The sequence below is a fragment of the Limanda limanda genome, chromosome 13 (assembly GCF_963576545.1).
Source record: "Limanda limanda chromosome 13, fLimLim1.1, whole genome shotgun sequence".
NCBI classification, from domain to species: Eukaryota; Metazoa; Chordata; class Actinopteri; order Pleuronectiformes; family Pleuronectidae; genus Limanda; species Limanda limanda.
The window spans coordinates 23,462,695-23,534,029 of NC_083648.1; the positions used below are offsets into that span (position 1 = coordinate 23,462,695).

Genomic DNA, 71,335 nt, shown 5'->3' on the forward strand with positions numbered 1-71,335 from the left:
TCTCTGTGCTATGATTGGTTCTAAACCCAGACTGAAAGTCTTCATATATATTATTTTCCTGGAGAAACTCACACAGCTGATTGGCTACAACTTTTTCTAAGATTTTAGATAGGAAGGGGAGATTAGATATTGGCCTGTAATTTGCTAAAACCTCTGGGTCTAGGGTGGGTTTTTTGAGTAGGGGTTTGATTACAGCTATTTTAAAAGACTGTGGTACATAACCTGATGATAATGACAGATTGATTGTGTTAAGTAACGAATTATCTATTAGGGGCAGAATTTCTTTAAGTAATTTAGTTGGACATTACGCAGAACCAATGCGGTTTGAACAGTTTACTTTCGAGAGGCGTCTCTCCAGACACGCCCCTTTGTGCATCCGGCTCTCCAGACACGCCCCTTTGTGCATCGGCTCTCAGAATCGTCATCCAGCGATTGGATCCGGCGGGCAATTAGCAAAATGGGAGGTGTAAATCCCGATCATGACACGCTCCCTCTACGACTATAAAGGCTGCACTCTGCAGTCTGTCAGTGCAGGACATCAGCTCCTGTGGGGACACGCGAGCAAAGCGATGATGGAAGCGACACTGATGGGATCGGTCCCAGAATGTCCCCGTGGTTAACTCTTTAGCTTCAGGGGAGACGAACAGCAAAACAGCAAACACAAACCACCTGAAGGGAGCAACCTGAACTGACCTATACTGAAGTTAAAGGAACCAAAAGACATGTTCCTAACCTGACTCCTCATCCAGAAACAGAAGAAAACATGGGTTCAACTCAAATGATACCCAAACCGGGCTGGGACATCAACAACAGATCTCAAGACACTTTACAAGGAACAGTTCTGAATGGCAGTCCGACTTTGTGTAACGTGAGGATTTTCACGGAGACTTGGCTCGATCCCGGACTCCGCCATGGTTCCCGAGGGGGTCTCCCTTCAGCGCCAGGACCGGACAACAAACTCGGGGAAGAGCAAGGGAGGAGGTGTCTGCTGCATGGAGAACAATGTGTGGCGCTCAGATGTGGAGATTATTTCTTCGGGATGTTCTCCGGACCTGGAGCAGCTCGTGAACAGATGCCGACCTTATTTCATCCCGAGGGAGTTTACATCTGTCGTAATAACAGCGGTGCACATTCCGCCACATGCCGACATCAGGCCCTGGACGAGCTGCATGCAGTTATCGACAGGACCGAGACATCCCGGCCCGAGGCTGCGTGTATGGTGGCCGGTGATGTTAACAACGCCAAGATGAGGAAAGTCCTGCAGACATCAGCTGTCCGTCGCGGGGTGCGAACACACTCGACCATGTTCACACTCCCTTCGGGGATGCGTATAAGGGTTGCTATGAAGACCATCATCACCATTGAATGAAGCAAACAGCATCCAGCGGAGGAAGCAGAATCACTGACCGACCGGCGCGGAGAAATGCGCGTTCGGTGTGTACACAGCGATCATTGCTGCCGGTCAGAACTGTTCCTTGTAAAGTGTCTTAAGATCTGTTGTTGATGTCCCAGCCCGGTTTGGGGGGTGGGTATCATTTGAGTTGAACCCATGTTTTCTCCTGTTTCTGGATGAGGAGTGAGTTTAGGAACATGTCTTTTGGTTCCTTTCACTTCAGTATAGATAAGTTCAGGTTGCTCCCTTCAGGTGGTTTGTGTTTGCTGTTTTGATGTTCGCCCCCCTGAAGCTAAAGAGTTAACCACGGGGACATTCTGGGACCGATCCCATCAGTGTCGCTTCCATCATCGCTTTGCTCGCATGTTCCCAAAGGAGCTGATGTCCTGCGCGGATGCAACTTCCGTCCGTCCGCTCACTTTATTCTATCCGTAGACCGGCGGCGAGGACATCGCGTAAAACCCACAGCGCGAGTGTGACGCGGACTGTTACAGTGTAACTTCCGCACTGTAAACAATTGTCATGTGATTTACTTGTCTGTTTATTATTGTTTTAAATGAAATTCAACATAATCTCAAATACTGTACAATGTTATTTAATGTAATAGCAGCATGATGACAGTCAGTTCCTGAAAATTAAAATCCTCTTTGACAAAACCTTGCTTCCCTGTGTTGATGTGATATTGTGAACAACGTATACTGAATGATTACAGTTAATGAAATGCAGCAACTGAAATACTTGCTGATTTTCTTGATAGAAACAAAGTTGTCTATTACAGATGTAGATTTCAGAACATGACAGTTATCAGTCTGTTCATTACATGTGATAAAAAATGCAATCACACAGCACATGTCACCATGTCCGACATGAAGTGTTGTGACCTCAGTGTGTTGATATCAATCCTCTTTCCGCTCCTCTCCTCTGAAGCAGAAGCAGCAGACACCAACACTCGGCTGTTAGACCCGCTCCGTCTTCCTCTGTCTCTGAGCGTCGCTCTCCAGAGCCGCGGACACGCGCTGGTTCGCTCCGACTGAACATTACGCAGAACCAATGCGGATTGAACTGTTTACTTTCGAGAGGCGTCTTTCCAGACACGCCCCCTTTGTGCATCCGACTCTCCAGACACACACCCCTGCGATCTGATTTGCCCAATGTGAGTCGAGGGAGGGCCTTATACAAATCCCGAACATTACGAGTATAAATGGTTGCACTCTGCAGTTTTATCTGCACAGGACATCAGCTCCAGATCAGTGAAAATCTTAGCGTGAGAACAGGACCTGCAGCCGGCTCTGCTGCGGACAAAACTCTGGAAAATGGACAAGACTCTGTTCACTTTACTGCTCATTGCCCGACTTGTGTCTGGTGGGTTTATTAATCCTTGTTCACACTGACACCACATCTGTCCTGAGAGGCATCAGCTCTGTGTGATGTGAACAGGACTAAATGTGTTCTGTGTTTTCTCAGGTGGATCTCATCCCACATGTTCGAGTCTGTCAGTAACGGTGGAAGAAGGTGAAGACGTGAGTCTTTGGTGTGGACTTGTTGTTCCCTCGGTCAACTTGAGGAATTACACGGTGGAAGTTACAAGAACTGACCCCAGGCAGTTCGTCCTCCTGTATCGAGACAGAAGAGTCCTCCTTGATGTCCAGATGGAGCAGTACAGACACAGAACCACACTGGACCTCAGAGGCCTGATCAGTGGAAACGTCTCAGTGCAGATCTCCTCTGTGAAGATGTCTGACAGAGGAGATTACACATGTTTGATCCCCAGACTGAAACCCAGGTGCATCATCACCCTGCATGTTGGTAAGGATCCTGAACTCATGCCTGTACGGCACAGTGGACAAACGGCAGATTGTGAGTGAACGTGTGATGTGAGAAAGTGCTCAACCTGTTTGTATCTCATGTGAAACAGTGGAACAGAGGAACCACGTCAGTGCTGCGCATAGTCTGGAGAAAAACTCTACTTCCAACCAGCCGGGGAAAGGTATCTGACTTATTATCCACTAGAAAACTGGAGTCGTGCCTTTTATTCACTTTCCACTTCATCCTCTGTTCTTCTGTGTTTGAGTCCAGAGCAGTAAACCACAGAGGAACTTGCAGAATGAGTCACTGTCATGTTGGTGAAAAGAAGATTCATCTCCTCTCTGTTTGCCTTCACTCCTGCAGGTGCTGTTGCAGCCATTGTTGTTGCTGTGGTCCTCTGTGTTCTTCTTCCTCTTGGTGCTCTCCTGTTGGTGGACTTCATCAGACTGAGAAGTGGAAGAAACAGTAAGTGACCATTTCTGCTCTGTAGCATTTCACTTTCAGTGCATTTACTCCAGTTTAGATGGAGCTTTTAACAAGTGTCTCAAAACCACTTTCAGGTCTCACAGGGAATTGTGTGACGAGATGCAGAGGACAACAGGACCAAGATCCCTTCACTGGTTACCATGTTGCAACCGGATCGGGTCCAGTCTACATCCAGGACCTAGTCCAACCGGATGAAAGGAGAGGGACAGGCCCCTGTGAGCTGCGAGCAGAGACGTCCCCTCACTTGGAGCATTACAGAGAGATTATCTAAGTGAATGAAGTTGATGATGAAATGAAACGACTTCTATAACAAATGTTCACTGCTGTTAACACTTTAAAAGTTTGTATTAGATATACGTGATGAAGTGTCTGCTTAACCTCTGATATTAAAATGTTGAAGCCACAGTTCATGTGATTGAACCGTTTATTTGTTTATCACAAGTACTGAGGACATTGTACATGGACCTTTTCCTTATAAATCAAACAGGACACTTTGGTGAATTAAGGTTTTCAGTCATCAAATGTTGTCTTTCTGACCCTGAAATCGAGGTGTTTGTTAGTGAGGTGGAGGTGGAGAACCATATGGGACAACAGTGATGTCAGTAATAAAGAAAATACACTGGTCCTCTGCCGCTGCTGTGGATAACAGAATGTGTGAGATCAGAAATCGCTGAACCCTCGCTTCCTCCTCGTCCGCAGTCACACATCGAGCAGAACCCCGCACCAGTGTCACGGCAGTATTTATTTATTTAGAGCATCGGATCGATTCCCTCACATCAGTGGATCCTCACCTACTCTGGGATATAATTTGGAAAGTTTCTTCATTTCATGAAAGTAATCTCCTGTGCGCTCTGTGCACTGTGCGCCTGATGGCACAGTCCCGTTCACTGCAGGGATTCGATGATACACGCACAGTGTTATAAGATATAATTAATAAAACCTATTAATGACTCGGATCTGTAACTCCGCTGTTAAATGGAATCTGAACGTAATTTGCTGTAAGTTGTTTCATATATTTTTATATAAAAAGGTGCGTGTGGAACAGATATTGTTTGCGAGAAAAACTAAGCTGTTGGTTTTAATGTAAATGATGAATTGGATCAATAATCTGCTTCAGTTCACCACCTCACGTCTGCGTAATGTTCGGTCGGAGCCAACCAGCGCGTGTCCGCGGAACTGGTAAAAGATTGGCCACCACCGGCTGATAAAACATCTGCAGCATGGTTCTGTAAACATTGTGTGGTGTCTGTGTTTCTTGACCAGTCCAGTTGATTGTCTACATGGAGGCCCAGGTACTTGTATTCCTTGACAACATCCACCATTGATACCTTAATGGTGACTGTGTTCGGAACAGTCCTTCCCTTCCTGAAGTCCAGCTCCTCAGTCTTTGTGATGTTAAGTGGCAGGTGGTTTAGTCCATAACCACACTACAAACCTGTCCATTACACGTCCATACTCAGCCTCCTCCACTGCTGAAACAGCCCACAATGGCAGAGTCGTCCAAACACTTCTGCAGGTGGCAGGACTGTGAACAAGAGGGGAGACAGTCCCCTGAGGTGCCCCTGTGCTGCTCTCTATGGTGTCCGACCTGATGTTCTGCAGCCTCACATGCTTTGATCGATCAGTGGCAGACTGAGACAGCACCACACAACCATCAAACTATACTACTCATCCTCTTCTGCAGGGAGGACCACTGATAATCGGACACAGAGATCAATCATACTGTGCAGCAGTAGATTAGAAAGACTCAGTTTAGTCAGACACATAAGTTAAAAACAACAGCTGTGCTTTGATGTATTTATAAAATGATCACTCAGACACAGAGTTCACAAAGTGTTCATCAAGACTGGAGAAGTGCTATATAAATACAGACCATTTACCATTTACACACACATTTATCCTGTGCATCTATGTTTCTATAAGTGCAGCACATTCTCTATGGTTAGGGGCAATTTTAGGGTTCAGTATCTTGCCCAAGGACACTTCGGCATGCGGAATGAGATCAAACCGCCGACCTTCCGGTTAGAGTATGACTCTCAGTCTACCCCGTCAGCCCCAAAGTGCTTTATAGCACATTCATACACTGCATCAATGTGCAGCCCTTTCTCTAGCACACATCATCCATCCACTGGTGGTTTGAGCTGTTTCACTCCTTCATCACAGTGAAACTATGTGATTGTCAGCTCTGCTGGTGCTGTAGTAGGTGTTGCACCATTCTAACAGGCCTATGAACTGAGTTTACTGATGTTAATACTTCCAGTGTGGAATCTGGTCTAGATTTTTATAAAGGGACCTTGGGGCGGCCTTGTATAACTGCCTGCTTTAATTTATTTTAGTTACTTAAACTAATAATGAAATTCAAATCCATGTTATCCTTTTAATCCGGTTTAACTCAGATCCCATTTGTGTAACTGTGGATGCCCAGGAACATGACGTTTGATGTTGTGACTCTGATAGAATTTTAAGTCATGTTAACTGATATCAACAGGGTAGTAAAAAACTAGAGTTGTTAGTGACATAGAATGTGTTAAGTCTAGAAATAGGAACCAGATATCTGCATCAATGTCGTGTGGTCTTACCCAGACTGGGATTGCTGAAGTCACACTGTGTGCTACTACTTCAACCCAATCATCTTCCATAGCAATCTCTTCAGCTTAGTAGTAATTTATATGTCACTATGTTGGATGTCAACAGTTGCATCTCACTGCTGCTATTTTAACAGCATACTTTCAATTTAGTATTCAGTTAGTGCATCAACTTAAGCTTTTAGTTTTGTATTCGATTTTTTTGTGGAATTCTCGCTTTGTTATTGTTTGATTTAAATAATTTAATCGGACCGATACGATCTCTGTGGATGTGGTTGTGTGACTGATCCAGAGGGAATGCAGAGAAGTGTTGAGCACTGTCGCTCTGCTTCCTGGTCCCAACTCTGGGTTGTCATTTAATAGACTAGGTAATATTCCTAGATAAGAGAGCGGCCCCATCCCAGGATGAACGGCATCTCTCCTAACAAGACCAGGTTACATCCAAAAACTTATAAGGAGTTACGTATTATATGCAGGACAGATGCTAATTAAAGGTGAATACAATTTCAATGACATCATGAGTAATTATTGTTCCACAAGCAAAGTGATTTTGAGATTTTACTGAACTCACTGTTTGATTTGCAACATTTCGTCTGCTCATATATTGAATTTTCGATGGCACATTTAATTATGTTGTGTGTTACTCTCAGATGCAATGTTTTGGATTTCACAAACACTTCATATTGAGATTATGAAATGTGTAAAGAAATATGGTAGATCATTATTTTAATGGTTTTAATGAATCAGTGTTGATTCAGGCTAATGTTTGATATAATGGTTAAACTAATGTGATGGAAATTCATTTTGAGATTGGAAATAATGAAATTCCCAGACTGATGTTACCTTTGATGCTTTTTAATAGATAGCTCTGCAGAGGTTACACAATAAGCACTGGTGCTCAAAAAGGAACTGGCCGCAAGTTCACAAAAGCCAGAACTTATACAAAGAGGCGTTTCATAAAACAATATGAAAAAAGACAAGCCAGAACTAATACAAAGAGGCGCTTCATCAAACCGCATATGAAAAAAAGACATTAAATCATCATGTGTGTCGATCTGCTGTAGCAACCTCCCTGTTTGTCAAAGTCACAGCAGTGAGACACCTGGTCAGTTGAATTTTCCCTTACACTAACCTAACCTTAAACCTGGCCTAAGACAAATAGACAAAACTCTTATTTTAAACTCAAAGTTATTTAAATGTATTTCAATTTGTGTCCAACGAAATCAATTTGTGACGTGAAACCCGGAATTTTAAGTTCATAAACAAACATATACAAAGAATTGGGTTATACCCACATGGAGATTGTGGAGGTGAGGGGGCTAGGAGAGCACCCTCACCTGCATCGTCTTCACTGCCTCAAGGGGGAACTCAAGGACTCAGACACTGGAGAGAATCCCAGACACTTCTGGAAAGCAAGTCTGCTTAGTGTGTGATTAAGTTTATTTGTGGTGATAATAAAGTATGTTAAAAAGCAACACTTCCGTCTCTGGCTGTGTGTGGGAGGGACCCGTGGCAAGGGCAACTGCCACAGAGATATACTGAGGGGCAAATGTGGAAAATAATAAAGGCAAATTTAAATACACTATATGTGACTCTTTATAGAGTGTTTATCTATTCTGCTTGGTGTTGTGTCATTTCAATAAACATATTCTCCATGTGAATAAACACAATTGGGGAAAGATTTAGGGGCAAGAAGGTTCCTGGTTTGAATCCGTTTCAGATGGGGTCTTCCTGTGTGGAGATGGCACGTTCTCCCCGTGTTTTAAAAAGGTGCTCCGGCTTCATCTCATAAACACATGCAGATTAGGGGTTGTGTAAATTGGAGACCGCACACAAGCTGCTGCTGATTCAGCCTCTGTGGATCATCAGGACACAGCTCAGTCTCCGTCCACACACACTGTCCTCTTCACATTCACCTTCACAAAGATCACCAGCTCCATCTGTTGAGAGAAGAAGACATCATCGTTTACAGAGACTCACTTCTGAGAGGTGGATTTACTGCTGTTACAGGTGAAGCCATGTTTCACTGTGTGTTGATGAACATCTGCTTCTGACAAACTGTGAACAGATGAGACAGATGGACCTCAGCAGCGGTTCTGGTCTGTATAAAGAGCTCCTGGTTACCCTGGTGATGATGAGAGCCACAGATGTGCAGGCTTCAGTCACACTGATCTCAGAGCTGTGACAAAGATCCAACTGATCAGTGTGATGGTTGTTTTCTGGAAGCTGGTGAAAGGAGAACTCTCACCAGAAGGTGGAACAATATACAAACGCTTACAGAGTATCATGATCAATTGTCACCCATAAGTCTGAACATGCCTCCCACAGCATCCCAGTATATATCCCTCACCTTGCGATAGTTTACGTCTAGCCACTAGCAAAAAAAGTGGAGTCGGTGCTTCTCTGTCTGGGCATCTGAATTAGATATGAAAATACATGAGCGTAGATCCTACAATGCACTGCTAGTTGGCCCTTGATCTCTAACCTGACCTTGGGTACTACTTAGAGAAAAGGGAGTATATGTGGAATGAGTTGGGCTGTACTCTTCATGGTGAACAGATTTACTGTATGAGGATGGTCAACAATTCCTCAACAATCAGTTCTTCACTGATGAAGTGAGAGAACAAACTGTCTCAGATCAGATGCAGAAGACACCGTCTTCATCGTGTGAGGCTGTCAGCTGTGGTCCAGCTTCATTTCCTGCTCACATGAAAACAACAACAACTGTCGTCTTCACATCAACTCAAATGATCACAAGCATTTTCTGGCTCGTCTGATTGGCCGAGTGTTCCTTCTCTTTGTTTCTATCCAATCCTGACGTCTGTTATCATTCTTTTCTCACAGCTTCACTGAGGAAACACTGTGGAACTATGAAGCCACATAACATATCCAGGAGATCTTTCTGAGATCCAGCTCAACTTAACCTAACAAACACAGTCAGGCTAAGTGGTCACATGACGCTGGTTATCAACTCCTTAAGTCATTTCACGTTTTCCTCACCAACATCTGAGCATGTCCACATAAAAGAGGCGGAGTTAACTGTGTTTGACCAATCACAGATATGGACAGTTTGACTGACAGCAGAGCCTCGTATTTCACAACGAGGATCAAACTGTTCTATAATAAAAAACAGAGGAGAACAAACACATGATCCAGAATAAAAGAAACTCAGTCACATTTGCTAAATGCAGGAAGAACAGCTGGTAAAATATCTGTGATTGTGTCAATGTGTAAGTTACAGTGCCCCTTGGTGGCCTTTGGTAGAAAATAAATTCCATGACCACGATATAATAACGTGTTTGAATGAGATAAATAACTTGGTTCCACCTGACTCACAGACTCTGAGGACACACACTGACTCACTGTCTCTGAGAATACACACTAACTCTGAGGACACGCACTGTGGTGGAAACCTCTGACCTCACTACTCAATAAAGATACATGGCCCTTTTTTCAGGAAGCTGACTGAGTGCATTTGGTGTTTTGTTTACAGAATGAGTCTGGGTGATTTGATTTAAACTTCCCTTATCCTTCTCTTTAGGGAGAGTGTGCACCAAACATCAGTCTAGAATCACTGTGGTCAGGGGCGGAGCTTTCATATGGGTTGATCTCCAACTTAACCTGGAGCAGGTTAGCCATTCATCATAAGTTACCATGGTGATTAACCCCGTTAAGAAGTGGACAAATCCTGCTTGATAGAAGAGACCCTGGACCTGTACTGTGATACTGACTGTGTTTAGTGAAATACTGACCTCACAGTCTCCAGTCGACAGCCTGAACTCTGCTTTAGATCAAGCAGCTCCTTCACTGCTGAGTCCTGCAGGTTGTTGTTAGTCAGAACCAGTTCTCTCAGATGAGAGGGGTTTGACCTCAGAGCTGAAGCCAGAGAAGAACAGCTGATCTCTGACAGTCTGCAGCCCTTAAACCTGAATATAAAAACACAGAGTTCATGTGTCAAAATAACAAACAAATATTCATGTCAGCACAGACTCATAACATGGAAGATGAATATGAAATAAGTATGTTGGACTAAAACGAGTCCTGATTCAGTAAAAATATATAATTGGACTCAGTCTCTGTCCTGCAGATCAGTTAAGGAAATCCAGAACTAAACTCAGATGTGTTTTAACAGCTGAATATTTTAAATGTCACAAATAAATTAATTAATGGATTCATGTAATGTATGAAGAGGAATTATGTTCAATTAGAATTAAAGGAGATAAATTGTGTATAGATACTGTATTATAGATATGAGATCTATAAAAGTCAATCAGTGAACTGACCTCAGAGTCTCCAGTCGACAGGTTGGACTCTGTATAAAACAACACAGCTCCTTTACTCCTGGGTCCTGCAGGTTGTTGTCACTCAGATCGAGTTCTCTCAGATCAGAGGGGTTTGACCTCACAGCTGAAGCCAGAGAAGAACAGCTGATCTCTGACAGTCTGCAGCTCTCCAACCTGAATAAAAAATAAAATTTAATTGTAAATTGAACTGAGTTCATGTGTGAAAATAACAAATAAACATTCATGTCACAGAGACTCATAACATGGAAGATAAATATGAACTCGGAAATGTTGGACTAAAAACCAGTCCTGATTCAGTAAAAATATATTATTTGGACCCAGTCTCTGTCTTGCAGATCAGTTGAGGAAAAATCTAGAACTAAACTCATGTGTTTTTAACAAGTAGCTGAATATTTAAAATGTCACAAATAATTAATGAATGGATTCAAGTTATGTATGTAGAGGAATTATGTAAAAAAACTAATTAAAGGAGATAAATTGTGTATAAATGTTGTATTATAGATATGAGATCTACTAAAGTCAGTCAGTGAACTGACCTCAGTCTCTCCAGTTGACAGGTTGGACTCTGTAGAAAACCACACAGCTCCTTCACCCCTGGGTCCTGCAGGTCGTTGTCACTTAGACCCAGTTCTCTCAGATGAGAGGGGTTTGACCTCATAGCTGAAGCCAGAGAAGAACAGCTGATCTCTGTCAGTCTGCATCTCTCCAACCTGAATAAAGAATACAACTTAACTGTAAATTAAACTGAGTTCATGCATGAAAATAACAAACATCCATGTCACTCAGACTCATAACATGGAAGATAAATAGTCAATGAGCAGGTTTGTGTATTTAAACACTGTTTAAAGTAGAGATGGCTCCTGACAGTCACTTCCTGTTTGTTTCTGACTTATCAACTGTCCAATGTGTCTCAATAACAATGTGCCTCAAATTGAAAACCTGAATAGGACGAGTGCTCGGCCTCAGTTATTTACTGACACTTTCCTAGTGATCAGCAGCAGGTGAATGGAGTTGGGCTGATGAGGTGGACAGGACTGACAGGCTGGGTGAGTGACAGATGGCTGACGAACAGTGAGCAGAGCAGAACTGTAACACTTCAAATAAATAATGACCGAATAAGAGTCTGAAAAGTGAACAAGGATTTAAGGACCTCAGAGTTTCCAGTCGACAGTTTGGACTCTCCAGTCCAGAACACAGCAGCTCCACTCCTGAATCCTGCAGGCTGTTGTCCCTTAGATCCAGTTCTCTCAGATGTGAGGGGTCTGACTTCAGAGCTGAGGCCACAACTTCACAGTGAGTCTCTGAGAGTCCACAACCAATGAGTCTGTAATTAAAGAATCTGTTAGAATTAGGGGGACTCGCACTGCAGTGGTTGGTGGTGGCGTACAAACGCAGGGTGGTAATTCTAGTTTGACAAGAAACAAGAATAAACAATATTTCCTGCTTCTTCAATTTAAAGGAACAATCAGTGATTCTCATCCATAACACTTATTCTGTGATTGTCTCCTCACACTGTGCTGGCTGTTTGCTCATATATATATATAAATATATATATGAAGTATATACAATAATCTCCCTTGCACCGAACATGTTGTATGTCTGAACCCTCAAACTCCAGCACAGTGATCACATTGGATTTCACTCTCCAGATCTGATCTAGTTGTTCTGTTTGTACATGAGAACAATGAGAATGTATATGTATACATATTAATTACTTTATTACACACAAACACACGCACACACCAGTCACACACACACTGAATTTCAGTCTCCAATCAACCTAACTCCTGTCTACATGTCTTTGGGTTTGGGGAGGAAGCTGGAGAACCCAGAGAAAACCCTGCAGACACAAGGAGAACATCCTCCTCACAGAAAGGCTGCACTAACAGTGGACCACTGCAACACCATGCTGCCCAAAACAATGAGAATCACTTAACACTGAGTGTATTGGAAGAACGACTCATCTACACTGATTGATCATGTTATTGATCATGTCTGGACTCACAGAGCCTTCCTGCAGTTCCTCACAGCTGGGATCAGTCTCCGTCGACCCTGGTCTGATGTGTTGAACTTCTTCAGGTCCAACTCATCCAGAACCTCCTCTGACATCTGCAGCATGTAGGCCAGGGCTGAGCAGTGGATCTCAGAGAGTTTCTTCATTGATTTGTTCTCTGACGTCAGGAACTGTTGCATCTGCTGATGAACTGAGTGGTCGTTCATCTCAGTGAGACAGTGGAAGATGTTGATGCTTCTGTCAGGAGGAATGTCACCACTCTCCATCTCCATCAGGTTGTTGATGACTCTCTGGATGATCTCTGGATTGTTCTCTTTCTGACCCAGCAGGCCTCCTAAGACTCTCTGGTTGGACTCCAGACTGAGGCCGTGAAGGAAGCGAACAAACAGGTCCAGATGACCATTTGTACTGGTGAGGGATTTCCTCATGGTTCTCTTCAGGAGGTCATCCAGGGAGAAAGTGCTGTCTGTGTCCCCATATGTTCCCAAGAAGTTATTGAGTTCTTCTGTGTTCCTCTCGGTGTAACAGTGGAACATGTAGACTGCAGCCAGAAACTCCTGAACGCTCAGATGAACAAAGCAGTAGACTGATTTCTGAAAGATCACATACTCTCTTCTGAAGATCTCAGTACAAACTCCTGAATACACCGAGGCCTCTGTGACATTAAGACCACAGTACTCCAGGTCTTCTTGGTAAAACATGATGTTTCCTTCCTCCAGATGTTTAAGTGCCAGCCTCCCCAGCTTCAGGAGAACGTCCCTATCAGCCTCCATCAGCTGCGGTGGAGTCGTCTCATGTCTCTCACCGTACTTGTTGTTCTTCCTCTTTGTCTGAACCAGTAGGAAGTGGGAGTACAGGTCAGTTAGGGTTTTGGGCAGCTCTCCTCTCTGGTCTGTGGTCAACATGTCCTCCAGAACTGTAGCACTGATCCAGCAGAAGACTGGGATTTGACACATGATGTGGAGGGTCCTGGACGTCTTGATGTGTGAGATGATTCTGCTGCACAGCTCTTCATCACTGAATCTCCTCCTGAAGTACTCGTCCTTCTGGGCGTCAGTGAAGCCTCGTACTTCTGTGACCCTGTCAACACATGTAGCAGGGATCTGATTGGCTGCCGCAGGTCGGGAGGTTATCCAGATGAGAGCCGAGGGAAGCAGATTACCCAGGATGAGGTTTGTCAGCAGCATGTTGACCGATGACCTCTGTGTGACATCAGACACACACTTCCTGTGGCTGAAGTCCAGAGAAAGTCTGCTTTCATCCAGGCCGTCTAAGATGAACAAAGGTTTACAGACAGCGAGCGTCTCTGCCGTGCAGTGTTAATTTTGGCAGCTATTTTTGATTTAGTCTTAGTCTTAGTCTTTTGACGAAAATGCATATTAGTTTTAGTCTAGTTTTAGTCATTTTTATCCTTCTTAGTTTTAGTCTAGTTTTAGTCGACGAAAACAAATTACATTTTAGTCTAGTTTTAGTCGACGAAAACGAATTACATTTTAGTCTAGTTTTAGTCGACGAAAACAAATTACATTTTAGTCTAGTTTTAGTCACATTTAATAGCCACATTAAACTCCTTATCTTCCCTTCTCAGGTCCAGGGACCCCCTGTGTTGTGTCTACAACTGCATACTAGTCTAGCTTGCAGTACTTAGGTTGTCCATTAGATGTCCCTCCTATAGGTCTATAGCAGGGGTCGGCAACCTTTACTATCAAAAGAGCCATTTTGCCCCCTCTTCCCCCAAATAAAATTTGTCTGGAGCCGCAAAACATTATGATAACAAAGCTGATAAAATGTTATATAAAGTTATACTATACTAATATGTAGATTATTGCATTTATGAAATGATAGAACAACAATAAAGAAAACTGTTGACATTTTATTTATTTTTACCTGTTACAACAAAGGGAAACACCAAATGCTTATGAAGAGGAGAAGAAAATACACAGGCAAGTGTAGGCCTACTTTGAAATAAATTAAACGCAGAACTATGTAGGGTTATTTGAGTCATCCCCATATTTGTGGGAAATGTATGAAATAAGAAGTACCCTATTTTTAAATAAATAAAAACATATAGCTGCAGCCTATATATTTTAGTTGGCGAAATGTGAAAACAAAAAGTGAAAGCAGATCAGACCGGAGGAGGAAACTGAAGCTCGGTATAAACCAACTGCAGCTTCTGCTCTGATCGAGAGGCTGCGGCGCTGATCTCAGAGCAGCTGAGACCAGAGAAACTCTGTGTTTTCACTGTTTCCATAGTTAAGAAGCAGCCGGGGAGTCAGTGACTGGCCTGCTCCATGTGAACGAGCTCTGATCTCACTGTGTCTCTCTGAGCGAGTGCGCTGCGGCAGGGGGCGGAGCCTCGGGACCGGTGCGCTGTCTGGCAGCACACACACACACGCACACACACACAGACACACACACTCGCCGCTCCGGGTACTTCATGACGGCCTGATACGATTATGTTTTTAAAAATTGTTGTGACTTAGTCAACCGCCAACATTTTCGTTTCGTATCGTTAACGAAAATTAAAATAGATTTCGTCATAGTTTTTATTTTCAAAGAGCCATTTCGTTACGTCTTCGTCTCGTCTTAGTCATGGGAAAAGGGGCGTTAAATAATATTTTTCGTTATCGTTATCGTCAACGAAATTAACACTGCTGCCGTGAGCTTCTGTAACGCTGGATGGAAAACACGGAGCAGCGTGAGGAGACTGTGCTGCTGGTCCTTCACCAGGTTCAGCTCCCTGAACGAAAGCACAGTCAGCAGACCCACATCTTGGTTCTCTAAACCCTCTGCCCAGTCCAGAGTGAACTTCTGCACAGAGAAGGTTTTTCCAACGCCAGCAACGCAGTAAGTCAGGACGATTCTGATGCTGCTCTGCTGGTCAGTTAGGGCTTTAAAGATGTCGTGGCACTTGATGGGAGTGTCGTGGAGGCTCTTCATCTTGGAAGCCGTCTCAAGCTGCCTCACCTCATGTTGAGTATTAACCTCTTCACTCTGTCCCTCTGTGATGTAGAGCTCAGTGTAGATCCTGTTGAGGAGGGTTCTTCTTCCTTTTTCATCAGTTCCTTCAGTCACATGTTCACATCTCCTCCTCAGACTGAGCTTATGTTCATCTAAATACTCCTGCAGACCACGATCTGCTGAAAGACAAGAAACAATGTCAGAGACAGAGAATCTGAGAATCTGCTGATTGTTTTTATCAGATACAGAAAACCTTCAGCAATAAAAGCTTTCTAACTCTGTGGTTTTATAACGATGTTAAATGTTGATGCCGTATGAGGTACAAAATAAGACAACATGTGCTGATGGAAGAAGTCAGACATCAGCAGAGACATGTACCGTCCAGGCTTGCAAAGACAATTGTAACTTCCTCCTGGCACACCTGCTAGTGCCATCCGACCTCTGCAGCTCATCCAGAATGCAGCAGCTCAACTGGTCTTTAACCAACCTAATTTCACTCACACTACTCTGCTCCTCCGCTCCCTTCACTGGTTACCATTGGCTGCCCGCATGCGTTTTAAAACATTAGTACTTAGGTACAGTGCGGCGAACCGATCGGGTCAAACCTTACACCCCAGCCCGTTCACTCCAATCTGCATCTGCCAATCGGCTCATTGCTCCCTCACTGCGAGCTAAACACTCTTCAAAATCACAACTGTGTGCTGTCCTGGCTCCTAAATGTTGGAATGAGCTCCCCAATGACATCAGGAGAGCAGAAAGTCTATACATCTTCCGCCGCAAACTAAAAATACTCCTCTTCCGACTATACCTTGAATCAAAGTTTAAACTAACAATTTATTAGCATTTAAATGGCACTTACTTATAGCACTTTGTAGTTTTGCTCTGGGTTTGTACCCTCATGGTTGTTATTGTACTTATTGTAAGACACTTTGGATATAAGCATCAGCTAAATGAAATGTAATGTAATGTAATGTAATGTACAGTAGTGCTCTGACCGGCTGTCTGAGCTCCAGCTCCTGTTCTGGATCTTTTTCCACACTGGGGACAGGAGGAGTCTCCTGAAGAACCAGACTGGTCCCAGTATGAGGTGATGCACTGTCTGCAGAACCAGTGTCCACAGCTGGTGGAGACTGGATCTTTCAGGACATTCTGACATGAAGCACAGCAGGACGACTGCTCCTCCTCAGAAACATGGCTCCTCTTCCTCGCTCTGTGAAGACATTTCCTGGTAACTCAAATGTCACAGTCACAGGTTGTCATTACTTCTGTCTAGCAGGTCTCTTACTTTGGGTGTGAGGGTCCAGGTTCAGTACTGAAGTACAGAGGAAGTCCTTTTGACTGGTCACTCTTCAGAGACACACAGCTGAACACTGGAGACTCTGCTCTGTCCTCCTCTTCCTCCTCATGACCACTCATCTTCAGTCTGACTGTGAGCTGAAACACACACACACTGAAGGCAGGTACGTAAATTCAGTGTTTCTTCAAATATAACAGAGTCAATGCTCCTACACGGTTTCCCTGTTGTCACGGTAGTAGGCAACCTTTACTATCGAAAGAGCCATTTTGCCCCCTCTTCCCCAAAATTAAATCTGTCGCAAAACATATTCGATAACACAGGTTGTAAAGTTATATATATAGTTATACAATATATGTAAAAACTATAGTCTGTTGCATTTATCACATTATACAACGACAATAAAAAAACTGTTGACATTTTATTGCTATTTTTATTGCTATTACAAAACACCAAACTCGTATGAAGAGGAGAATAAAATACGAGTGCAGGCCTACTTTGAAATAAATGAATAAACACAGAACTATGCTTTTTTTGCTCATCTCCAGCTTGGTACTTTTCAGCAAATGCTGTGTGCTTGCTCTGGAAATGTCTTTAAACATGACATTTTTTGTTGTTTGCCAATTCCTCGACACACACCAAGCATACATGTAAACCTGCATCGTTGGCAGTGAAAGCAAATTAATCTGTCCACGCAGAATAAAACTCTATTTCCTCCGGGAGTTTTCTTTTTGGGGATTTATCCATGGTTAGATTACCAAGGCCGGGGTCAGAAACTCTAGATAAGCTAGTCGTCCTGAATCTTCTTCTCTCTAAAGTCCACGAATAAAAAACTGACTCAAAGTCTGTGACAGTAAAATAATATGAATAATACGATTGTTGCTGAATACTCACCAGCCTCAGACTTCACGTTTCCTCCCTTTGCTCCTTGTAGTTAGAATTAAGTCTGAAACTCTATCTAAACGGTCTATCTATGGTCTGAACCCTTTCACTTTCTGTTCCTGCAGTTACTGGAAATCACATGACTCCGTTTGTGCGTGCGTGTGCTTGGCCCATAGTTTGGCCCCAGCAGCCAGGAGCGGTCAAATGTATCCAAAACCGCCCAGAACGGGAAAAGCAACGGAGTACTCGAAGTTAGAGGAAGAACACATGTGGGCCTACGTCCGGTTTTCAAAATAAACTGTTGACATGGAGCCTAAAAAAAATGCATAATTGAAAAATAAATGTATTGGATTATATTCACAAGAAGTGTATATCGTCTAACCTGTGTAATTTTTACGAAATGCATTTTGACTGTATCCATTAAAAGATTTTACAAAATAAAAGTTACATATTTTTTGCATCAAGTAGCTAACTTCTGGATATTTTAAAGTACTATAAAAAGACTTTGCTCAATAATTCCAGAAGGAGACTGATATTCCTGTGTTCAGGACCTCTCGGACTATCCACACACTGAAGATCAAACATTTTACTGTATAGATTAAGAGATTTTACAAAATAAAGTCCGACATGTGTACAACCAAATCGGTTAATTTCTGGATCTTTCAAAGTACTATAAAAACAGAGTGAGACTGATATCCCTGTGTTCAGAACCTTACTTTGGACTTTACTTTTACTTTACTTTTTCCAGGCTCACCTTACCTGGAAAAATAGTGTTAAAGCATATAAGAAGGCCCTCCACAAAGCAAGAGTTGCTACTACTCCACACTAATAAAAGAAAAAACGAATAGAAGAGAATAAAAACAACCCCAGGTTTCTTCAGCTCTGTAGCTGACAGAGTCACACCTCCACCGAACACAGTATTCCTCGATCCCTAAATAAGAATATCTTTATGACCTTCTTTAATGATAAGATTATATCTATTATAAATCAAATCAACCACCCTCTGCCCCCAGTTGGCACTAATCTACCATAAGGAGTAGAAATCTCAGAAACTGCTTAGAATCGTATCTATTATTTAGACAGCTTCTCTCTGATCACCCTTGATCAGCTGACCAAAATAATCTCATGTTCTAAACCAACAACTTGTATCTTAGACCCCATTCCTACAAAATTACTTAAAGAAATTCTGCCCCTAATTGATAGTTTGTTACTCAGCAGAATCAATCTGTCATTATCATCAGGATATGTACCACAGTCCTTTAAAATAGCTGTAATCAAACCCCTTCTCAAAAAACCTACCCTAGACCCAGAGGTTTTAGTCAACTACAGACCGATGTCCATCTCCCCTTACTGTCTAAAATCCTTGAAAAGGTTGTAGCCAATCAGCTGTGTGAGTTTCTCCAGGAAAGTAACCTTTTTGCCATGTCAACTTCCTTGGAATTTGACGACATTTAAGAATGCGATGCATATTTAGCTGCCTTAATTAGAGGGGTGGAGCAAAACTCACTAATGGACCTTCCAGTCTGAAGACGGCTGAGGCCTCGATGCAATCTGATGGGAGCATCTTTCTCCTCTATGAGTGGGGGTGGAACGTGGCAGAGAAGCACCCCCTCCCTCGAAATTTCCATCCAATCAGGGAAGAGTATTCCCATCCTTCAATTGATTCTCGGTGCTATATGCAAGAGACAAGCACGAGAAAAGACTGAGAAGCTACCCTCATTATAAAAAACTCTCCAAACCACTCTTTTTCTCACCATCAACTTCCTGACTTCAGCAAAAGCCACTTTATCAAATGTCTTCTTCCTGGGTCTTATGAGTCTTCTTCTGTGATGGACTTGGTACATCTTCTCTGCTGCAACCCAGGATTTGGGTTTATCATCAGGAGGAATGGTACGTCCATAGTCCCAACCTGATACCAGGACACACAGACGTACACAGACCTTGTGAGGCTCAGAGCATGTTATGACTCGCTGTGGCAGATAGAGCCTACCAGAGCTTGTTATCTCCTGATCGTCTGTGTATATTTTTGCAATGTGAATTCTTCACTGTCTCTAACTGTCAGTATCATGTTTGGAACTGAGTGAATAATCTGCAGTGGGTTTATCAGAGATTTTTTTTTATTAAAACCACTGCCTACAAAACCACTAAACCACTGTCTTGAATGAGCGTGAATCAAAACAGTGAGATTCTGGACCATAACACTGTGCTGATGGATGTTACATTATTCCAAAGATCTCAGGAAAGCTGTTGATTAGGGCGACAGGGGCGCCTTTAACATTAAGTTTAATAATAAAATACTGAGTATAGTAGCTTTAAGTAATTGGGGTATTTTTCTGACAAAATTCTCAAAGTTATGCAATAATCATGAGTAGCCCTGATGACATATACCCACCACGTACCTGTCCTAAGTTTATAATAGCACAAAGGAAACTGATAAAAAATTGGACATATGCATGTTCCGCATCTGCTTCTGATAACAGGCTGTAGAAAAAACACCACCACAGCAAACCCAAGTTGATGACTTTCAGCAACTCAGGACCATGATTAACAGCTCAGGAGGATCAGAGAGAGATTAATATATGTACACAAGCCTGGGTGGGAGAATGTAAGCAGTCCAGAAGTAGGAGGCACTGAGGGAGTGAGACCTCCTTAAACCAAAACATTGGCTGAAATTTCTATTTCTTTTCCTTTAATTGTGTTTATGAGGTGCATCTGGACTGTGGCTGGTACAAGCACTAATTGTGATTGCTGCCACTTAACAGAGGATAGGGCTAAAAATGAACAGGATTCTGGTAAACTACATGGGGACAACAGGATGCTTGTACTTGAAACTGTGGGTCTGTGTATGTGTGTGCTTGTATGTGATAAAGTGATCTAATTAAACTTACCATCGCTCAGGGTCAACAAACCGGTCTTCCTCCCATTCCCATCCTTGCGGTGGCATGAAGCGTTCTTGTTTGAGTTTCACTTTTCCAGTTGCATCTGAGAATTTAAGGCGACCGACCAGTCCAGCTGTTCCAACATCTGAGCTAGGTTGTCATACTGCAGTCACTTTATAAAGATGCTCTGGTCATGTGGACCCTGACACCTCGGGGGGCCCCCCCGATTTACAAAATTCCCTAGATCTGCCACTGGTTTCTTCATCGATGGACTCCAGGACCATGATCAGGGACTTTAGTCTGAACTTCAAGAGGAAATTATTTTCTGATAACATTTTAGAAAGAAAAGTTGAATTAAAAATTTTGCATTAGATGCCTGTCATTTGACATTGCATGTAAAGGAAAGGGCTGTCAGCTTGAAAAATATGCTGAAACATGCTTCACATTGTCATTATCTTGCAAAGCCTGGGAAACTAAAGTAAAATGCCCCAACTACATTTCTTTCATGCAATTTAAAATAATCACAGAAAATGTCAATGCCATCTTTGTTATCAGCTACAACAAAACTAGACATTTATAGAAGCAACAGCATTTCCTTGTCCTTGATTGTTTATTCAGACATAACTCTCTAAGAAGAAGAAAGAACTACACAGTGTTTTGCAGGGAAAAAGTTTATTCTCGTCATCGTGAACATGGTCCAGAGCTGATGTCGTGATCACTGTAGAGAGATGACTGCTTGCTTCATGAGAACTATCACATTCATGTTTTTAGTCACGTGTTGGACTCTCTGCACAGAGGCTACTCAAAACAACAGATTTAAATATTATAGGCTACTGAATTTCCGTCTATCGCAGACACAATGCAGCATTAGTGGCTCACGTGAATAGAGGGAAAAATCACTCAATACAGTACAGTCGTGCTGCTTTGTTCTGCTGCAGCTGAATCAATCATTATAAACTGAAAAATGCATCACCACAGATGTTGTAAGGAAATTTAGACCAGAATTGAAGACAGTCAAGTTATGAAAATTTGTAGATAACTAGTATTCTCTGAAAGATCCAGTCACAAAGCTGAAAACAAGGTTTTCTTCTTCAGCACCATTTACTGCACACTAACCAGGGTGGGAACAAACCAATAACACGTGAAGCAATAACACTGAGTGTAATTTCATTGTGATTCTGTGGCAGTGATAAGGAGAGAAATATACTTGGGAGAGTTTTCAAGAATAAGCATCCCAGTTGGTCAGACTGCATAAAATTCTGTTCAATAAGGGATGATTATCCTCGATCTGATGGTTGCTGCACATTCATCACAATCAGATTCCACATTATGTCAAGTCGACGTTGACATGTGACTGCAACTCATCCCAAAGCATAAATAAGTTCAATGTGTAGGTTTGCATACAACAAATACATCAGCAGCAGAACAGTGATCTTATGATTAAACCCAACTAAATCTACATTTGCCACGTTGCTGAACATTAACACCAGAATTAACCAGTTAACCGCCACCTGCACGAATGCACTAGTTCCACAAACACACACTTTAAAGTGCAGAGCTATGATAACCACATGTAGGGTTGCATCTATGAAATAAATTCACATCAGCTACAGGCCTGAAATGTCAAATCCCTAAGTTATATTATCACTTTAGACTTTTCCCCCCCTCACGTCTGAAAAGTTGAACACCCTTATACTATGAAAAAAAGATAAAAACTATAATACATTTTCAATCACAGTGCAATAAATTATGAGATTAACCAAATCCAATCTACCATTTACCCAAACCGCGTTTCACATTGATCTGGCCTCAGTTATACAACTAGGGACCACTAGAAAAACTGCAAAGAATCGCTCAGTCATTCATATTAATGCTGTGTTTAAATTATCCTACAGCAGGTGGCGAAATGCACCGTGCTGCTTATGACGACATAAAAGTAAAATATGAGACTGAATGTAAAACAAAAGCGACGTGTCTCAAAGCCCCAGGGTTGTGTGAGCTAAAAGAAATAATATCGCTGATGCATAAACTGTTAAGAGTTATACTAATACTAGTCTATTAAAGAAACAGGGATGAATGTCATCTGCTAGATTGATCATTGGCTGATATAATTTTTTTCCTGTTTGTTGCAGGACACGAGTCAGATTTTGATGCATGTAGCATTAAACCAATCACGTGAACCGGATTTAATTTAACGGTCTGATTCCAACACTTCCCTTTTCTTTGTTACCAAGGCCACTATGGAACTTCATAAGAAAACTTAAATCCTCACATTTCGTATCTTACAAAACTACAGAATTATGAAACACTGTTCGACTATATAATTCTGCCTTATCCAATGTATTAATAAATGACTTGAGTCCAACTGTTTCTAGTAACTTTTCTAAGCTGAACCTCTGAGCATCAGAAGGTGATTCTGTCACCGTTTATCTTCAGCATCTTCAATGGCTGAAAAACTGCTTCACTTGTGACATAAATATTTACAGGTTCATAACATTTTTAACAAGATACTCAACTTTCTTTCTTGCATCGTGCGCTTCAGCAGCTCCCCCCCCTATTTTAAACTTAGACACCATCTTCATCTCAGTAGATCACTGACTCCAGATACAAACGTATCAACAGCTAAGTGATTTGATCACCAATAACTATTTTTCTATGGAAAGTTAGCCAGTATTTTAAAACAGTGTGTTTCTGTTATAATCCATTTTCAAATCCCCCAGATCTCATTTTAAATTCAAAGGATACATCTGGTTATTTTGTCTACACCAGCGGTTTCTGTGTCCCCACCAAGAAGAAGTGTGTGTGTGTAAAAAATTTTAAATTAATATTGTCCACACAAATTAAAATATTTGGAAATAGACTAAAGAATGATAAGTGTTGGTCTTCTCATGGGACTTGTCAATAACAAAGCTTTTTAATTTCACAGGTGTTTTGAGCTTCTAAAACCCCTATTTTTCACCTCGGAGGTTACCCTGACAACATAATATCAAACACACTGTGACATAGCTAGAGCCTCAGTTTGCTTCAAACTAAGTGATTGTCAGGTCGTCCAACATTGTCTCCCATCATTTTTCCAGTAGCACAATCCAGTGGAGAGCTTTTGCAATTATCCAAAACAGACCGACTGACAAGCATGTGTGTGTGTGAAATTGGGCAGGGTTTGAACTTTAAAGCAGAGAACCAAGTGTGAACACCATGTCACCTTCAATGAAAAATGTATAGGTGAAACTTATTTGCACTTTTACCTCACCTTGTTGAGACTGTAAAGCCACACAAAACACTGCATTATGCTGCCAGGTGGAGTTATGACAACAGTTGCCATTTTAAAAGTTATAAAGTGTATTGCCTTGGACAAAGTGAGACGACCTAGTTCGTTTGAAGTACACTGAGGGTTTTAGGATTCTCAGCGCTGGAGCCAACAATAAACCATGAGACATGACTGGATGATAGTGTCTAAGTTCTTGCCACTGAACCGGTTGACTAACAGGCCATATGTTACTTTAACTACACTCTGTCCTACTGAACTGACATTTTTTTAGTAAAAAAAACAAGGTAACAAACGGCCATAGTGGCCTCCAGTAAAGTGCAGCCCCATTCAGTAACAATAGGAGAAACTGTTTGAGTAATGTGACTTCATTATACAGATCCTTCTCCTGCAAATAATCTTCTGTGGTGGGGAAGACCGATTAAATCATTTTGATGACAGTTTAAATGCAGAGTGAAACTGCCTGACCGATTCTATTATTCAATGCTACAGATGAGGCCCAGCGACCTCACAGCCACAGTTGAGATGGACGCTTCAAAGCCCGAAGCCAAGTAGAGACAGAACAAGAGAGCAGTGTTGTTTGCAATGTTGTTTCCAGGAAATAATCCATCTCAAGTCGTCACGAGCCAAAATTTGGTGGAGGACATGTTGAGACAGGGGAGGTGATGGAGGCAGTCAGTCAAAAAAGCTCTCGCTCAGTGACATGATGCTTTTGAACTTCGAAAACCTCAGAAACGTAAAATATCCTCCCACCAGCAGCGAAGTCAATCAAGTTTTGTTCCATTCCATTCAAATGTCCCAGGTGAGAGAAGCCGGGAGGATGAAAACCTGGGGAGGTCACAGGAGAAGGAGCATCCTCTCCTAACAGGGAGCTTAACGGTACTCAGTGGATTTCCTCTCCTAGTGCACTCCGTGGTGACTGAAGACAACCAGAGTTTGGGGGGGTGGGCGCTGAACAAGAGTTCAAAAGTTTGTCCATCCTCCTTCCCCCATGTTTTCCTCTCATCCTCGCATGACTTAAAAAGCGTCTCTTTTGTCTTTTGGAGGCACGAGGGTTGGTGAAAAAGAGGCGTCTGTTGCAACATGATGAGAAGTGAGCTTGTGAGTGTGGGGGGGTGGAGGTGGTTTGGTAGTGGAGGTGGTGTTACCATATGTGGGATTCACAATGAGTCATTTTAATGACACCCACTCCTCCACCTAGCCGGCGATAGTTCATTCCGCCGTACAACCTGGAGAGAGACAAGCAGGAGTGAGGTGGTGAAAACTCATTGATCTTTACTAACTTGGCAGAATGAAGAGAAACCAATGTGCCGGTGACAGTTTTCCACTGCTCTGCAGAGAAAGGAACAATATTGGGTCTAATACGCTTATTTATTTACACTAAGGTTAAGTTGGGGTTATCTTATAGTTAAGGATACAAAAATGATTATTTCATAACAACCGGTATTCTTTCCGAATGGCGAGAGTACTTGTGTAACTACTGCAGTGTGTTGCATTATTGTTTGTTTTTAGCATCACTGATGCTAGGCTAGCAAGTGTTTTCAGTTTGTCTATAGCAAGTCGGTGAGAGTTTATCAGCTTTAAACATGTTTGGGTTGTTTAACCTGTAAGAGTTTCTGAATGCTACTCTAAAATCTCTTCTATAAAGCTAAAGCACTCTTCAGGATGGACACACGAGCAAACTCTCAATAACAGGCGTGCAGAAAGAACAAAACTTGGTAAAGGCCGATTTATACTCGGCTTTTTACGGACGCACACACGCACGCGAGCGATGCAACACGCCCCTCGCGTACTTGCGGGGGGCGTGTTGCGGCTTGCGTGCGTCAGCCAATTATTCTGACTATACGACAAAGCGACGCGAGCCTCACGCAGCCCGCAAGGCTTGTGATTGGTCTGCTTACTACATCCCGTCCGGAGTCTAGTTTCCGGTTTCAATCCCGGAAACTGCGGAAGATTTAGAAGAACGAATATGGACCAAGTAGAAGAGCACTTGGCAGAAAAGATCCGAAACCATGTCCACTAGTATAACCCGTCACTAACCGGCGGATTTGTCCGCCGGTTAGTGGCTCTGAGGAGCCGCTGTGGCGATGTCAATAAACGTGTGCCACACACGAAGAAGAGCCGACTTCAACAACAAACATTACTCCGCCTAGTGGTCTGGCGGTGAATTGCGTTGCAACACGCGCAACTCTGGGGGAACTATAAACCAAAACGAGTCCGTAGAAGCTGCGTGTGTGCGTAAAAAACGACTATAATTCGGCCTTAAGACCTAATTCAAATGACCAGAACAACAATGACCCAGGGAGAAGATCACACACACACACAGCAGGATTAAAGCTGTAAAAGATGATGAGGTCAAAGAGAGTGACCTACAAGGGTTAGTGAGTTATCTGTGAGAGAATAATTATGCAAGTATGAATGGGAGAGCATCAAACTACAGGCTTGCATTTCTTTTTTTTACAAACAATCTCATTGACGTCTACCTGCTTCTGATGTGACATGGGGAAAATGCAAAAAGACATTAACTGTAAGCATTTAAGCCTTTTATAATAAATCACATTTTAAAAATTGTGACATGACTAAACTAAATTTATATCTACATTTTGGGCAAACTGCCCAAATTGCTGCATTGAATACTTTAATTTTATATTGTGACATGTAAACATTTTGTGCCACATACCTCCATGTGTTGGCGTCAGGGTCGTAGACTTCTATAGTTTTGAGATATGTCGTCCCATCAAAACCTCCCACTGCCATTAGCTGACCGTTGACCACAGCCAAGCCCACCTGCAAGTACAATTAGACTTCAGTTTCAAAAACACAATGACGCATTTTTTGGACAAATCTAATCAGGACGTAAATCCACACAATGACTCATCAGATACCATGTCATTAAACCAGCTAACAGAATAACTGCACTTTAAACTACATTAGTTATTGATATATGTGAAACACCTAAAACTACAGACAACATGTTTCAACCACACAAAGTGTCAACACAAAAACACAGTCTCCCTTACCCCGCTCCGTCTAGAGGTCATGGCCACCACAGGAGACCACTGGTTGGTTCTGGGGTTGTATCGCTCTGCACTGCTCAGCTCCGTGGTGTCGTCCCTCCCTCCGACAGAGTAAATCATGTCCTGGTAGACCGCACAGCCAAGGTGCTTCCTCCTGGTTCCCATTGGGGACACGGTGTGCCAGCGGTTCTCCTGAGGGTTGTAACGCTCCACTAAGAGAAAAGAGACACACGGAATAATGAGATTTCAAAACAAGAGAATAAGTATTGAACAGAAATTAATAGAGATAACTGTGTCTGTGAACATACAGACAGCTGAGAGGGAATTTGGAAACATTGTACTTGGAAACAGTGTATATTAGCTGCCATCAGTGGTGAATGTATAATTATTAAAAGCTACCAAGTGGCAGTGACACACCAATATGTGCAGCAATGTGCCAACTAAGGCAACGAAGAAGAATACTTCAATTCTGGACAGCAAACCTAACCAGTATTCTATGTGGGATGTATGATCAAAAATAGCTTTGAATTTTTGGGGTTTGGAAGGAAATTACCTCGACAGGTTATGTTGAATCTCTAGGATACAAACCATGCATTTTGTTAAAAAGCACAAAAGATAAATGAAAGGAAAATATGCAGCTGATAAAGGCTGAATTAGTGGTGACATCCCAAAGCAGAAACCACTGTCATGTGCATCACCTCATTAACACCGGTCTTCTTATTTCTCGCCATTAGTACTGTTTGGTTGAGTGTTTGTAACAGTTTAACTTCTCATAAATAAGTGCAATACCTGTATTTAATGGTGACGTTCCATCCGACCCTCCCACGGCATAAAGAAATCCCCCCAGCACAGCCACAGCTACACCCAGTCGCCTGGTGCTCATGGAAGCCACACGAGTCCATTTGTTTTCCTTAGGATCATATCTGCGGGACAGATACAGATACATATGTATGTCAAGTGGGTACATGTCAAGACTGGTAAGTTGAAGCTGTAACAAATAAAAGAATGATGAAGCTTAACATGCAGAGAGGAGCCGAGAAGGACTTGGGACATTTTTTTTCTCGTATTTCAACACAGAAACTAATGAAATAATGAAATCCAAGCAAAAACACAATTTTGTGATGATACCTTTCCACAATGTTGAGACAGGAAACACCATCCTGTCCACCTACAGCGTACAGATAACCACCGAGGACAGCTACGCCCACACTGGTACGACAAGTACTTGTAGGTGCCACGTCACTGCTCCACTGGTTTGTTTTAGGATCATATCTGGATGACAGAGGTGGAACAAAAAAAGTATTTTAACTTTTATAAAAGTGAGTAATAAAGAAGACATAACAGATAAGTAAACAGAAATATCTTAGGTGAAAAATTGAGGGATCACGCCGCACCTCTCCACAGAGTTGAGATACGACGAGCCATCGTGACCCCCCACCGCATACAGCAAGTCATCCAGGACACTAACGCCGACTCCGCATCTCCGCTTACTCATGGATGCTACCATTCGCCACTCGTTGGTCTGAGGATCGTAACGCTCCACACTGGAAATGGCGTCTCCGCTGCACCAGCCACCAACTACAAGACACGCAGAAAGAGAGTGAACAAAAGGTACGTATTTTTACAGTCCTCCACAGCCGTAGAGGGCAGTCTAGATAATACCATCAACTGACTGAAAAAGATGAATATTTCTGTATTGAATTATTGTGCCTTGGGGTACTGACCTGCAAAAAGTACCTCTCCACAGCGGATGGGTTTCCTCGGCCGTGTTCTGGGTCCCTGCATTAGTGGTCTCTCCTGTGGCAGCAGCAGGTAATTTTTAGCTTCATCAACCAGGTCTCTGAAACAACAGAATCACAAGTATAAGATTAATATGATGCAAGTCATAAACCATTGTGGCATATTGTAAATATATTTCATTCCAGGGTCTACAGACAGAACCCACCTGCACTCCTCGTCACTCTTAATGAGGGGATCTGAACCCACGGTGCCCACCAGAAACTTGGGACTGAGCAGCGGCAGACGGACATGTTGCAGGACCTGTACAACACACGAAATCCATCTAAATCCCCCAAAGTGTCCTTAAACTAGGGCAGATTATGTTGTAATTTTCAACACTAATGGCCACACTGGCTGCAGTAGCTGGGATTGTTGTGTTAGAACTTCGAGAAACAAACCTGGGGCAGCTGCGGTCTGCGTTCCTGGATGCTGTATTTCACCCAGGCCATCACAGCATTGAAAACCTGCTCCTCGCTCCGCACGTTGAGCTCATCGCTGGAAATGATGTCAATCAGCTGGTTTGCTGGCAGCAGCATGAACTCTTCGCTTTCCATGACCTACCAAAGAGCAGAGTAAAACAGACAGCCAGCAGCTTGACCACAAGTAGAGGACAGTGTATTCCAATTCTCTACAAACGAATCAGTAAATCTAATTAAATATATATATATATATATGTGACCACAAAGTGCCATAATCATTACACTGCAAATCATTTATATCAGTAACACATCTAACTGATGATTAACAATAGACTTCCTCCCTAGTGAAATCAGGAATAACACAGTTGTTATAATATTAATAACATTAATTAGGATTGTGACCTATATAGTTTGGCCAGTGTACTGGTATTTTGCATGATGGCTCAATGGTAGGACAAAAGAGTCAAAATGTCTGCTGCGCATCATCAGCATTAACAATCATTATAAATCATTTAAGTACCACCAAAATTCATGTGTGCCACTGGTTTGCAGAAAATGCAATAATTTAAAGTGTCCACTAGATGTAGCTGTTTGACCTGGAGGAATTAGCTGAGCTAATAAGCAAACTGTGGTTTGAATCTAAAAAACAGACCTCAGATAGTTGTTGCGCTAAACATATTTTTCAACTTCAACTTTTAGTTTTTGGTTTCTGGATGTCTAGAGCTGACTATGTTAGTTCAAAAACATCAAGAGCAACATGAGGCAAAATGTATAAAAATACAAAGCAGTGCTATAATGGAAACATGTCTACCAACTGATGTTTAGAATTATGACTGACTAGACTTCCATGTTTTCCTACCGCATTGTAATGGCACTGAACAGAACAACAAATGTCTTAATTACAACGTGCACACATTCTGAGGCTGGTGATGTGACGATAAAACATAGCATGTACACATGCTATAAGAACCAGTTGTTCACAGGCACAGGATCCATGCTATTGCTCAATTTCCAATAGTAACTTCGTTTTTAAAGTATGCATGTGCACAAAAAACTCAGACTCGTATCTAGGAAAAGTGTTTCTCTCAGAGCATTCCCTTTTCTACACTGTCTTAATGTACCTAAATAATCTTTATAGCACAATGCAACATGCTGTTAAGAATTTTATGGGACTATTGACTTTTGGACATACATTTTCGATGTTCTTACCTCTTGAAAATTGTGCTGGGTGAACTTGTCTGCAATGCGGAGCAGCTCGCGGCAGGAGTGTGTGTCGGCGAAGGCCCTGATGCCCAAACAATTGGAAGGATCTAGCTGCCTCTTGAGGAACTCGCAGCAGGCCTCCTGGATCTCAGCCAGCTGGAGGAGGCAGGCAGCAGGGAGCAGTGTCTGCACATTCCCCTCCTCTACAGTGACCTAAAGAGCAAGGAGGGCAGGACATCACAGATCTGTTATATAGTTTATCATAAGGCTACAAGTAGCAGGGCGCCAGTGGACATGTCACCATCTCAGTCAGAGAACTCAGCATCACCTTCTTACTGCACCCCTCAAGGCTCCCGAAGGCCACCTTACAGACTTCCTATTATATCCTTGTATCCTTTCTTGTATCTGATTTAACATATTGGTATACTGTGCAACACTTATGCAATCCAGTCAATAGTGTCTTGTGGCAATTTGCGAGCATACATATTAATGCAAGCAAAACAGCACCCATCCGGGATGCCAAACCTTAATAGAACATGATGGTAGTGTTACCTGGGAGGTGTAGGCAAAGTCAATGAGCAGCTCCATTGCCCTCTCATCGATGTCACGGATAACCACCTCAGTCTGCCTGCTTTCTGCCAGCTCGCCAGTAAACATTGCCCTGTGAAGAACATTAAAGTAGACCATGAGATGTAATGTTACAGCCGGCTCTCAAATGTACGCCAACTGCTGTGCAATGCTCATTCATAGAGAAATTGATAAATGTCCAAATAAAACTCTGGGTACCTGAAGTAGGGGCTGCAGGCAGAGAGGATAACACGATGGGCATAAATCTTCTTGACCCCCACCACCAGCACCACGTCACAGAGCTCACGGTGTTTCCTCAGCAAGTTGATCACCTCCAGGGTCTGCCGCGGGTGTTTGTCTGAGACGTAGGGCATGCGTGCAGGCTGGGGGACCCCTTCAGGCAGTTTGTTGGGGTCCCCCAGAGTACAGCGGCTGGTGATGTCCATTCCAGTGGCGTCTTGGCGTGCGCTGGTGACCCTTGACATGAACCAGATTTGCAATCATTAAGTGAGTAAATACATACTTCAGTTCACATCTTGTTGAACCGATCAGGTGAGTTGGTTCCGTCAACATAATGGTGGAGGGTTTGGATACATTTTTGTAGGATGTCATGTGGATTACAAACTGCTCTAAATGCAGCAGAGAGAACTATGTGAGGAAAGATTTATTAATTGTGTGGGATGAGATATAAGAAGAAAGGAATTCAACATGTTTTTCTTTTGTTGTGACGATAGCCAAGCAAAAAACCACTGGGTTCTCCTACATATGGAAAAATTCAAACGGTCAAAGAATGAAGATTTCAGTTAGCTAAAAACTATATAATATAATAATAATTTGTTAATAATAATGAACAACTTTAAATGGTAGAACTAACAATCAGGGAATTTACCACAATATACTGTGAAACCAGTAATTGTTTCATCCCTAATCATGAGATAAGAGTTTCCCAACTAGTCCTAATGCCCATTATCTATTTTCCTTAATTAACTTACCCCTTCCCTGTAGTAGTACTACTGGTAATACATTCGGTGGAGTTCTATTTTTGGGTTCTGGAACTGGATTTGGTTTCGAGTCCACACTAGCTTATTTTTTACTACTCAAGTGTTGCTAAGACTATAAATAGAACATTATTTTCTGCTCAACATCATTCCTTCACCTAACTGGCCATCAAGCCATTAACCTGTCAGAGGACAGACACTGACCACAGGCTTAAATTAAAAGCAGAGCTGTGGTCAGACCCACCCAGTCCTCTGGGGGTAAGTGGAGGGGGGTTCTTTGTGGAAAAGACTAGTCTTCAATGGGAAACTATATAGGTTTGTCTTGCACACAAGCGTCAGTGGTACCAGCAGTCTGGGTGTCTAAGATTGAATACATTTTATTAGTGGATATTTGTGATCGTTGTTGTGAGAAGGAAATCCTGAGTTTTGATTAAAAGGACTTCCTGTTTAATGGTGCAGAAAGACTCAGAAACACAGATTTATCATTCTGCAAAAGACACACACATACTCCTCCAAACGCCCACACCTACCTGCGCATTGGCTTTGCGTCCATGCACTGAAGAACAATGTTTGGTCTCACACCTTGACGTTAATCTACAAAAGCCAACAAAACAAATTTAGACTTTCTTGGTAGTTAGAGTAGAAATTACATATGAAGTCAACAGCGTTTACCAGGAACCAGGCTCAAAGAAATACGCTTGATGATCTATTTGCCTCCAGTGAGTCATTATTATTTTTAGACACGCCTGTACAATCTATTGTGTTGAGACAGTCACCCTGCCTTTGTAAAGTTCATGATTAATGTTGTTTTTTTTTACACTAAGTCAAGCAGGTGTTCGATCAACTCTGCTGCTGCGGGTACTTTAGTTTGTTTGGGTAAAGTTTCTGTATTACTGTTTCCCATCTTGTATGTAAATGAGGGACAGTGTAAAATTAAACCTTTCAATACAATGCTATCTGAATACAATGACCACAGATCTGGTACTTCATGTTTTCTACACAGACACAAAAACACAATATCCACAGCAAGCAATGTAGCATTGATATATCTTGCATGTCATGGGGGGTATGATTTACTACACGTGCATAGATTCCTAAGCAATAGCTAAAAACAAGTCATATCTCCATAGACAACAATATATAAAGAACAGTTATAGATCTGCATGAATGATCTTTTAAAGGATAGGGTTAGGGTTACAAATTTGGTTTAAAGTCTTGAATTGCTCAGGAATATTATATATATCAGCTGAGTGCATCTTATAAATACAAACACACTGAAAAAAGTTTCATATAATAAATAGTAAGAATCATTTTTTTCTGGAATGGAGGGGCCGATGAGCCGTATGACTGATTGGGTTGCAATCATAATAAATCATGCCTGGAGGACCAGCGTTATACGTAAATCAGTCAAAAATGTACTCGCCCAAAATATATTACAATATGATAAGAGATAAATTAGGCTGTAATAAATAGTTTAGTTAGTACACCGTTAAATCTGAGTGTTTCACTCAATTTGAGTTGCATGCTATCTAATACTGTGTCAAACATTTCAGACGACTGCATTTCCCTATACTTTAAATTAACTTGTTGTATTTAAGTTTTCAGAGGATAAATGGGTGGTTGAGCTGTATTGTAATGGTGCCAGTGAGTTACTGAGAGCCTATTTTACATGATTCTTGCTGTTCTGGGTTTGTTCCCTCATAGATGAATGTACTTCTGGTAAGTTGCTTTGGATAAAAGCGTCGGCCAAATTAATGTAATGTATTTTTACTGTTCTGTTGTGATTCAAATAGGAATCTTCTTATAACCATTGCTTCATCATTGAAGTAATTTTACACTGACAGTATAAAAATGATCACAGATTAGGATTCGCGACTGTTGAACAAGATCAGATGATCACTTAATGCTAACATCCGCTTTGTGTGTCAATATTTATCATGGTAGATGCTTGTGTTTTATTTGTTTCTATCCAGATAAATGATTCCCATGAATATCAAATGTCTTAAGATAAACTGAGCGATTGTTGTTAGCAATTAAGCAGATAGACAGATCCCGGGTGCGCACTCTGCCTATCAGTTAGCTTCCTACAGTTTCCAATGGCTTGCTACTAAAGAGGAGTCGCTGAGATGTCTTGCTCCTTGCAGCAGAAGCCAACTGGTTAAAGAGACTGAGTAAAATGCGCAGACTTAGCAAATATAGTGAGCTAGCTAAACTAGCCGAGGATGTCGGGAATGCTATGTGCTGTAGCTAGCCCCGAGGCAGTGGATCCACAGGCGAGTCTATGTCAAAACACAACAACAGCCTGACATTTACTCCACACAACCACGTAGCACAACATAACAATAGCTTAAGGGGGTGATTTCTTAGCAGATAAGTCCAGGGTGGTCCCGGGGGAGTCTCAGCATCAGGTCAAATATATAAACTGTAATGCTAACGTGAAGTAAGTTCATGTTAAGGCTTCAGAAACGCCCGCTGCTAACACAGTTAGCAGTGGGAGCTAGCTGACAGGGAGAAGATAGGGTAAATATTGTGTTTACCTTATATTTCCATCCTCACGACACGTTAAAGCCGCCCAGGTCGCTAATGTTTACAGTTGAAATGTCGGCTCAACACTGGGGGCTTTTCTTCCTCGGTTTTATGCGCATGCCAAATGCCAAACGCCACTTCCGGACCACTCCTTTTCAAAATAAAGGTATGACATGACGTGATTGTGCGGTATACCTGCAGACTGTGGGTGCGAGTTCAACAATGACATTAAATATTGGTTATGTTGAGTGTTATTACATGAAGCAAGTTGTGTTTGTCTACACCTGATCTATATATGAAGGTTAGGTAATGTTTAATGGGCAATTCATGCAGACAACCAGGTCATTTATGAGCATTTATAGTAAATAACTAAAATAGTTGGGACTTATAATAGTGAGTCATTTTGTTGGTTGGCTTAGGTAATTAAATTTGATAATACTCAAAACAAACTGTTACACAGGTGCTTCACTATTTTCATGGCTGCATTAACATTTCTGCAGGGCCCAGAGTAAAACCTGAGCTGATGGGGCCCTTTAACCCAGATTTGTGGGCTCCTGGCATGTTCATCCGACCATCATCTAGCTTTGCCCCAAAGTTCACCAAACACTGCTGCCACAGTTTTAACTTATATTGTTCTAAAGAGACCAAAGGATTGACAACACAACCTACTGAGAATGTGAAGATATCTGTAGGCCTGGACATGAGCAATCCCATAGGTGACCAACAGATCTGTTTAGATGAAGCTGCAGCTTGTTGCTAATGCACTGATGGCTCGCGATCATTGGCTAAAGGTCAAAACAAACTGGTCGAAACAAACTGGAAACGACTACCCCATTATGACCGTCATGTTTTATTCAACTGAATTCAACTAATTGTTCAAATGTGGGTACAAAATGAGTAAACTGTAATGACTGTTCATTCAAAATATATAGATGAAGGCAGTTTACTTTGTGATGCAGCAGAGGGCGCTCTTAAACTTCACTATCAGCTCAGTTTACATCTCAGCTGTTTAAGATTAAAACTTGTCTTTGACATAACTTTCAGTTGTGTTTTGATCTCTTCAGGTCTTGTCCCACTAAGCGGTCAGCCATTAAAGCTGATACATTTTCACCATATTGTCTTTTAAGACAAGGTCACTGTAAACCTTCAGAAAACCAGTGATTCTCTCAAATCATGTTTATTCTCAGAAGTACCCAAATTGTTTGCCTTGCCCCCTCTCTTCTTCTCCCCGTCCCCATTTCATTCAGGCTCTGGGTGCTCTGCAGTCAATTATCCTGGGCCCTTGGCCTCCATGTTTGTCAGTGCAACTACCGATGTCATGGATCCTCTAGATGTTTGAATGATGTTTGTTTTGGCCTCTTGTGTATTTGTGTAGTCTGTCCTCTTTGCGGGTTTTCATGGTGGAGAGGTGTGTGCGTTGCTCATAATCTTGTCACCATTCTGTGCACACATCTGTTGCATGTTTGTTCATCCTGGAAGTGGGATGTGTCATTGTTTCCCCATCCTCAGGTTTCTTCCATTTCATTCAAGTTTTGATAACTAAAATGTACTTTGAGAGAATATGGGACAATCCATGTGTGGTGTTTATGTAAATGCCTGTGCATGTTAATCTTGTCAATTAGACAATAGACTAAGAATAATGTTTCAGTCAATGTACCTTCTCCAGTGGTTTTAATACACAGTATAACCAAATGCTGTATTTCTAGTAGTCTTTACAAAGAGAAATTATTTGATTCACACTTGTAAATGTCACAACTGATATTTTCTCAGTTACATTTAAAAAAAAAAAGAACACAAAAGATATCTTGTATTTTCCAACAAAGTGCCTCATCTCATATTCTCCAAATAAATTAAATTTATAACATATACATCTTTGATCCAGTTTTACATTAAGTTCCATCCCAAGAAACTTAACAATTTACTTGACATTTTCAACTTATTCTCACCTGTGAATCCCTGTGTGAATGAATGAAATGAATTCAGTGACCTAGCAGTCACACATTTTTCTCTTTTTAACTGTCTGCTCCCAGATTGGTCAGTGAAAATGTTATTGTTTGATAGCTGTTCATTTGCTAATGATAACGAATAAATACTCATTCAGTCTTTGACTTTTTTTTTTTTAAACCAAGAATAATTAGTTTCTTCTTCCCATCAGATCTTCATCAGTTTTCAGGAACTCAGGCATGGCTGACTGGCAGCTGTGTCATGGAGTGGGACATAATTGGCTGAAGCAACAATGGATCTGGAGTTTGGACTGGGCAAGTAAAAAAAAAACAAAAGAAGAAATAGATTTATTTAAAATCATAATTTTACAGTTATTTCCTATACAATAAATACTGAAACAATTGCAATATGCTATCTCACAAACGTTTATGTAAATTGCCTGCATTAGTTGTACATGGCAACCAGACAAAGGCTTTACACAGATGATTCAGAATGTAACACCAAGTTAGCTGTGTCTGGATGCATCTTTTGTGACATAACTCTTGGTAAGGAGAGTGAAGTGTGAGTGTGTTTCTTACCGTCCATGTAAGTCAATGTAGTGAGGAGCGGTGTGTCTGGGGAAATAAATGTTGTATATTGCAGATCCTCCATCAAAGGTGGTGTCAGTTGACCAGGGGCAAGTGTTGTCAACATCGATGAGGAAGCATGATGTGGGCAGACATGTTTCTTTTGACGAGCTCGGCAGTTCTGAAACCACACCTGGAGGTGATAGAATGATTTAGGTGGTTTAAGCACACACTACTTCAGCCCTTTTCCCACAAACACATACCTAAACATTACATTTGTGCATGAGACATTAACATTTCTTAGATATCCCACTGTTAACAGATAACAAGTGAAAATCAGAAGTCTCCATGTTCACGAAGCTTCTTAACTTTTTAAAATCACATAAATAAAATAAAGCCTGGTGGCATTACAATATACAAACTCATAACGTTTGAAAATTTTTGATTTCTGGAGGATTATACCTACAAATAATACAGCTTTATATAATACTAAAATCGTATTTCTTATATAATCAGGCACGTCTCAACTGGCTCATTTCAGTGGACTGATTGACAGTGATTGTAAGGATTTATCCAGTTTAAAAAACGTCACAAAACAAAGCCATTATTCTTCTGACCCAACTCCTGAGATCAGTCAGCATATTTGAATTAATAAAATCCCATAAGAGCATCTCTTCTCCAGTTAAGAACACTGGTTTCACCTGAATAACTCTTCGGCTGAGACCAGTCATCTCTGCCAGTTTCTGGAGAGTCTGGGCATTTGGGTTGTTGTCTTTAGCAAACTGAGTTTGCATTATCTACAGATACAGATGACAGAAGGGGACAGGTTTATATGGTTCACAATATAGTCACAGTTGAGGAGTATTTAAGTTTAGATGAGAACTGCCCAACAGTATATTTGAGCATTTGCTCAGGGAAAAGTAACCGTGTAATGCAAACTTATATTATTTATCTCATCATTTGAAGACAGGTATTTTACTGTTGTGAAAGTCAATCAGATTTACTACATTTAGAGGGAAAACTTAACCTTAACAGACATACATTACACAGACACCCACATTCCTATATGGCAATACCTGTAACTGGTCAACAGTGAAGCTGGTCCTGGCCCTCTTAGCAGGTCTTGGCATGTTACTGGAATCATCTTTGTCTGCCAACTCATCCTCTGTTTTGGGTTGCTCTTTTAGACAAGACACATAGTATGTTACCAGAATCGGGATGTTTTGTCATGTGGGACTCACTTAAGGGTCCGGTTTCAGATCGGTTCCTCCTGTTGGCATCTTTCAAGTCTGTAGGCCATATACTAGTAAAGTGACATCAAAGACATATCGATCCATTGAATTTATATATACTGGGAAGAGTTGACTGTCCAGTATTCAGATAATTGCCAATGATTGTGTTGAGCATGTTGGTGATGAAAGTGTTTTTGTGAGATCAGTTTTTTATGAACTTTGTTACTGTTGCCTTCACCACAGACACCAATAATAAAGTTTCATGTGATTTCTACGTGTATGAAGCCCTGTAGATATAGTTGAGGAGTTTAGGTAAGACATTCAGGATATGTAAAATGTAAATTCTGATCTTCAAATCTCCATTCATGTTCATAGTAGAAATGACTGCACATGTCTCAAATTAGCTGAACACTGAAGAGCAATTAAATAATGCAGACACCAAATTACTGGAAATTTAACTTGTGTTCATTTACATTGTGAGTTTTATTAAACTAAATCTGACTTTACCTCAAATTTGTATTTTCTAGGGCAATTAAGTGTAATATTTAATGACTTTTTAAGCACACTTACCATTTTCTTTAGCACGTTTGATATTCTCCATCATAATATCATAGTGTGGCCGGCAAAAGACCCTGTTCTCGAGAAATCCACATTCCTCTCCAGTTGACAGCTGGCGTTTACAAGAGGTGCAGGAAAAACAGACCAGGTGGAAGGTGCTGCCTCGTGCCCGACGCACCCAGTCAGTAGAGTGTATGTTACGGCCACAACGTGCACAACGAGTCCCATACTTCCTGAAGAAAAATTAAGAAAAAAACAAAAGAGGAATGGGTGGAGTGTGAGAGTTAACAGTCCCAATCATACATTCAAAACTTAGAGAAGCGTTAAATAAAATGTTGCTTGTATCCTGACATCCAGTGATCCAATATATTAGAAATCAGACCTGCGGAAGAACAGCCCTCAGATTCCCCTTTCAGCATACCTCGTCATACAAAAAATGATTTTCCTTTCTTCTGCTATGTATTTTGTTGATTGTGTCCCATTTGAAATTTTTCCAATATATTATTGTCTTCCTTTTAATCACAGACAATATAAAATGCACATTTTCAAGTGCACTCTTTGTCACCATTATTTGTCCTTAACTAAATGATCAGGTATTATAATATATATTTAAAGAGTCGTCAAAAATAATTACTTCTGATTTTTTTTTTAATTATTCATAAGAGACATATGCTGGAGATAAATTATGCTATAGCTGTGACTGACCTGAAATAGTCGAGTTTGCAGAAAACCTGTTTATCTTTGATGAAGCAGCTCACGTGTCGACCAAGTGATGTTTTACACACACTGCATGAGAGGCAGCGCACATGCCAGCAAAAGCTGTTCACCTGAGGCGGAAAATTAAGATTTAAATAACAAAATGGTTTACTTTAACAGTGTAACGTATAACTGGCCAATTATATAATACCCCATGTGAAATTCACCCATTTATGTATATACTTGCATACCATTTTTCACAAATATACACATACACTTATACATAAACACATGGCATTTTACATTCATATTGTATACCAGACCTGCCTATTTACTCAGCCACTTGTATATGCCTATAAAAAGGCAAAAGTCTATTTCAATATCTCCTTATATAAATGCACAAATACAGTGTTCATTCTTTTGCAATCATCTTGTGCCACTGCTTAAGTATATTTCCCTACAAACAATATGTCCAAGGGTCCATTCCGTGCCTTTTTTGTTGTGTTGGCCTCTGTAACAAGTGTTTTTTCCCGATTAGGGATGAATTTTATTTAGAGTTTTGAAAACGTAGCTTACAACCAGGTTTTTGTTAATCTCAATTTAGATTAAGCAGATCAAATAAATAAAAGTGGAATAGCAGTATAGGGAACTTAGGTGAAGAGTAATACAAAAGGTTAATAAACAAGTCTTGGCCTTATAGCTTCCCCCTAGTTAGCTACAATCAAAGTTATTTGACAGTGTGGACATGATGTCGGTCTGACCTTGAGCAGGTACCGGTCCACTATCTCCTGGCCGCAGGAGGTGCACAGGGTGGCCCCATGAAGGGAGGACACAGCGTGGACGGAGGAGGAGGAGGACGAGGAGAGGGAGCAAGGAGAGTAGGCGTCTTCCTCGAAGATATCGTCAGGCCCGGGGGAGTCCTGGGACAACAGAGACCCCACAATGTAAAGGTAACCATCAAAAAAACACTTCTCACGTTCTTTGCGTTATTGAGAATCCATGTCTATATCGTAAAATGAGAAGCAGAGTATCAGTGACTTATATTTTCAAGATGTCTGAAACTACTCAGCTCGGGTCGGTTCGGACGGAGTTAGTTAAACAGAGCGAAATGCTACACACAGGTTCCTGTGTATTAACTTGGCGGCACTTTGAAGTTTGCAAACTCTCGTTTGACTGAAGCTCTCCACACTCGGTGTCCACTCCGAACCTCCCCACTCCCACGGACCCAAATAACACTGTCTCAAGTGGAAACTGAAATTAAAATGTTTAACGTGGAAGCGGAGATGAATGTGCTTCGCGTGGAAACACCTACTGTGTCGACACAGCCGTGTCCGCGCAGCAGCTCGGTGAGAGCGGCCTCAGATCTCCTCTCGTCCCCCGACATGCTGTCACACACTGGCAAGCGCGAACCGAACGATGAGCAGGTACGCTGACGTAGCTGTCATCTCCATGACAACCACTGAGGTCAGCCCACTGCCCCAAAAACAGGGAACTCCTGGAAAACTTTCAATTCATCCAAACTCTTTTGAAGCCTTTATCTCTGCTCCTGTTTATTTCACGCACCGCCACATTTAATGTACAAACACGGCCGCGCACTGCACTGGTTCACCGCTTCGCCTCGGGTCTGAGGTCTGTGGGGGTGTTTCCTCCATTTTCTACCTGTGCTCAGCAGGTGCACGGGTGCGGGGGCGCGGACAGCGGGGGGTCGGGGGCGCGGCGGCCAGAACGCGCTCACAGCTGCACTTCATAAAGGCCGATTGCGTTCACAGCAGCGCACCTGCACAAGATGAGGAGGACGGTTCCAGTGACGCGAGTGCAGGTGTCCGTGTCTGCATGCTAACAGCAGCTAAAGGGCAGCGGCTGGTACCCACAGTCAAAAAGCAAACTAACACCGAAATAACAACAGGAAGTACACGTTTAAAAAAGATTCGTATTTTGAATAAGTTCACCCCTGACACCATTTGCATTATATTTAGCCAGAACGGCTCAACATGGGTTTGCTAAGTAGCCTGTAACCTACATTAATAGTGATTTCTAGCCTGTACACTGTTATTATCACTTTTACGTCTCAGGCCTATGGTATCAATCCTGTATATAAAGAAGGGCCTGCAGGCCTAACTTCACTAAGACTTTCTGCCTCTTTTAACAGGAAATAATATCTGCTATTAAATTGTATAAAACTGCTGCTTTAAGAAAAGCCTGATGATATGTCACCAAAATCAAAAACAGAATTAGTTATTTTATGAAACTAAACATGTAGTTTAGTGAAACTAAACGAAAGTAATGATGAAGTTGTGGGGACATTTTTGTTTTAAACTGCTGTAAAATTCAACTAATTAACGTGTCTTTAAAGTTTGAATTAATGGAACAAGTTCTGAATCATAAAGTCTTTATGTAAAATGTAGGAGTTGTGTAATTCTTGAGAGAATGGAGATGCGAATTATTACGAGTTCATGCAACGTTGCATGTAAACAATAAACACAGAAAAAACAAACGAACATATTAAAGTTGAAATAAAGTTGAAGTTGTTTTCGTCCACGTGACATGCAGCCCACTCACCACGCTGCTGGAGACACTGGAGTGGAACATCTTCCCGCAGCCTCCTCGCTGCTGCTGCGCATCCCTCTGCAGCCAGGTGTTGGTGCGGAACAGCAGCCAGATGTTTCTTTGTTAGTCCACAGTGCTGCAGCTCGTCACACACCTCCGGTTCGCTTCTTGTTCTGAGGAGAGCCGCGACCTTTCCATTTAAAGCAGCCCCCCTGTGCGCCTCCCACCCAGACGGCCTGGACCCGCCCGCCCCAGGGACACGTCTGGGTTTATATTGTGAGGGGATAATGTGTAGGCCTAATAATGACTAGTGCTACTTATTACTTTAATAACAACAAAGTGTAATTATAGTATTTTCAGTTCTGGATCAAATATATTTGTCCACAGATATAAACTATAGGGTTAGGGTTAGGGTTAGTTATGCGTTTATTATTATGTTCTCCACAGCCTTATAAAACTGCAGCACTTTCAAATCAAAAGAAACAAAGAAAATCTTTAAAACGAATTTTCTTGTGAGCGACACAAAATCCTGCTTCTCAGTGTTTCTCGTGTTATCTTGTTTTCTTGCCATCAGGGACATTATGAACACAGAACCGGTCATGTTTGGGGAATGATCAGTATTTGTTTAGTCATCCACTCTGTCTGTGCAGCACAGCTAAACCTGTTCATTTCATTCTTTGTGTAGATGCGTATTCCAACCACATATGTTTCATGGGTAAATTGGCTGAGGCTTGGAAAAATTCTATTTTTTGACATGCAAAAATATAATAAACTCCTGCACACTGTCAAAAGTGTAAATATTTAGGACCAACACATTTTTCATTAAATGTTGTGCGTGGGGAGTTGATATTATTTTGTAAATGACACTCTTTTTTGCAACCTTGAAGAATGCTCAATAATCTGCATCTTCATATTCTCTGAATACAAAGGCTATTGAAAAATCCATGAACTGTATTGTACAGATTTTAGAACACCCATGATTTAAGGCTATAAGTATTTGTTCTGGGTGAAGAGGGGGTCGCCAGCACACAGTGATCTCCCCTCTCTGGAAAAGACGGAGTGCTGTGTCAAACTGTTAAGTGAAGGTGATGGCAAGCCACAGATCGGGGGTCAAAAAGGCATGAACGAAAACATTCTCAGTGGCCATTTTGTGGATGGCAAGTTAAGAGACTGGGTCCGAAATCTCAAGGGTGTATATGTCGGTAATCCAATAGCCCAGTCCCTCAGCTTGTATTTATAACAAAATGAAAGATCTGAAAGTGTGGCACAGAGTGTCTTTAGGCCTCAAAGAGAAAATATAACAGGGTTTCAAATCTGAAACTGAAATAATTAACAGCATAAATATGATGTTTTGTATCTAGCCCGAAAACAGAAGACAGAATAAAGAGGATGATGAGCTTCACTCCAAATGTTGAGCTACAACCATTCTGTAACTTGTGTGACTGTGGCTTTCAGTACTAAACATGATTTTCTATTTATTCTGCAAAAACCTACACCTACAAATGTAAAACTTTTGCAAATGTAGACATTTAAAGCAAATTTTATTTTTACTAAGCTATCCAGGGAATTGAAATTTAAACTCTTAATTTTGATAGACATGGAAATATCAGACTGTCTCAGTCTAGCAGAAAATAAATAATGAATAAACAAAACACATAATAAATAACAAAATATTTATATATATTGTATATCAAAATTAATAATATTTTCTTAAATTTAAATTTGAGAAGAAACTTTGATTTAACTCAGAAATAAAATCCTACCTGTGGTTGGGACTAGTTGGAGTCTAGTTGTCTAATTAACCATAACTGATCCATGCTGGACTTTTGTTGTCACATTTACAATGATAAACATGCAGTTAATTTGTGTAATTATCACAGTTTGGTTTGGTTTAGGTACAAAAAATATTTAATTAGGTCGAAATAGATACTTCCTCAAAGTTGCATGACCTTCGTCATCAGGGTTACAATAATAAACTCAGAGATAAGACTGGCGATGGATAAAATAAATAACATTTAAACAGGAAACAAACCAGGGCCGGGTCTAGACAGGCATGTATGAGGGGGCAGCCACAAATCTTGAGGGGGCATTGTGCTTTATTATATTATTATTATTATAAATTGGGATTTAGTTTGAGGGGGCACAACATTTATTTGAGGGGGCCAGGCCCCCTCTTGCCCCTGCCTAGACCCGGCCCTGAAACAAACCCCCCTGTTTCTATCTCATGTGAAAGTCTTTCTAAATATGTTGTATCATCAGCGCCACAAAATAACAAATTATTATTGAAAAATATTGTTTTAAAATTAGTTATAATCCTAAAAGATTAGAAAAAAAAACATGTAAAATTACCTAAGTGATTATCAAAACTGCTGCAAAGTATTTTTTGGATTAAAAAGTTGATAAGCAATTCACTGACCATTTTTTGAACAAGGGCACTTGTTGGTTTCTCAGTTTCTATGCTGCCATGTGAAGTTGCAGCCAATGGGGGCCCAACAGTTTTTGCTCAAGGGCCCCAGCAGGTTAATGAAGCCATGTTTGTGGCAGACGACTCCACTACTAATCCAGGCTCTTCCCAGTGTTTGAGGGTTTAGGACAACACTCCTCACAGACAGCATCAGCTGATTCATTCAGATCAACAGAGGCAGCTGCCACATCAGCTGATTAACATCATGGAAACAAGAGAGATGCTAAATGTGAATTTTGGTTTTTCTTAGTGCAGTTATATTTTCCTTTAGAAAATAAATAATGGTTAATTGATGGTGCGGCTGCTCAAAATCTGACTCCTATTATGGTCTTAAAGTAGTTTATGGCATAATTGCTGTAGGAAATTGTCTGGCTGCCTTAATTCCCACTAGTTTAAAATTGCCTACAGGTTAAGAAGGTTATAGAGCTTTGAATACTCACACCTGCTCCTTTTAGAGAATAGTGGGTCATTTAACTGTCAGCCTGTAAGTGAGCATGAACACTGGTCAAACAATCAGTCACAAGACATCAAACAGGATTAGATTATGTTAGCACTGATCAGATGCAGCAAGAATCTACTGTGCGCAGCCTACTGTAAACCTCCAACATTTACTCTTAAACCTTTCTTTAAACAAACATTGGTGTGACTCTTGGTGTGAATATTATCTAATAACAAAAGTGCAGCAGAGTCTCCCATCTTCTGAATTGCACGTTTATCATGTTGACGTCAGCGTTCGTGAGCAGCGGCAGTGTTTGTCCGTGGGCTTGGTTTCCCTCTTCAGCCAAAAACAATCCCAGCATCCAACAAACACACAACTGTTTGTGGTGTAAACCCACACCCCAGGTTGCTTTTAGTTTGACCCCGGTATTCTTTGGCTTATCTCACTGCTTGTAATACATAACACATGCATGAAGGCGTGTGTGTGTGTGTGTGTGTGTGTGTGTGTGTGTGTGTGTGTGTGTGTGTGTGTGTGTGTGTGTGTGTGTGTGTGTGTGTGTGTGTGTGTGTGTGTGTGTGTGTGTGTGTGTGTGGTGTGTAAATGCATCTGAGATTACTTAAAAAAAATGTCAGGGAGAGTTGCTGCTAAAAGATTGAATGTGTTCGTGGGTGGAGTTTTTGAATTGAGAAAGAGAAGGTGAGATCTCCTTCCATTGCTTGTGTGTGTGTCTGTGTCTTGACAAATATATTGATTGCAAATAATTATCAGGCACTGACAACATATACAATGTAGTGTGTTGTACAGTAGAGACTTATTCCAAGAATGGACCTAATAGACTAGTATACATACAATATAGTATGACTGTGTATTCTGAAGTCTATAGTAATCTTTCATTCCATTCAGTCAATTCCCTCCATAATTCTTACATTTTGAAATGTCTCTAAAGATTTTGGGTCATCGAGTTAATAGTTATCCAATTGAATCGAGAACAACTGGACCTGATTGTCGATACTTGAAGTCGTTGAACTTCTTATTCAAGAGGCCTCTTCTGTTCGGAACTGACTGAGTCCTGGAGTTGTTTGCTGGTATTAAATCAAGCTGCTCCCTGTGGCAAACAATTGATCTGAATCAAACACTTGTGGCTATTCAAAGCTACATGAGTCATGTGACCCACATTGTTTTAAAGGGTTCTGATCTCACCCTTAAATGGCAAATAGTTACTTTCCACAAGTTTTAAAATTAAAAAAGTCGGGCGCCATGTCAGGGTCAGGATCTGTGGACTAGATTATCTTATTCTAAATAAACATATAAACAATATAGGTCCATCTCAAGCAGATACATCACTAATGTAGGCTGTGGCTGAGGGGTAGAGTGGGCGTCCTTCAACCTGAAGGTCGGCAGTTCGTTCCCCAGTCTGACCCATCTGCATGCTGAAGTGTCCTTGGGCAAGATGCTGAACCCTGAATTGCCCCTCATAGAATATCAAAGTGCTGCGAATAGATGCACTGTATCTGATGTTTCAGTAGCAACACTTACTAATAATGTCATATAATGTATCAGTCAAAGACGATATAATAGACTTTTACTTTTGATCCTGATTTCTATTGTACACTTATACTATTTTATAATACTATTATCAATTATAATTAAATACTTTTGAAAGAATATAAATACTTTTGAATAATTACATAAATTTATGCATTACAACAATCTATCAAAAATATGCCTCAGCCTTGTCTCCCTCTGTAGAGAAAAAGGGTCTTATCACATGGCAGCTGTAGCTTGACAACGTTTCTGTCCACACAGTCCACAGTTTTTAGATTTTTAGTGGAATGAATCTAGATTAATACATCAGTTTAATACATCAGTATATTGATCATTTATAAAAATAATTTGATGCAATAACAGACATTATTACGCTGAACACTAATTGTTTCAAGTAAAACTCCCCACCACTGAGATGACTCACAGCTTAAAAACTGCATCTGTCAGTTGATGTACTGTGAAAGGCATATTGTTATTGGTGCTGACAATCTTTCATCCCCTCCCCTTTTCATCAAAAAAACTATATCATATTCTGAGTGTAGTTATAAATGTTAAACGTGCAATGAGTGAGTTTCTTGCTCTGCACTTCCATCCGTTGGAGTTTGCATGTTCTCCAAGTGCCTGCGTTTTTTACTCCCACAGTCCAAACACATGCAGTCTGGAGATAACTGGACACTCTAGATTGTCTGTAGGTGTAAATGTCGACAAGGATGTTTTTATATGTAGCCATTGTCAGACTGAACTCTAGAGGATGTCTGCACAATTGGGTCCGGACTTTCTCCGGAGTTTCAACAATGCAGCATTTCATCCTGAGATAGCTTTTTTAAAAATTTTACATCTGCTGCATGTTAGAAACGTCACAAACCACTCACTTGCTATGAATCCTCACGAGAATCTCCTGGAGTGTTCTCACATCGGCTCATTCTGCCATTCTCCTGGGTTTTTATTGGGGGCTGGAAGAAGAAACTCTGCAGAAAGTCTGCAGGCTCTCACATGGACATTTGCGTTCTCACATACAACTCCTCGAGAGAATGTCTGGAGATTCTCTGTAGTTCAGTGCTGTCTGTAATCAGCATCAGCCTTGTGATGAACTGCCGAACTGTCCAGGATGTATTCTGCCTCTCGCCCTGAGATTGGCTCCAGCCAACACATGACCCTCAAATGATAAGCAGTATAGATAATAGATGGATTGATGGATGTGCATATACAATCTTTGTTCCAATCTTTGCAACATCAGCATTTAGTTATAGTCATATTGTATGGTTGCCTGATGAATCCAGCTGAAAACAAGATTAATGAGATTGCTGAGACTGAAACAACCTTTGAGGCTGAGGGCCCTGAAACCAAAACAACTAACATCTCTTGTGTTACTTTGTACATTCCACAAGATCATTTATTCTCCCAATTGTTATTAAGAAAATATTTGAATAGTGCAACTTTTATCGTCTCTTGATCCCTTAACAGTATCCTGCGACCCTCTGGGATGTCCTGACTCCTTGGTTGGAGTTCTAGTTTATATTTTCTATCTACTGAATCACATTTAGATGAGTTGATGGCTTTAGAATGTAGACATCATGACGTCTGGCTTTTCAATCTCAATGCGCACATTGTCAGTTTACACAACTCTTGATAACAAACTTGCAAATCGATCCCAAATGTGTTTTTCATGAAGTGAAAAATGGCAAAGGCCTCTCCTATTTTGGTTTTCTGGATTTCTCTGCATGGTATATGCACTATTAATGTTATATGTTTATTAACTTCCAATATTTTTTGAGAATGAATGAGATAAATGTAATAGTTTGCCTTCAGCTATTGATGCTATAAGAATCAAATGAACAGATCAAAGTCATGTCTGTCAATCTGCTGACAAACTTTGTTAAAAACCAGAAACTTTGAGTCACTCTTGTTATCAGAGAACTTCCCTCACTTCATCTGCCACGGCACGCACAGCGACCCGCCACTGTTTTATCAAGTTATATCATAATCACAACAAACCACTTTATGTCTAAAAGTAGACTTCAAAGCTGAAAGGGGGGGAATTTTGGTTTTCTCTCCTTCTTTATTTCTCTCTGTAATCCACCATCTGTACTTTCTTCCTTCATGCTTCATTCTTTCAGTTTCCTTCCTCCTCTCTTATATTCTCCCTCTTATTTTGTCAGTCTCATTCACCCTCTCCACTTACATTTCACTTTACTCATTTCTCTCCCCCTCTCAGCCCTCCTTCGTTTATCTCTCCATCCATCTCTGTCTCCTGCTCTGGCTGACATGTCTCTGTGTTTCCTGTCTTTTGTGAAACCCTCCTCTCTGTCACATCTTGTTTTCCTCATCCTATCCTGTTTTAATCCAGCTCCTGCCCCCCACCCCCTTGCACAGCAGAGTCACGCTATTGGAGGAAACGGATGAATAGTGGCTGCTGAGTGACAGGTTATTCTGGGCTGACTGTGGAGGTAAACATGGCGAGGTAATGGAGGTAAACGTCTGGTCTTTTGATTGGGTGGTACACAAACAATGGCCAAAGGTTTTTTGAAGGGCAGTAATAAAGTCTTGGGTCTTTATCAGAAAACTAAAATTATGTAAGCTTGTCTCTAACCTGCTCTCAAAATTGTGAACAATCTCTTATTTCATGCTCCAACTTGACTGTGGGTCAGTTGTCTGTAACACCATGAATCCACATGGACAAATCTGCTGCCTTCAGGCGTATCCGTATAGAGTTGATGAGTTTTCAAATGAACAAATAGAAGTATGAATATGGCATAAAATCAAGAAGCTTTTGGTAGAAGGTTTGTGACATGGGGCCCGAGGCAGGGGGCATTTTAATGGTGTCATTACAGTCTACTATACCTATACAGGCAAACATATGGGGTTCTCACAAAGTTGTTGTTACTGTCCCTTGGGCCCCTTTCTCAGTTCGTGGGGCTCAGGCTGGAAAACATTTTTAAGTAACATAAAGACAATATGCAATAAGCATTACTGGCAAAACATGTCTGTTGTTTTATGTAGACACTCACAGTATCCTTCTGTGTTATTTTCAACATGTTGTTTCATATAAGTCTGTGTAGCTTTATTTGTATAGCACCAAATCACATTATACATAATCTCTAGGCACTTTATTTAAACCTCCAACAAAACCAGACACAGAGAGAGAGTGTGTGTGTGTGGCAGGGAAGGGCAGTCTGCCTCGACCGGTTGGCTCGAGATGAGGAAAGAAATGGGGAAGAGAGAAGAGGTGAGGGGGGAGCGAAGTAGGAACAGTTTTGGAACAGTGACAGTTCTTTGAGACAAACTGACACTAGTGAACAATTTTACCTTGTCTGTGTCTATTAGCTCCGCAACAAGGATCCGTAATAATTCTCCTTCTGAATGAAATTTCAGCTTCTCAGATATTATCTCTCTTACCACAAAACTTGCTTGTGTGTCTCTGTCACAATGTGAGAGCTGCCTCCAGGGCACCCAAACTCTTCTGTAAGTAATTACTGTCTGCAATTTATCCACAATCCCAGAGGGAATGTTGGCATTATTCACGTTGGTTTAATTGAAAAGCCAAAGATCTTTTCATTTATAAACAGTCACAAGACATTGTAGGAAATAAAAATAGAGTTCAAATTGATTATGTCAGTTTATGTCATTGAAAATGAAACTGACATCAATATCCTGCCTCTGTCAGAAGGTGTTAGGCCAAATGGGACACACATCCACACAGAGGAAGTGTGTGAGGCCCTGTCAGTCTGGCAGAGTGGAAGACAAGCCTGAGGAGGGAATGGGACCTCTCTGTAATTTATTCACACTGCTGGCCAATACAAACCAAATCCTTAAAGTAGTACTATCTGATCCAGACATGCAACAGGTCTGTTTTCCTACTCACATACGCATGCATACACACACACTGTCATGTTCATTCAACCAGTTTGTGACTTGTGGCATCTTCCTGCCAATCATCTGCATCTTCAGAAGAAATTCAGCTTTGTCGGACCAGGCTACATTTTTCTGTCTTCAACAGTCCACTTTTATTCATTGGACTGGTTTTGACTGAGGAGGCAAGGGCCACTCTAGGGTCAGCGGTTTGAACCCATTCTCCCCCATTCCAAGTGTTTTTGAGCAAGATGCTACACCCAAAATTACCTCTGAGTGCTGTGCTGGCAGTGTGTAATTGATGCGGTTGATGTGTGATAGAGAGAGAGCTGCATATAGATGCCCTGTATAAATGTGTGTGTTGAATGGTAAAACTTGTTTAATTTTTATTTAGGTCACACACTCAGGCAAATGCTTGATCTCCTGAATGTTGGAATGCTTTATTAACGACACCACATAAGCAGTATGGTTAAATAGTAAAATATTGTTAGGGCTGGGCAACGATTACAAGTTTTAATCGCGATTAATCGCATGATTTCCCTGATTAATCACGATTAATCGCATTTGTATACGCAAAAATCCAATAATGAATTAAAAAGTAGTGTATAGCGCAATTTTATTTTCAATGTTCTGCCATATGAACGAACGTGCCATAACATTTGTTGTGCAAACACTCTTAACATCAGCATTTAATACAGTAGCAGTTAAATAAAATATTCAGTGTAAATCTCAAATTAACAATGTTATCAAAGCAAATACAAAATTAAAGCTCAATGCCACTGCCAGGGCATTAATGTTATCCTCTTCGTTATGAAAAATGTATACTCCTCCCTGCGTCTAACGTAGTCTGCCGAAGCCTCGCTCTGCTCGCTGTTTCGTTGAATGATTTGCTGATATCAACTGTGTGTTTTGCATTTAGGTGATATTTTAGACTGGAAGTACTCCGCTGATAAGAAAATTCACCTTGGCAGTGGCTACAAATTACTTTGGTTCTGTCGACTCCGCCGTCTGAAAGAACTTTAAAATGAAAATGGCCATGTAAAAGCTCCGTACCCTTATCCATGGTTGTTTATCCACCAATTATTTTCTTTTTTCCGGTTCCGCAGCAGTCAGCAACAGACTTTCGCAAAATAAAAGCCTGACTTTCACAATAAAACAATAAATAATCAAACTTGAGTTAATGCGTGATAAAATAATTGTCTGAGTTAAATAAGTGATGAGTTAACTCGAAATTAATGAGTTAACTTGCCCAGCCCTAAATATTATAGAGAAAAATCCATCTACAGTACATCCATTGCACTGGATTTGGCTCTAACACAGTTTACACTTGAGACTCCAAAAGTGTTTTGTGGTCTCAAACACTTCACCGACCCTCCCTCTGCATACTGGTGTGTGGATAATGAGTGAATTTTCATTTTTCTGGGAACTATCCCGTTAAGGTAAAGGAGCAACGATGCCAGACAGAAATAATGCTGTCTCATCTGAAATTCAAACAACCCCAAATCCCTGGGTTCATAGGTTAAAGGATATGAGGGTGAATGTTGGAGAGAGCACAGGGAGAAGGTTATGGTTTCTTCGGGGAAGTAAGGGGAGACCTCTAGACCCTTTCTGAGTGCTTATATAGTGGTGGTAGGATATCCTGCTACATGATGAAATCATTACAGACCTCTGTAGTCTTGGTTTCTCTGCTTCTCTCTAGGTCTCTGTGTGTGTTTGTGTCTGTGTTCCTGTATTTATATCTTTGTGAGGACCATTTTAAGCATAGACCCTAAGGAGTGAGGACATTTTGACCGGTCCTCACTTTTTCAATGGGCTGTTTGAGGGTTAATACTTGGTTTTAGGGATAGAATTAGGTTTAGGTTAGGGTTAAGAATTTAGTTTGGATGGTTAAGGTTAGGGTAAGGGAATGTATAATGTCAATGAGTGTCCTCACTAACATAGAAGTACAAATGTGTGTGTATGTGTGTGCATGCACCTAGGGTCAGAAGGTCAAAACCCTTTATTAAAACAAACTGAAGTCAGTGAGCCATATTAGCTGCAGCCTGCAGATCAAACACAGTTTCTAAATATTGTATACTTTTTCAGTTCAGTTCATTTGCCCAAATCTTTAATTTGAAGTGTTTTGTGTTTCTTTTGTTTGTTAGTTTGTTGCCTTTTTTTTCTTGTTGCCAGCAACCAGCAACATATGCAGATCTGTGTGTGCCAAGCTGTATAATTGAGAGGAGGGAGTGAGGGGATTAATGGACGGACGGACAGTGATGTAGAACTCCCATTACTATTGCGAGATGAGGCATTTTAGCAGCACACACACATAAACACACTCACAAAATATAATATCTCAAATAGAAGACTTAGAGAAGTGCGATGCTTTGGCAAATATGGTTCTCTAAAAGAACGTTAATTTGAAAGCTTCATCATCAAGACAATAGAAATGTGAATATGAAATATGTTATACGTAATATTTATTCATTTATTTATTGTTCTGATGTACGGACTCTGGCATCTTTAACGTTAGCTCACATGAACAGAAAACATGTGCTCTCATGATTAGGTTTGCATGATATATATCATCATCATATATTTTTGTGAAGTGATGTTCTTGTTCATGTTTTGTTTGATGAATACAGTTTTTACTTCAAGACACAGCTGCTCACACACATACACTACTTTGTGCAAGAGGCTGAATGTGCCTTATCAAGTGTCACACACAAAAAAAAGAAAAATAAGAATTTCCTGTGTCTGTGTTTTTCTTGCACTGAATCGCTGAGATTCTTTGAAGTCACTGCTATAGTGCTCTCTCTCTAAAGTGCATCTGTGTGTGTACGTGCAATGACAGGCCCATTCATACATTTCCCTGTCCAGCCAGAAGGAAATTTTAACATTTGTCAACCTCATGTCCGTCTGCGTAAATGTTTGTGTGTTGGAGGAGGTATCCTTCATTGGCCATTTGCTCTCAGACCGCATTTAAAGCAACGTGAAGAGTGCAGAGATGCTGAAAAGCAGAGCTACAACTTGTCCAACAATGAGCCATGCATCACCCGGAGGCTTATTCATACAAACATGGAGTGAAAGAGGAAACCAGAATGAATGGGATGATGAAAGAAAGCGAGACTAAGATGCTTTGAGGCCAGGAATGTGTGAGTTACTGAGTCCTGTGTTTATTTAACTAGAAACTCTCTGAAAAATGATCCAGAGATCCAGACTGGTATTTTGTACCTGAGCTGTGACTTAAAATGTATCTTTTTAATCTCAGTTATATTGTATTTTAACACCACTACACTTTATATAACAGCTGGAGTTAATACTTCCTTTGCAAATTAAGTATTTACATAGAACAACATGTTATGTATAAAGTCAATATTTCACAATTTAGCAAAATTAGGATAAAAACTATTCCATTCCATTAATCATCTAAGAACCTAGCCGGTGGTCTTTATTGCACACAAATTAAGGACCCGAAGGTATTTCATCTCACCACTGCCCCAAGGTGACAGAGTACTGTTTTATGAGAGAATCGGCCCCTCCATCAATCACATAAAAGGGGATTTTCTCAAGTCACTCTGATGACATTTAAATCACTCGTGGGTGCATCTTGCGAGGTATGCTAAAAAGCATATCAGACATATTAATTTCCTAATGTCCTAATTTCCTTCTGCAGCTTCAATTATTAATGGCTGAATCTGTGTTATATCATGTTATTCAACAACACAACATACATAAATATAGTTGAGATCTTTGCCTAGAAATGATTTTTTTTGAACATTAATAATTAAATACCAATGTCATTGGAGATAAAATTTCATTTATTCCTCTATTTGTTCACAGATTTTTTTTTAATATGTTTAGCACTCAAATAATGTGTTTGTTAATGATGAAAGTTCTGGAGGCTATAAGCTATCAGCATTAAACACACATTAGCTGTCGCACTTTGAAGATCCACTTATGGTGAGTGTGCTGAAAGCTGCGTGATCAAGTTCACCAACAATGGAGTAACAAAAAATTGTGAAACAAAAAATGTGTCTTGACCCATTGTTTGCTGCTCAAGCTCAGGAAATGTCAGTTTATCACAGTGTGACTGCACAATCTCATCCGTCATCACAGAGAGTAAAACTGGTGAAGACTTGAGTTTCCTTTAAAGCTTGTCCTTCTTACATTGTCTCACCACTACTCAGAAACTCAAACGTTTATTAACCTGCACTGATCTTTTCAATTCAAGAAATGTCTGTCAAATTGTTTCCAAGGGAGTGTAATTGTTTCTGTGTCATCCATGTAGATACTTTGGCACACGTGTTGCTGGTACAGTTTGGCTTGTACGTTACTTTGGAAAGTCCAAATGTTGTTTTTTATTTATATTGATTTTCAATTCCATCTTGGTACTAAATGCAACAGCAATTATATCACTATTTCAGCATATATTTACTACAAACTACTATGTAGTGTTACGTAGATATTATTGTATTATAATTAAGCAATACCTATTATTTTGTAAATGAATACAAAATTTAAAAAAAGTCCTACATTACATCAGTATAGTGAGTTTTCAAATATTTATAAGATGTGCTGTATATATTGTTTATACATGCTATATAGAGGGACTAAGAAGATCAAAACTATGTTAAAGGTGCAGAATCTTGTCCGCTAGGTGGTGCTGTATGTCTATACTATGACAGTGTGCTGCACCACTGACAGATTGTGTTCTTCTGTTTTTACAGCAGCAGCAGGAATGTGATGATTTTCCAGATGACTTCGTCTGAACCCAGAAGAAGGACACATAAACTTAGCAGTTGTTTACCTAAAAATTGTATCTAAAAATGTTACTTGGCCTAATGAAGCATAAATTATGAATACAAATGTGTCATTCAGATATTCAAAAATTATTGTGAAAATTATGGTGATCAAAAAATGGATGTTTTACTTTAGTTGCTATAGCTGAATGATTTAATACAATTTTATTACAGAAAATACGTGATGTGTTTACATACACTGCAGTAGACTGCCCAGAACACAACACACTCCCTTGCCAGTAGATGTCTCTGTAAGACTGTAAAGTGTAGATACAGTCTGGACTAATGGAGCATGAAGGAGACGGTAACAGGTAGTGTGGTGTAGTGAACCCTTGGATGATGTAAAAGAGCTGAACACAGCGTAGCCTCTCAGCCTCAATGCCATTTCTACCAGAGGCCACTGGTATTAGAATGAACAGGGATCAGCACAGTTAAAGCTACAGCTGACAAGACACCTCAACTTTGAACCAGGATACGTTATTAGTCTATCTATTATGTAGGTTTTATATTTATCATTAGAGCCTGTTTCATTCATAGGACTTCACTCAGCTTCTGTGCTACACTCACCAACATCCCTCACTGATGATGAAGATCACCCTCTTCTCTTCCTTTCTCACATTTGTCAGTTTAAACAGAGCCAGACAATATTTGACAACCACATGCTGGTGATATTTACCCGAGGAGACATATGGTCAGATAGAAGGCAATATGAATTTTTTACATTGCCTGGGCCTGCAGGGACAAGGGCTGTTCTACTCTTTTACAGAACAAGGTATGACATTTGTGAAGGTCATAGCAGCACTTGAAAAGCTCTGTGTTCCTGAAGTCAGCGTGGTAGCATGCTGAACACATTTAGACAGCAGGTAGGCAAAGGGAGGATGAGACTGAAACCCAGTATGAGGCAGATTTAAGGGGTTTTAAGTTTATACTTCTGCAGAGTATACAGTGAAGTATGGAATTGCCTTGAAGCTTATACGCTGTAGCCTGACATGCACTTTGTTTTCTTTGCGTCAGCAAGTGCCAGAAAAATTATTCAATCAATCCACATAATCATCTTTTTTTTTTTCCATTGACCTTTTTGGGCTATATGTCTCTACAAGTCCACAGTGAACTGTAATTGGTCAACTTGGTAATGATAAGGATAATAGTAGTATTAGTACATAGTTGTAATACTAATACTAATAATAACAACATTAATAACAAATACAATACTAATACAAATAATAATAGTTTTTGTTGTTATTATATTATTATTATTATAATAATAATTCAAAATCCACTTAACAAACTGCTAACCATGTCTGTCAGTGGCCGCACACACACACACTTGGCAGTTGTGTTTAGCTAGCTCATTTTATACAAAGTGTAGTAAAGTGCTGCACAGGGACATTAATGAAGACAAAAGTAAATGAGAACAATTTACAGGGTATAGTTTAAAACAATTCTGGGAGAAGAATAATTCAAATAGAGTTGAATAAAATAGAATAAAATACAATGTCTGTGAAGATTCTTAGTCATCATGGTCCTGGTGTAATATGACAAATATAAATATCAGGACATCAAGTCGAGTTGAACCATTTTAGCACTCGGATAATAACATACATGGATAGTATGTAAAATTGTTTACCCAAAGCCTCTTGTAAATCAAAAGGTTTTCAATCTGGTTTTGAAAACTGATCCTATAATAATCCTATAATGGTCTTCTTCATTTTTGTGTAAACAAAATTATTGATATCAGGATTGTAAATAAATATTAGGAAAAAATTGATTAATAATTCACTCAGTACTGTAAGAATACCATTGACATACATGCCCTTAATATAAATACCACTAAAAAGCAGTGTGAAACATGTAAACACCACAAAAAGGGGAAAGTGTTGTAAAACCACTGAGAGGCACATGGAGTTCAACTGAATCACATACAGAATAAATTGTATTACCTGTATATGAAATATCTTTCCTTGTATTTACAGGGAAGAATCAGCCTCCAGAGCATCCCAAACAGACCTGACCTTTTGTATTTTAACAGGATAAGCTTTGACATGAGCATCACTAGGGATGTGTTTTGCTTTTGTTTCATCTTTATATGCTGTATCAGTGAAGGCAGAAATGTCAGACACCAGGGGATGAATGTCAAGGGTCAGGTGCAGCACTACCTGCCTCGCCCTTGATTCCTCAGCCCTGCCTGACTATCCTGCCTTCCCCACACCCCCAGCCATCTTCCCATCTCTAACCCAGACACCCCCTGTGCAGCTTTGCCCCAAATCCTCCCAGAACCTTAAAACTCTTCCAAATCTGCTTTCTCCCAGCCCCCCATCCCCAATTCAGTTCTGCCAGTCATCCACTGCTAACTCTCAATTATTGAATTTCATTATCGCGGTTGGAACAGGCTCAGAGAAACAGCACAACTTCTTTCTCTCTTGATGATAATGAGTCAAATAGATAGAGAGTGGGATGTGGAATAGTGTGTGTTTGCTGCCGCCTGTTTGGCAAAGAGTGAAAGTGTTAATGTTTGAGTTTTAGTGGTATAGCATGGCATATCCAGAGCATTAGTGTGTCAGTCCCTCAGCTAAGCCTCTGCTCTACAGGGGTTCTCTACTTATTTAGGTCATCAGATCTCTCCCAGCAAAAGTCAAAGAGAGGAGTGAGGGAGGAGCGACTTTGGCAGGTGAGACCGCGAGGAGAATCAATGGACATGTGGATTGATTGAACAATGGTCTCTATTGTATATATTTGGGGTAGCTATAGGGAGGGCAGGTGGCACTCAGATAAAACCAATTTTCAAATTCCAGTGGACAGAAACAAGATAAATTTGATGAGAAAGCGATCCTTACACAAAATATATCTATTATGCTAAAAAAATTGGCAATATCAACACCACATACCTCTCAACAAAAGTCTATACCACAATGTGTGCAGCCTTATGAACAAATAGGTACTCATATACAGAGGTGGTGCTCATCTTAACCATCATAACCATAATCAAAACTAAAAGTGATTCCAAAAACACGTTTCTGAAAACAGAGCCAAAGTAAGTGAACACTAGATATACTTTATATTTTGATGATATTGATAGTTATAGTAGTTATATGTGTTGAACACCATTAGAGTCCACAGTGGACATCCAAGCATTACCTCTCACAGCACAACAAAGCTTATCTGGATAATGCAAAGACTGCCCGTTCCAACCCATTGAATCTTTGAATTTACCACACAATTAAATAACTGGTTTTACAATAAAGGTACACATTTCATTAGCGTTGTAGTTATGGGCATGTAAGCATATGACAATCTTAACAATTATCTTAACGCACCCCTGTGCCTTAGTAGTCTCACAGAGCTGTGCACTTGGCTTTGGACAATACTTTTTTTGTGTATGTGTGTATGTCTGGTATGTGTGTGGATTTTGTCAGTGCTTTGCAAGCAGTTTGGAATGGTTAGTTTAATGACGAGTAAAGAACCTGACAGAATGTATGAATTTTGTATCACATACTGTATTACTACAGTATAATGATATCAGGGTGTAATGATGAGAAGGATGGAAAAGAAAGAGGTGGAGTAATGATACACTGAAAGAGGAGAGAGGGTGTGACAGACTGTTTGAGTTAGACAGGAACAGAGAGAGAGAGAGAGAGAGAGAGAGAGAGAGAGAGAGAGAGAGAGAGAGAGAGAGAGAGAGAGAGAGAGAGAGAGTGTCATGATGGTGGCACAGTATTATTAACACTGTGAAGAGAAGAAAAGGTGGAAGGAGCCAACAGGGGATGATGCAAGGATAAATGGAGGGATAGACAGGCAGTGAAGCAGTGTCTAAATGAAAATAAAGCATCTCTGACTCCTCCTCTGCATGAACCTGATGACGGTAACATACGCCACACCCTCTGAGTCATCAAGATCCGATGCTGCTGCTGCTGCAGAGACTCAGCTCAGCTTACAGGACAGATGAGATGAATGAAAACACATCTTACAACAGGTTTATGCTTACTTTAATCAGTATTTTTGATGAAGAGAACTGGAAGTGAGCTGACCACAACTCTATTTAAACAGAGTTGTGATAGTACAATATTAAAGCTCCATCAACCATCATTTTTACATGAACAGTAGATGATGTAAATGGGTTGCTCTGTCAGGAATAGACCCATGGAGAAAGATCACAGAATCTGCAGTTACTCAGAACTTCAGTCTCTTTCAGCTCATTGTTTAGGGGGACACTAGTGTCACTCTTTCTTCTGATCTTAACAGTCTTGTTTTCAGCAGTAAGAGTTCTGATAAACCCACTGTACTCTGTACCAAGTTAGTGACTATGTAACTGGACAGGGGGTATGGTGTAAAGCCACCCATTTGTTTGCACTGGAGCTGGGTTGAAGCCCACAGTTGCACCATCTTGAATGTTTTTCCTGCTGTATGGAAATATGTCCCATTATCTCAGACAAACAACAGAGACTTAAGATACCTTACCAAAGAACAGACAAAAATAATTAACACATAGACCAACACAACACCAAAATCAGACTAAACAATACCAACTCAGACAATACATATTATAGGTTCTCGCAGTCTTATCAATAGGTTTGACAATAAATAAACAAACAAAGTAAATGAATGAATAGATATATAAATTGCTTCCCGTTATTCCCTTAGATTATTAGGGAGAAGATAAAAAAGTGAACCTGGTCCTCAACTACAGCGAGCCATTGTGCTGCTAGCAATATCACAGAGCAGGTAATACAGTTTACAGAAGACTGTATAAAGTAATTGTGTGTACTTGTGGAAATACTGCCAAGGACACACAACATAGCTTTCTTGCTATGTGTTACATGCTAGCTGTCCATGCAATCCTTGTCTACATGGGAAATAAACTCCACAAACAGCTGAATTTCCCAGTTAATTGGGAAATTCCCAGGTAATTGGGAGCCAAACACGGTCAATACAATGGCTACTTTCTTGCAAACAACACCCAAAAACAGCAAAAGCTTGTTGTTGACTGTGCGATTGCATGCATAATTCAAATCACAACCTGCTGTATTCAGTGTATAGATTGGAGGACAGAGATTGCTCTGATTATTTCTCAAAGCGAAGGGGATTTTGAAAATGTAAGGGGAAACAGAAGGGGAGGAGAATACTGCCAATGGCAGCTTATACCAACGGCAGCTTATACCGTCAGTTGTACATATGACAAATCAGAACAGCAATTGACCTAGACATGGTGTTTGAGTAGAATGTCATGCATTAGATAATTTAACCAAACAATCCTATGTAAACATGCTCAACAGATCAGTCACTGTAACTTACAAAAGTAAGGGATGACGCCGCTGTTGATGCAGTGGAATCAATACGTTATGTCCGGCCTCCACCTCCCCAGGCAATACCCCTCACCTGAACTCTCTGAACCACAGAATCTCCTGCTACGTTGTTCAAAAGTGGGAGGCAAAGTCCGGGGAAAGTCTGGTCCCAAATCATCCTGATATTTTCTGACTAATAGATCATCCTCAGTAAAAGAGCATCCAGCATCCAGTGGTTTCAGTTGGGATGTGGCAAAATGCTGTTGCAAATTACCATAACAGGAAGAAATGCATTCTCATATTTTTCTTATATCGTGGTTAGTTTGCCGGTTTGGACCGAACAAAAAAACCTTAAGCAAGGAGAAGATGAATGTTTTAAATATATAAAAAGAGGACTTCTGTTATTTTGGCATGTGTATTTGTTTACTCCATTTTTGCTCTTGTGTGCAGACAGTTTGTGATATTTTAGAGATTACAAAACCCCCCACCAAATCAAAAGGGAGCCATAATCCCCTATAATCCTATAGAAACCTCTGCCTCTCCAACAGCCAGTCAGTCAGTCATCTGGCTAGCTAGCTTCATCAGAGACCATCAGAGACCATCATCCAGTGCGACAGTCAGTCAGCCAGGTATCCAGGCCCGGCATTTTTTTAAATGCTTAAATTCACTTTAAAGAAAAAAAAAGGAGATTGGAGGAAGATGGAAGAAAGAACGGTGTCCAACCACGAGTTTGATTGTCGAGAAAATATACTCACACAAAGTTCAATATTAAGATTTGTTTATTAAGATTTACCAGCTTGACCATCCAGATCCTCAGCTCTGGATCGTCCACAAGAGATTATTATTGTAACAAACAAACACAAAGCAGGAGAGCGGCAACCACGTTTTGTGTAAAAACAAGTTAATTCCATAATTTTGGTACTTTGATTGTATAATATATTTTTGTGAATTGTACATTTTCTATGATAAGTGATGCATTTTACAATTTTGAAAAGTAAATGATCGGCAATTGACTACAGACCTGACAGTAAAGAGTCCAAAGCATATACAACTGTTTTTGATCATGTACAATTGATAGTCACAACAATCAATCAATCAAATTTTATTTGTAAAGCCCATATTCACAAATCACAATTTGTTTCATAGGACTTTAACATGGTGTAACATCCTCTGCCCTTAACCCTCAACAAGAGGAATGAAAAACTATTAAAAAAAACATTTAACAGGGTAAAAAGAAGATGAAGTAGAAGCTGGGAAGAGAGGCTCGGTGTGTCATGTGTCCCGACATTCTAGACCTGTAGCAACATAAGTAAGAGGAGATCTAAGACAAGCCTGGACTGGCTCTAACTATAAGCTTTATCAAAAAGGGAGGTTTTAAGCCTACTCTTAAACGTACAGATGGTGTCTGCCTCCCGAATTGAAAGTGGGAGATGATTCCACAGGAGAGGAGCTTGATAGCTGAAAGCTCTGGCTCCTACTCTACTTTTAGAGACTTTAGGGACGACAAGTAAGCCTGAATTCTGGGAGCACAGTGCTCTAGTGGGTTGATATGGTACTATCAGCTCTTTGAGGTATAATGGTGCCATATTTTTAAGGGCCTTGAAGGTGAGGAGGAGAATTTAAAATTATAGTCTAGATTTAACCGGAAGCCAGTGTAGAGAAGCTAATACAGGATAAATGTGGTCTCTTTTCTTGGTTCTTGTCAGGACACGTGCTGCAGCATTTTGGTAAAACTGCAGAGTCTTTAATGACTTACTGCTGGAGCCTGCTAATAAGGAATTACAATAATCAAGTCTGGATGTAACAAAGGTGTGGACTAGTTTTTCTACTGTGCTGTGCTGATCAAATCCAGATGATTCTCTGGATTTGCACCAAATTGCTCATACTCATACGTCTGTGACTTATAGAAATTGACAAAAAGCTCAAGAAAGGTCCTACCTCGCGACGTTAAGGAAAGTAATTCAAAAAAGATTCCTGCATCCACACCAACGCACAGGGAGGTTGTGGTTCAGAAGGTAGAGCGTGTCGTCCACCAACTAGAATATTGGTTCCATTCAGAAGTTTCCTTGATACTGAATCCCCAAATTGCCCCTAAAGGTCTTGTGTGAGTTGTCTGGATTAAAGAGCTGCATGAATGTGTGTGAATGGGTGGATGACAAAACTTGTAGAGCACTTTGAGTGGTAAAGTCTAGAAAAGTGCTATCAAAATACAGATAATTTATCATTGACACAAATGTGACACCAATACTTGACACCATTTATTGGGTGTTTTCCTGGCCCATGCCTCATTCCTCCTGTGTTGTGCAGAGGTTTACGTCAGGCTTCCTCTGGTGCATGGAGGCAGGTTATGGATGATTGTTACATGTCTGATACATGTTTGCTATTGCTGTGTGTTATCATTGTGTTGCCGATGATGTTGATGATGTAAATGGGTTGCTCGGTCAGGAATAGACTCATAGAGAAAGATCACAGAATCTGCAGCTACCCAGAACTTCAGTCTCTTTCAGCTCATTGTTTAGGGGGACACAAGTGTCACTCTTTCTTCTGACCTTGACAGTCTTGTTTTCATCAGTAAGAGTTCTGATAAACCCACTGTAGTCTCTATCAAGTAAGTGACTATACAACTGGACAGGGGGGTATGGTGTAAAGCCATCCATTTGTTTGCACTGGAGCTGGGTTGAAGCCCACAGTTGCACCATCTTGAACGTTTTTCCTGCTGTATAGAAATATGTCCCATTATCTCAGACAAACAACAGAGACTTAAGAGACCTTACCAAAGAACAGACAACAATAATTAACACAAAGATCAACACAACACCAAAATCAACATATTTGCTATTGCTGTGTGTTATCATTGTGTTGCCCTAGTTTTGTGTCACCTGATGTAATTTCCTTGGCTCCATGTTGAAAATGCATGTCCTGATTTGAGCTTGTCATTCCTCGGATTTACTGTGATGGATTTCACAAATTCAATAAAACAAATCAAGTCAAAAACTCTCATTTTTTTTTTATGGTGGCCCATGAAGGCATCACCAGCTGCCTGCTGCGGATTCAGATTTTACCCCCCTCCTCGCTTCTGATTGGCTGAGGTGGTGGTACAGGGGGCGGGAGCTGTGTGAGTGTTGGCACCAGTCTGCCTGGTTCACAGAGAAAGGTGGAGGCATCTCTCACCGTCACACGCTCCTGACTGTCACACACACTTTAACACACACTCAGCCACAGGATCGGGACGCAGCTGAACGGTGAGTAGCTTTAAACCCACATTTATCGTGTGTCATCGCGTGATCGTGTCTGTATCCTCGCGTTGCGCCGTCCTGCCCCAGCGTTTATGAATGAACGATGAAAAAAATCCCTGTCATATTTTTACTGGGTCATCCGGACAGTGCTGCGCGGCCACGGGCCTGTGTTTCCACTGCATGGCGGATGATGGTGCGCGGTGTTTCCCATCTTAATGATGGAGGGTAGTGGGCGTGTGAGGGGCGATGGGAGGATGAGGAGGATGAGGAGGAGGAGGAGGGCGGAGGTCTCATGCGGAGCTCCGTGGATCCGTGTCTCTTTGTTATGGTGGTGCCGCAGTCAGGATGGTACACCCCTCCTGTACTACCCCGGGTGATACAGTAGTACAGAGCTATCTCCATGGCAGCGCAGCATCAGCCCCATGTGCTCACCTCGGATCATTGAGGACTGCAGTGTGGCCTCATGGCATCTAACGACATTTCACATCTTAATATTAATAATCCTTCATGAGTGACCTGCACTGACCCATGACAGTGACTGCGTGTGATCTACTTGCCAGTGTAGTGTTTACAGTAGCAGGGCATCGTTGTCGAAGGCAGTCAGGTGCAGCTCCACAGCTACAAGGCCTTTGTTACATAAAGGGTCTTTTTTCCGGATTGTTGCACAGCATATGCCCTACACCAGTTTTGGGAATATTGTGTTATGTTCTAGGGAATAAATCTGCCATTATACAATAATACCCCACCCCCCATCAGCCCACTTGACACACACATTCACACAAATGCACACAGACACACGTACAGTGCATCCTCTGTCTCAGTGTGGATTAGTACACATTGTTCCCCCAATGCTCGTGCCTTTCTCTCTCTGTGGCGGTGTCTGTCGCAAAATGGATCAGTCTTCAGTCTGTTTCGTATGTGAAATAGCCTGGGCAGTGACATCCAGTGAGGAGGATTAATGAACCGTAGATTCTGAAATGTAATAACGTGACGTATGTGTATGGACATTTTTAATCATCCCCTTAAATTCCCCTTGAAGTAAAAGCTGGTGCTGAAGTTTGAGTAAACATTGTAGTATCTGTCCTACATCCTCTTGTCCCTGCGCTTCAATGATGATGCAACACTGAGATATTTTCAGCCAAGGCACACGGCTGCACCGTTACATAAAAGGGACACATTCTGTGCTTCAGCTACACAATCCGGCTACGCAACCTGACATGTTATATGTTCCGCATCTTGTGGGAGGTTGAAGGTGTAGAGGAGAGGTGTGAATTATGTGATGTTTCGTGTTGGCAGGCTCTGTTGCATCCTGCAGGGTTGAAGAGGTCACAGTCATCTTTTCTGACACTCCATGCATGTGTGTCTCTTTATGTTAGTCTTCTGTGTCTCAATCTGCCTACCTGTTGCCTTTTTACTGACAATTACATTGTAAGTAATCCAGACATTAAACCTTATTTATCTTTTGACATAACCGCGAGGCAGAATTAGATATATCTGAATCAGATGGTGGGAAAGGAAAAAACACTCTGGTATAACACATCATAGCAGTTGAAAGATGATGAAAGATGATAAAATATCTCAATCCATCATCATAAGAGGAAATATATGGGCTAGATACCAAGATACAAACCACTCAGTAGCATTAAGCATTAGAAGTCCAGCTTGGAATTCACAGAAGCACATAAAAGGGCTGCAAAAGCTTTGGAACAACATTTTCTAGAATGATAAGCTCCAAATGAGCCAAACCAAAGTGATAGACAGGACAAAGATTGGAGAGCGAAATGATCTGCTCATGAAGAAACAAGCTCATTTTGAAGCGGTGTCATGGCGGCTTCTGAAACAGACTCACCAATCTTGATGGCTTATGAAACTCATGATGGCTGCAGCAGAGATAATTCCTATGTCTACAGAAACATTTTCTCAGCCAAGTTACAGAGAATTGCCTCCAAACTTCTTCATGCAGCAAGAAAATGACCCAAAACACTCTGCCAACACAACAAAGGGCTTCATCAGAGGGAAATAGGGATGGAACAGAAAGAGGCTGCGGTAGAAGGCTGGGAAAGCATCACAGATGAAACAGTTATTCCCGGCAAGCTTTAATCAACCAAGGATTTATTTGGATACTAATTACTAAATGGGACAATCTGACACAAAAGGTGTTTGTCCATACCAGGATATAAAAGATGAAATTCTGTCTCATATTAGTCTTTAGATCAATGTCCAATAAAAACCAAGGAATTGGCCTTGACCTCAAAGATGGCTTGGAAAAAGGAAGGCCTACAACAACAACTAACCACTATTGTTATTATTGATTAATCTTCAAGTTGCTTCCCAGCCAACAATCTATCATCCCTAACACGTTTAATGGATCATATGACTGTGATAAAAGCAGTGAGTCAATTTTTGAAGCCTGACCTATGAAATATTTAAATTGAATGAGCCCTTATTCACAAAGCATTTCATTGCCTCATTGAGTGTAAAAAGCTAACTGATCGGAACATATTGCAGGTTGTTTTTCTGGGGATCAGCTAGTTCATGTTTAAGAATATTTAATTTGCCCTTGTAAAAAATAGCTTAACAATAGGTAGCCTATAGTTTGCCTACAGCCTACAGTTCTATTGCTTCATGTTGCTACTAATACCTGAAAAATATAAATACAGTAACTGTTCCACAGCACAGATCCTCAAGCAGGCTGCGAGGTTCTTTGCTTGAAGCTGGTTTCAAAGGCCTTTTTAAAAACTTGATAATAAACACATATTTCAATAATATGACGATTTTTTATGCTTCACAAAGTGAAGCTCTAAGTCTTATTATGTTCATCTGACTGAAAATGGGGATAATTACTGTAATGCCCACAAGAAGGCTCTGGCATAGGTTGTGGTTGACCCACTCATACTCCCTTGCCAGTAGACCGATGATCTTTTCCTGGTGCTGTGTGTTTTGTGTTCTATGTGTGTTGTGAAACATACAGTAGTTAATCTACCCACATTGAATGTCCCAGTAAAGATCCAGGGAGTGGAGTCCTTCCAGCTTCCTCGAAGGTCCTCAGAGTCTGATGTGTGCCAGGAATCACAAATATTGCTGTTTACTCACATGGAAACCACCCTCATTTCAGAGTGCACTCAGGTTCCTCTGTAGGATCTTGATGGCCTCTAACTGAGACAGAGGTGGTGTTTGTCCTTCACTTCCTGGAAATGTTGTAATTGAATATATAATTTGTCTTGATGGTGGTCCCTGAAGGTGGCCATGCACCTTATATCATCTGGTGAGTCCTTGCAGGCCAGGGCCAGTCTGCTTGCAGAACAAGCCACAGCCCCTGCTGCACAGACGCTGCAAAACCCTTTTCACTTGCCCTGAATTCATATAAAACAATTTAGTCATAAGCATTGGATTCAACGAACAAAAGAATCTCACTTGGGCATAATATAATTACCCATAACAATGGATACCTCTTCAGCTCTGCAGTAAAAATTTCTGTTGAAAGACCCTTCTTCCAGATTACGTTCTTAACAGCTGTCTTAGCAGCTGTCTTAACAGCTGTCTCAAAAGCATTTGCTCCTTCATCGGCTATAGGTACCAGGTCTAGGAAGAGATTGAACATGTCCCTCTGTGTCACGGCATATAGCGAAAGCATAGGCAAGTAATCAGTTAGGATTTAATTAGTTAGGAAATTAAGGGATTCTGATGACAACGTAATACATTCTCACATCCTAGAAAGGCAATGCAGCCTGGACAGAGATGCTGGAAGTCAGTAAAAACACATCTGTATTGTCGCCTAAATGCTTGTTATGATCTGTTCAGATTCTAAGATTTGGTACCTATGGTTCCTAGAGCTCAAATCTTAAGTATGTCATGATACAATGATAATTATTATTATTCATGTGGTCAATGTTAACATTGGAAAAGGAATGCATTTTACATTTTTTAATGAAAATATTTAATTTAAGCGTGGGCATTATCTCAGATATACTTAATATACATAATTTAGCCAAGCTGTTAGCACATATGTTTACTACATTACACACACTTGCCTGCCCATCAAGGCCACTTGAATGTGTGCCAAGTACATATGTTAGTTATTTTTTTGTTTTTTACAGAAAGAGATAATAGAGCAATAGAAGCAAGGAAGGCACAAAAGCAAATTGATACTGTAAGTGTTGGGTTTTGAAATGGTAGTCAGATGGAGGTGGATGTGGTTCTGTAAAACCTTCTGTTAATCCATTGTCTGACAGTTGTTTGTGTATTCCAAGGAAGATGTTGAGCAAACAACAGTTATATGCAAAATACACAGCAATAAAAGTAGCTGTACCACAAATTTGTTTATGATTTGGAATGCTACAAACTGCTAAACCAAACATGCATTAAACATCCATGTCTCTTTAGCCATTTTCAGACATGAAATCAGGAAAATGTCCTGATCCAGATGTCTGTTTACATATTAACAATGTGGCAGAAAATTATCTGGATCAGATGTGTTCATTACGTCCAAGTGTGGGTTGGCGTCTCGAATCTTGTTGTCTTTCCAAGTTGACATCTTCTCCGACATCTTCAAAGTATATGGTTCTTCTTTTTTATCCTGAGATATTTGTATTTAATTATGATTTCAGTTCTGCATCTCCTGTATGGTAGTAACATCATCAACAGGCCCACTAGCTCACTGTGAACTGTGGACAAAATCCTGGTGTATTATCACGTGGGCTCACTCAGAAAATATCTTACTATTATTAAAGTTTTTGCTAAGGGGCAGTCAGGAAAACTCTGGAGAATGTCTGGAGTAACTGACCTCGGCATTTGCATTTTCACATACTGACCTTATGTACTGTAAGCCTACACACCGAAGCCTAGCTCAATAGAACGGAAGCTCAAAGAAAGAAAAAAACTGCATTTAAACAGGAGCCGTGTGAAAGACATTTGATAACTGTGTTAATAAACTGGAATCTGTAGGTACACAAGTATTAACATTAAACTTAAACTTAACAAACATTGTAAGCATGCTAACTGTTAACAGTTGCAAAGGTAAAAATAGATAGCAAGCTACTGTATTCTACAGTGGAGGGTGATATTGTAGAGCTGTGCTTGGTGAATTGGGTTTGAAGTAAGCCAAGGTGGCCAATTCAACAGGTAGTGAGAGCAGCTTCACCGGAACATGCACATCTATGAGGAGCCAAAGTTAGTGTGATGAAATAGAGTAACGACAGACTGCTGATGCTAAAGACTGCAAGCAATGAGCTTCATGGATTATCAGAGATGTTCTAATGCATGCTTGTTGTGATAATGATGATGCCATGATTTCTGATTTAGGGATTGGTGGGATTACATGCAATCCCTCCCAGATTGACAGCCAAGGACTGTAGGCAGGAAGTCAGGCTAGCATTCATCCAACCAGATATGGTTAACGTTTTCAGGCAGTGGGCCATTCAGAGGCGGTTTATCCACCCAGTAAACCAATGAAACAGACACGACAGTCACCTAAATGGCCTACATTGACTGTATATGTAATTTGTTAAGCACAACAGTGATCAGCTATCTCTGCAGAAAATGTATAGACTCATTCATTAAATCAGTATAAAGATGCTCTGTGGAGTGTGGAAGGTAAAGTCTTCAAGGTTCCCAAAGACAGTAGTGATGCTGAGTGCTTGTTGCAGAGAGGATGTCCTGAGTTCAGATAAGAGGATCTGCAGACGACAGCTGCACAGCCAGTGAGCAGGATGTCAAAAACATATGGATTTGCAAGCAGTAAAGACATGGAGGGGGAAAGGGAGATTTGGATTTAAACAGCATTTAAATCAGCTGCTATGGCATTTAGGCAAAAGTATTTTATCTGACATTTACAACATGTACGGTTTTGGAGGTGGTGAACTCAAGAAGGAAGTTAGCAGTGTTGAGGTTAAGGAGAAATGAGAAGGATCAAGCTGCTGCTTTTTACTAGTGGCCAGGAAGAGGATGCATGAGATAAAACATCCACACCTGTCAACAACATGTAGGATGGTGGATTATGAAAGTGGTCTGACAAAGGAAGCCTGGCTTCTGCAGCAGAGGTGATGTACAAAATGCCCTGTGCTACCCAGTCAAAAGCTATAGAGCGTAATAACAGCTCACGTTTCAGAAAATTGAAGTCAGACCAGCTACGTGGTTAATCATGACCATTAAACATTTGATCCAGAGCGAAACAAAGGCAAAGGTACAAGACTGTACATAATTATTTTAGTGGTGATGGAGCTACACACCCCATTAACCATTTAGAATGATCCCCTTCTTCATACTTCCTGCGTGCTTCAGGAATTATTTTTAATTTTACATGTCTTTTATGTATTTATTTGTATAGTGTTTCATACACTGTTTAGTATAGTAACTTTGAAGTGTGGTAATGTAATCATAGTGTTGTTAGTGACATGATTCCGTGCTTTGTTCCCACTTGCAATCATGGGAAATCATGGTTGCTCTTTGGTAAAGGTATTGAAGTAAATGTTATGATCGTTGCTGACATTATTTTTGTGGTAAAAATTCCATAGTAACAGTGAGCACCATCAATCAGAGATGCCGCTTACACCAAGGATTCTGGGTAGTGGAGTATTTTTCCGTGACATTGTGAATTTAACATGTTTTTCATGAAACACAGTAGATACCAAACAGTATTGTGGCTTCTACAGGAGTAAATAACATTGTTTCACAATCTCGTAACCTTTTGTTTCAATATTATGGCTGATGATCAAAATCTATATTCAGAAAATGAAAGGGATTTTTACTTCAGGAACCATGATGATGAGCTCTGTGTGCCTATCAACCTTGGAATACAGGGCATATATCTGTTTTTAATTAATGTTTTGTCTGGATGTGCCCCTGGAGTCCTGTGAAATCACTCGCTTATGTACACTCCACGCTCCCGCTAAGTGGAGCTCAAACAGAGAGTGATTTGGTTCCTAAAATAAAAGGACTCCTTCCTGTATTAGTCTGTCCAGCTGGATATGCTGCCTGTTTATTTACATAGGGACCTTCTTTTAGTGAGTTGGTGCATTACGTAAATAATAGATAATAATGCAATATTGATCTTTTTAAACGACTAGTTAAAAAGGCAGATATGATGATGGGTGAGATTGGCTGGCCAGTTCATTGGAAAGTGAAGATGGGCACCTAGATCCTGATTTTCTAATCCTCATTTTTTATCCATAATTCTATGATACAAGTAAACAATTATCAAAATTTGAATTATGGCAAATGGCAAAAGAAAAATATAATTTAAGAAAATGGTTGATCTAGTTTTTGATTTGGAAAGTCTAACTGACTGATATGGCTGAAATAATTACACTGTCCATAGAAGCCCTGGTTGGTTTTGTCCTTTGAAAATAGAAAAAATTATATTTCAACCATACAATCACAAATGGAATTCAGTAGAGCACCCAGCCCCAATATTTCAATATAGAGGGGTGAAAATATTTTGTTATTCTTCTGTCATGAAAGGAATGAAAGCAAAAGACAAGGACAAATATGGATCCGCAGATATTTCAGTTTTATATCACAGCATAGTCCAGACTGTAACATGTAAATTACATTAACACAAGCTCTGTGCAGTTTTGAACAGATCTTTTGACATCTGCAAAAAGGAAAATCCTGCTGCACGCAGCAGAGAAACATTTCTGACATGTCACCAGAAATCCATCCCATCGTCACACAGCCACATCGATCAGGCACAATCAATCCGTGTGGCAGTTAATTTAGCGCCATGACCCCGCATAAACAAGTCAAATGACAATTTATCTGGCAGATGTTCAGCCGCATTATAAAACGAGTTGGTTTTGAACTAGGGTTTATTCTGTACAG

The 71,335-nt window shown here is 40.8% G+C and overlaps 4 protein-coding genes across 9 annotated transcripts; all 4 read right to left on the reverse strand.

The window, feature by feature from the left end:
• Positions 1 to 7,109: 7,109 nt before the first annotated feature.
• On the reverse strand, positions 7,110 to 14,043 carry LOC133018422 (NACHT, LRR and PYD domains-containing protein 12-like). 3 transcript variants are annotated; one of them, XM_061084786.1, is made up of 7 exons: positions 12,580 to 14,043; positions 11,725 to 11,898; positions 11,111 to 11,284; positions 10,554 to 10,727; positions 10,023 to 10,196; positions 8,395 to 8,496; positions 7,110 to 8,210 (listed from the first exon to the last, which is right to left on the reverse strand). In XM_061084786.1, exons 1-6 carry the CDS (start codon positions 13,773 to 13,775, stop codon positions 8,433 to 8,435), a joined length of 1,956 nt encoding a protein of 651 aa, XP_060940769.1. In that variant the 5' UTR covers positions 13,776 to 14,043; the 3' UTR covers positions 7,110 to 8,210; positions 8,395 to 8,432. The 3 variants fall into 3 exon arrangements, with proteins under 3 accessions (XP_060940769.1, XP_060940770.1, XP_060940768.1); XM_061084787.1 differs by lacking the exon at positions 8,395 to 8,496; XM_061084785.1 differs by having other exon boundaries at positions 7,110 to 8,496.
• A 398-nt stretch (positions 14,044 to 14,441) lies between these two features.
• On the reverse strand, positions 14,442 to 17,893 carry LOC133018423 (E3 ubiquitin ligase TRIM40-like). 4 transcript variants are annotated; one of them, XR_009682808.1, is made up of 4 exons: positions 17,738 to 17,893; positions 16,835 to 16,947; positions 16,545 to 16,759; positions 14,442 to 15,725 (listed from the first exon to the last, which is right to left on the reverse strand). XR_009682808.1 is itself a non-coding variant. In XM_061084789.1 (4 exons), exons 2-4 carry the CDS (start codon positions 16,963 to 16,965, stop codon positions 15,196 to 15,198), a joined length of 879 nt encoding a protein of 292 aa, XP_060940772.1. In that variant the 5' UTR covers positions 16,966 to 16,983; positions 17,738 to 17,893; the 3' UTR covers positions 14,442 to 15,195. The 4 variants fall into 4 exon arrangements, 3 of the variants coding, with proteins under 3 accessions (XP_060940772.1, XP_060940773.1, XP_060940771.1); XM_061084789.1 differs by having other exon boundaries at positions 14,442 to 15,728; positions 16,835 to 16,983; XM_061084790.1 differs by having other exon boundaries at positions 16,835 to 16,999.
• Positions 17,894 to 21,259: 3,366 nt separating this feature from the next.
• Positions 21,260 to 34,472, reverse strand: klhl20 (kelch-like family member 20). Its single transcript, XM_061084791.1, has 14 exons — positions 34,390 to 34,472; positions 32,383 to 32,446; positions 31,074 to 31,331; positions 30,840 to 30,948; positions 30,294 to 30,500; positions 29,064 to 29,222; positions 28,832 to 28,926; positions 28,611 to 28,726; positions 28,281 to 28,464; positions 28,015 to 28,158; positions 27,676 to 27,809; positions 26,890 to 27,098; positions 26,550 to 26,656; positions 21,260 to 25,098 (listed from the first exon to the last, which is right to left on the reverse strand). The coding sequence occupies exons 2-14, from the start codon at positions 32,403 to 32,405 to the stop codon at positions 25,014 to 25,016; spliced, it is 1,830 nt and encodes a 609-aa protein (XP_060940774.1). The 5' UTR covers positions 32,406 to 32,446; positions 34,390 to 34,472; the 3' UTR covers positions 21,260 to 25,013.
• Positions 34,473 to 36,555: 2,083 nt separating this feature from the next.
• On the reverse strand, positions 36,556 to 40,758 carry LOC133018521 (LIM/homeobox protein Lhx8-like). The gene is made up of 8 exons (XM_061084899.1): positions 40,687 to 40,758; positions 40,136 to 40,294; positions 39,384 to 39,505; positions 38,691 to 38,911; positions 37,965 to 38,068; positions 37,590 to 37,685; positions 36,901 to 37,081; positions 36,556 to 36,632 (listed from the first exon to the last, which is right to left on the reverse strand). The coding sequence occupies exons 1-8, from the start codon at positions 40,756 to 40,758 to the stop codon at positions 36,556 to 36,558; spliced, it is 1,032 nt and encodes a 343-aa protein (XP_060940882.1).
• Between the last annotated feature and the right edge of the window lie 30,577 nt (positions 40,759 to 71,335).

What these genes read in the sequence shown, in the direction of transcription:
- LOC133018521 (XM_061084899.1), bottom strand. Translation starts at nt 40,758, where the DNA reads ATGTCGGGGGACGAGAGGAGATCTGAGGCCGCTCTCACCGAGCTGCTG. An exon ending in GACACGGCTGTGTCGACACA is followed by an intron (nt 40,295 to 40,686) that starts GTAGGTGTTTCC and finishes CTGTTGTCCCAG; the next exon opens with GACTCCCCCGGGCCTGACGA. An exon ending in TCACTGTTGACCAGTTACAG is followed by an intron (nt 37,686 to 37,964) that starts GTATTGCCATAT and finishes CTGTATCTGTAG; the next exon opens with ATAATGCAAACTCAGTTTGC.
- klhl20 (XM_061084791.1), bottom strand. Translation starts at nt 32,405, where the DNA reads ATGGACGCAAAGCCAATGCGCAG. An exon ending in TGTCTCAACATTGTGGAAAG is followed by an intron (nt 27,810 to 28,014) that starts GTATCATCACAA and finishes TCTGTCCCGCAG; the next exon opens with ATATGATCCTAAGGAAAACA. An exon ending in CCTGACGCCAACACATGGAG is followed by an intron (nt 25,099 to 26,549) that starts GTATGTGGCACA and finishes GTCTCTCTCCAG; the next exon opens with GTTGTACGGCGGAATGAACT.
- LOC133018423 (XM_061084789.1), bottom strand. Translation starts at nt 16,965, where the DNA reads ATGAGTGGTCATGAGGAGGAAGAGGAGGACAGAGCAGAGTCTCCAGTG. An exon ending in CCTGGACCCTCACACCCAAA is followed by an intron (nt 16,760 to 16,834) that starts GTAAGAGACCTG and finishes ATGTCTTCACAG; the next exon opens with AGCGAGGAAGAGGAGCCATG. An exon ending in AGCTGGAGCTCAGACAGCCG is followed by an intron (nt 15,729 to 16,544) that starts GTCAGAGCACTA and finishes CTTGTCTTTCAG; the next exon opens with CAGATCGTGGTCTGCAGGAG.
- LOC133018422 (XM_061084786.1), bottom strand. Translation starts at nt 13,775, where the DNA reads ATGCTGCTGACAAACCTCATCCTGGGTAATCTGCTTCCCTCGGCTCTC. An exon ending in TGTCGACTGGAAACTCTGAG is followed by an intron (nt 11,285 to 11,724) that starts GTCCTTAAATCC and finishes TTCTTTATTCAG; the next exon opens with GTTGGAGAGATGCAGACTGA. An exon ending in TGTCGACTGGAGACTGTGAG is followed by an intron (nt 8,497 to 10,022) that starts GTCAGTATTTCA and finishes TCCTTTCACCAG; the next exon opens with CTTCCAGAAAACAACCATCA.